The sequence below is a fragment of the Falco peregrinus genome, chromosome 2, assembly GCF_023634155.1.
Source record: "Falco peregrinus isolate bFalPer1 chromosome 2, bFalPer1.pri, whole genome shotgun sequence".
Lineage (NCBI taxonomy): Eukaryota > Metazoa > Chordata > Aves > Falconiformes > Falconidae > Falco > Falco peregrinus.
In genome coordinates this window covers 43,947,741-44,011,064 of record NC_073722.1, presented here as the reverse complement: position 1 = coordinate 44,011,064, position 63,324 = coordinate 43,947,741, and the positions used below count along the sequence as shown (strand labels likewise).

The following is a 63,324-nucleotide window of genomic DNA, read 5'->3' as shown; positions in this document are numbered from 1 at the left end:
GGAGCGGGGCGGAGCGCAGCGCAGGTGCGGGGCGGAGGAGCGCAGGAGCGGAGCGCAGCGCAGGGGGGAGGCGGGGCAGAGCGCAGGAGGGGAGCGCAGCGCAGGAGGGAGGCGGAGGAGCGCAGGAGCGTGGTAGAGAGCAGCGCAGGAGCGGAGAACAGTGCAGCAGCGGAGCTCAGGAGCGGAGCGCAGGAGCAGCTCCCCCAGCTGCCGGCTCCGGCTGCCGGTAAGTGCCACCGCCGGCCGCCCCCCTCCCCATCCCCGGCAGGTCCTGCGACCCCCTCCCCGGGCAGGGCTTCCCGAGGGCAGGACTGCTACTGCTTGCTGCTGCGGGGGACGACCCCTCTTCAGCAGGCTCCCCCCAGGCAGGTCTTGTTCCCCCAGCCCGAAGGGACACCACCCCCACCCCCCAAACACTGCCTCCCCCTCTGGCAGGGCTCCCCCCACCTCCTTCCCACCTCCAGGACAGACCCCCTTCCCGGGCGGGACCCCCCAGCCCCTCCCCGGGCCGAGTCTCTCGGCCCCAGGCTGGTGCAGGGGGAGATGTGCTTTCCAGCATCGTTGGGGTTTTGCCCTCTCGGGGGCTGGGGTTTTTACCCCTCCCCCAGGGGTGGGATTTAGCAGCCTGGGGCTGAGGGTTTGCACCCCAGGGGCTGGGAGGTTTTGCTCCCCGGGGACTGAGGTTTGGTACCCTGGCTCAGTTGCTCCCCTTACAAACGCCAGTGGGCACCCCCACATTTAACTCTGCCTTGAATTTTACTGCAGGGAGCGTGCTTCAGTCTCTACTCAAAGTGGTTACAGTAGACTTACTTTTGCTGTGGAAGAGCATGAACTTCTGATGGGGGGTGTGTGCGGAGATCTCAAAGGCAAACCACCATGCTGTCTCATAGGTGTGGGTTCGACATCCTGTGTTGGGGCAGAAATCATCAGCCCCACACGCAGCCGGGCTGGGAGCAGCTCTGTGGGGTGGGATCTGGCAGCCCCGTGAGCTGGCGTGACTCCCTTGTACCCTGCTGCTAGGAAAAGCCACACACACCGGGCTCAGCGGTGCTGCTTCCCGCCATCTGGCTGCATGCAACATCACTTTTGAAGGTAAGGATCTTGTGTTTTGTTGGCTTTCCGGACATGGAGCTGGTTAGCTGTTGGAGAGGCTGGAGGAGTTGTTCTGCGCTGGTTTGCGGGTGGAAGGAAACAATTTGTGCCCTGAGAAACACTGCCCTTCAAATGGGAAAGTTGGATAAAGGAAGAGAGACAGAAGGAAAGTCAGTGCAAAGGCTCACTTGCTGTGTGGCCTCCTTGAATGCATGTTTTACAGTGGAAGCATCCCCAGGGACGTTCCTCCTCCTTTATCACCACACACCAGCCTTGCAGAACAATGCAAATTACTGAGCTGCTGAAGTCTCAGCTTGTGGCAGAGGAGAAGAGGGAAATGTGGTTTGAGGTCTCTGAGCAGGTACAGTTGCATGCTGCCATATGCTGATTTAGCAGAGGAGCAAAGTCTGGCAGCAAATACATTTCCAGTTTTCATAATTCCTCTAAGATTTTAAAGTACAGTCAGCCTTTAGATGGCAGAGGGTTTTTTTCCTCCCCTGCCATCAAAAGATGTCATCTAGAAGTGATGAAATTAAGCTTTTACCTGGGATTTGTCTGCTGAAAAAAATTAGGTCAAACTTTATGTTAAAGGAAAACTGCTGAAAGGATGGAGTTGCTTCGCTCAAGTGGACTGACAGCAGAATCTAGCCCATCAGTTTCAAAGGGAAACAAAATGGTCGTGTCCAAATAAGAACAATGCAAACCCTAAGGCGTCTGAGATCCCCAGGAAACCTGGGATGATCCCACATCACATTACAACTGGGCATTTATCCCATTGATTTAAGAGGGCTCCTTACAGGGAAGCCTGAAAGACTGATGTTAGATACTGCTGTATCGGCAGTGGAACCACGAGCTGTGGCAGCTCATAGGAGAATTTAAAAGCTCCAATGTGTAAGTTGTGGAAGTGCATCCTTGGGAAGGATGGCACGTTTTGGTTTGTCCCAGAGATTTCTATAGAGGTGTTAAGACTGTATCACCCCAACTTTCCCGTATTAATAATTCTCCAGATGGTTGAGGAGCAGCACTTCTTAGCAAGAGTTAACCTGCTGGCTGCCCAGTCAGAGGCAGAAAGGATGAGAGACATCAAGCCTGGGTGCTTGTCTGTGACAGAGATGTGGAGGAGCTTCCAGGGAACTCTCTGCCTGGGGATCCTTGAAAAGAAGCCAGGAGTAGCAGGACCCTGATGCCTGTGTGGATTAGAGTTCAGGGTTCAAATCTAAAGTTTCAAGTATCCATCGTTCCTCCCTTTTGTTGCTCGAGAAATCATGGATGTCAAACAAAGGGTCTCATCTCCAGCCCCTCAGCCTGTCTTTGTGTTGACCGAAAAATAATACGAACAAGAGAGTGTTTCTCTAATGTTTTATGAGTGTGGGCACATCTATCGCCTGTATTTGTGCCTCACAGTGTTACACTCCTACAGGTATCCTGCATTAAGCAACCTGCTGTGAGCTTCTTGCTGGAGAAGACCTTTTAACCAGGCTGGTGGCTAAAGTGGTGCTTGAGCAGAGAGCTTGCAAAGGTGCACTCTAACAGCTGTGTCCCAGTTCTGCTTAGTTTGAGTGCAGCGTGTGTTCCCAGATCAGTACCAGAGAAATGTTGTGCCAGTAATGATCTGCTTTAATTAGAGCTGTACTAACAGTGATACATACTTAACAGTGTGAGCAGAGTCGTTGCTTGCAGGAGAAGGAACATGTGACTTCTAAACCTTCTTGTTTCACTGTGACATCGATAAAAACCTAAATAATGAATCCAACATTCTCATCTATGATTATTCAAGCCACAGACAAAATTTCGATTTTTTTTTTAAACCTTAAGATGTGATATTTTAAAACCTTAACATTTGACATTGATTTTTCATTAAACCACTGATTTTTCATTCAATCTGATTTTTGCTGTTCATGCCTTGGGAGCCTATCTTAGTGCTGCATGCTCTTGTGGGAGAACATAGGGCTGACTGGGTGGTGTCTGTGTGTTTAAACTGGTTAGGGGTCAACTTGAGGTAGAAATCAGGGGTCAGCTTGAGGTAGAAATCAGAGGACTATTTCCAGACCTTCCAGACCCGGAGGTGTGAGGACACTAACATCTCCCAGCAGGTATGGGAAGTGGTAGATGACCAGATGAGCTGGAAGATGGATGTGGACCATGTAATGGACCTGGCAGTGGCAACTTCTGCAACCTGGCTGGCTGTGCAGCCACGCATTGTCACCGCGTGGTTTTACCAGCCAGGAGTCACTGTGCCATCTGTGTGGACCATGTAGGGAGGAGAACGGGCTGAACAATTCCTCTTCCAGAAAGTGTGGCTGCACTGAAACCAACCGATTCCACAGGAGCCCATCTGGTTTGATGACACCCTTACTGGGCTTGTGAGAAGGAATGGCACAGATTATCTTCTTCCCTGTCAGTAACGTGAGAGCTGGAAACAGGATCTTTTTATTTTATTTTTATGGGTTGTTGTCAGGATGTAAAATGTCCAAAGAACATTTTCACTGACTGATGTACTTAAGACACCCTGTAGAGTTCCAGCAGTGCCTGCTCAGGGACTAGCCACGGAGCTCGGTGAACCTGCTTGTTCTCAATGCAGGAGGAGCAAGAGAGCTTCGGGTCTCAGTCAGCCGGTCCCAGCCCAGTGAGGAGGGGCAGAGGATAGGGTTGGTTTCTTAATTTTTTCTGGATAGCTTTAGTTATTTCTTGATTTTTTTAAAATTTTTATTTTTTAACTTGAAAGAAAGGAAACCACTAAATCCAGCAAGTAAATAGGAGCCAGTGGAGGGAGCTGAGAATTTTGAAGGATGAGTAGGTGGAGGTAAAACATGATTACATCCAAGGAAAAGGTCAGTACTGCTTTTACAATAGGCAGCCCAGCCTCACAATCTTATGGGAGTGCTTGGAAGAAGTCAGCAAGTACGTGGATGAGAAGCACCTAGTAGGTGTAGTCTGCTTGGATTTCTGAAAGTTTTTTGGAATGGTCCCTCATGGTGGGGGCTTTTAAGGAAGCTTAATAGTCCTGAGTTAAGGAGGAAGTTAATTGTGTGAATAAATACTTGTCTAAAAGGTGAAATACAGGGTGGGAAGTGCATGGTGAGTTACCGTGTGGAAGAGAGGTCAGCGATGCTCTTTACGGGGGTAGGGGCTGGGATACATGGGCTTTGATAAACCTCTGACTGGAAAAATTGTGGATTGTGAAGCGGTGGTATTTGCAGGTGAAACAAGGTTTAATCAGAGCATAAAGGAAAAGGCCTGGCTTAAAGCATTGCAGAAAAGCTTTTATGAGGCTCAGTGAGCATGAAAATGGAAGAAGTTCAACTGTGAAGTGATGGAGTTTGAGGGAGATGGAGAGAATCTAATTTCCTCATTTCATCCGATCTTTCTACCTGAAGCAGCAGGCTCTGAATGAGATCCTAGGGTGGGACAGGCAGTTCTGTGGGAAGGTCAGCTCAGTGCTAAGTGCCAATCAAAGCAGCAAACCACGGTGGGGGTTGTTACGAAAGGGAAGCAGGACACCACAGAGAACATCATTATGCCCTTAGGTAAATCCACAGTGCATTTACTTCTTGGAAAGTGTTTGCAGTTTTGGTCCATCTTGGAGGCTCAGAAGAAGAGGAGGGATGGCCAGCTGTCCTCAGTTGCCTCTGTATGAGGAACAAGCAAGCTGCAAAGGCTGCTCAGCCTGCCCAAGACATGATGAGGGGGCTGGGGGATGTGACAGAGGTTAAAGAGCCCACCAGTGACATTGAGAGAGTGGATGGGGATTGCTTGTGTGGTGTCTTTTCCAACACAAGGACCAGAGGGCATCAAATGAAACTAGCTGGTGACAGGCTCAAAGCTGGGAAAAAGAGGGGTTTCTTTGCACGGTGCATGGTTGAGCTGTGGAAATCATTGCTATAGGAGGTCATGGATGCTAAAAGTTTACATGGGCCAAAGGGGAAGCAGGACAACTTCATGATTTAGAAGTCCCTGAAACCATCTTCAGAGGTAATTCTGGATCATAGGCTGCTGGAAGGAAAGACAGATGTTGGGGGTATTTTGCTAATTGCTGCCTTGTTACAATCCTCCTAAGGCAAAGTTTGGTTGGTCACTGTGAGGACTACACAGACATTTATCCTGGCCTGTTCTCATGCCATGCTCGGTAACAATGCCCTTGCAGATGTGGGATTGACCTGAGGGTACTGTGGAAGCCCAGCCCAGTCACAGGAGAAGTGGTAGTATTCAAACATCACAATCTGATGTCTGGAAGTATTTCTATAATTTTCTTTTCCCCACAAGTTTTGTCTTTCTGTTCCCATTAGCCACACCAGTGAATTTTGAACTGCTGGAATTTTTACAGTGCATCATTCCCACCTTTCCCAGGTACCTGTGACACCACTCCGTCTAAGTTTGGGAACTGAGCTGTGAACACAAGCACACAAATTTCCTCAACTGAAAAGTCCCCTGGTAGGGATCTGGGAGCCTCCGCTCCCAGCTGGGCACAGAAGGAGACACGAGTCTGTGGTCACTGCTGCAGCTGAGGGATCTCAGTTACTGGCTCACTTGCATTAAGCACCCCGCATGGTTGCTGGCAGCTCTGCACGGCCAGTCAGCCTGTAGGACAGTTACCCAGAACGGAAGGAAAAAGTTCTTCAGAGCCTAAAAACAGTACCAGGAGAACCCAGGACAGAGCATGTACTGAACAGGGGGGTTACAAAAGCAGCCAGCCTGGGCAAGCAGCCTCTCCTGGTCGGTGGGTGGCAAAGGTGATAATGAGAATATGAAATCATGGAATTATAGAATGGTTTGGGATGAAGGGACCTTAAAGATCATCTGGTTCCAAGCCCCATATTTTGTGGCCATGGTATGCTATTCAGTGGGATTTAGTAGAGTTGCTTTGTTTCGGACTTGAGTTGTTTGCTTGTCCTCTCTCCATTCTCAGTACTTTTTTTTTTCTTTTGGTTTTTGTTTGTTTGTTTGTTTTATCATGCTTCACCTGGTGATGGATTTTTGTTCACAGGAGGCCTTTTAATTGCCATGAAGGTCTTCAGCCAGCGCTGTGCATTGAACTGTACCCTCAGGATTTCAGACACTTCTAATGGACTGTTAACCACGGGACAGTGATGGCACAGACTCGACAGGGTGTGTGGATTTTTCTTGAAGTAAATGAAGCATAAACATTATTTTTGTACTTCCATAGACCTAGAATTCATGTGCATTAAGGGCTTTATTTATTTATTTTTCCCCTTTTCCTGTCCTTCAGATTTTAATGGTGGAAAGATGCTGCTGGACCAAAATGAAACTTGGCTCTCTAATTTCTCCTCTGCTGCCTCCTCCTTTGTGAAAGGCAGGGGCAACTCAGCAGGGATCGGCCTCCAGGAGGTGGTCATCGGGCTGATACTGACCCTCATTGACTTGATCACGCTCCTGGGAAATACAGTAGTCTTCATCTGTCCAGTGGTGGAAAAGAGGCTGCGCACTGTCACCTATATGTTTATAATGTCCTTAGCCATGGCGGACTTCCTTGTCGCTTGTCTGGTCATGCCCTTTAGGTAAGAAGTTCTGGTAAGGTGAGAGCAGACGGCAGTGTGTGCATGCGGTGGCATTTCTCCTGGCTCAGTGGCTGCTCCTTGAGCAGGGCTGGCTGGGAGGTCACACACCGTGCGTAGGGCTGGGCTTTCCAAGGAGCTTAACAGTGGGTCAGTGGTTATACGTACTTCTGTGCCTCAGTTTCCCCGCTCTTTACAATGGGTCCCCTTTTTGATGGAGAGAGACTTCCCAAGGGTACTTTTTCCTGTGGGCTGCGTAGGGACCCTGGCCTGAGCTCCGTACCCGGCTTTTCAGGTGGCTCCAGTGCCACGAGTCCCCTCTTCCAGGACTAGCTCTGCGTTGCACATGGGCCAGCATGGTTGCTGGTTGATTTGACATGCTCTGAGTGTTTGGGGAATGTGAGATGAGGATGGCCCCTACTGTGTCAGCATTGGGTGCAATGATGGTGTTGATCCTGCTGGTGTTTCTAAGGTGGAGTGAATCATGGAGTACATTTTCCCTTCATTTTCCTTAGTCTAGAATGATGATTGAAATCGGTGGAGTTAAATTCTGTGCTTTTGATTTTACTTCTTTAACCTTAGCTTTTATTTTCTGCTAGTGGGAGGGAGAAGGAAAAAGGTTCCTTATTAGCGTATGAAAATGGATGAGTTCATCATCATACTGAACCCGAAAGGCTGTTGCAGAGATGTTATCCTTCACACGCTTGGTGAAACACAGAAATTTGATTGCTTCTTCTGGTTCAGACAACATACCAGTGGAGTTTGTGGGGACGGCTGGTGACCTTGCAAAATAAATCTTGTGCCTGCATAAGCAGACTACTGCAGTCTGCAGCGGGATAACAAATGGTATTCCCAGCACCTGGGGGGATTGCTTTGCCCCTGTTACCTGACTGCATTGCACATCCATAACTGGCAGCACTGACGCAGGGACAAAGGCCATCTCCCCTCTCTCTGTATAAATGTAAATATTTTATTTTAGCATAAGTAGGGTAATTCAGGCTCCCTCTATATTTAATGGAGGAAGAGGCACTTTAGAAGGCAGTTCTCCCTGCATGAGGTTTATATTTATGGGAGCTTCACTACCTGGCTAAAACATAGTAGAACAAACCCAGAAACCAGTTTACCTGTAGGTTCTGGCTGTCTTGCGCTGGAAAACAGCTGTAGGTTTGTGTAAAGTGGGGGGGCCTGCACTCTATTTGGTGTTCCTGAAGCAGTATGAAGCAGCTGAGCTCTTTTTACGTTCTGTGCTTCAGTTCTCAGAGGGCTGCCCACACTTTTGAATTGGGTACCGAAAGCTATTTTCCCAACAAGCAATTACAAACTGAGATACAAGTTTATAGTATCAGGTGGAAAAAAAAAAGTTAATGATAACCTTTAAAAAATATTAGTGTCAATTTAAATTCTAAACTGGGTGAATTTTTAAGTTCAGACTCTGAAATCATCCATCCCTCTTCACCTGTCCCTCCCCTGCACCTGGTGCTACAAATATCTGCCCTGGGGGCTCGGATTGCAACTTTGTTGCCTGATGGTCTAACCTGCTGCTGTCCTACTGAAGTCAGTGGGAATGTAGTGACTTGACCCCTGTCCTGCCCAGAGGGGATGCAGAAACATCCCTATGCTTCTGTCAACAGTAGCACCCGCTAATTTTTCCCAAGAGGAGAAGCTCTGGTATTTCCTACTGCATGGATGAGGTCACTGAAATAAAATGCAGCAAACCATCTCAGCCTCCTAGAAAAACAGTGCGTCAACCACCAAAGATTACCTAAAGCAACAACCTTCTTGCTGCCTGGCATTTCCTGGGTTGTTGTTGGGGGGGGGGGGGGGGGGGGGGGCGGATTTGCTTTTTTTTGTGTGTGGGTTTTTTTGTTTGGTTTGGTTTGGTTTTTTTTTGCTTTTCCACGTTCTTGTTAAGCCTAGAAAGGAGAGGGTTTTATCCCAGTCCAACCCAGGTGTCTGAAGGGCTCCTCTCTGGGAGTGCACAGCACCACCTGCTCTCCCACCCACTCCAGCCACCCCTCCAGGTGATCACCTTCTCCATCACCCCAGTCTCACCTGGGAACAGCAGCACCCCATTTACCCAAAGAAGACAAAAGCTGAACAATTCCTGCTTTGAACTGAGTTCCAGCTGATGATCTCTCTTGCTGCTTCCTCTCTGATTTTCCCTTTTGTCTACTTGATGTCTCCTCTGGTGTCTCCATGCTCTGCACGTGCTTGCCAACATCAGTCCTTGGTTCCTTTTCTTCTAAATTGATTTTGGGTGTTTCTAGTTACCCAGTGTCCTCGTTACTTCTGCCTCCCACCTACTGAGGTGGTGTTTGCCATCTGGGCAATGGGAGGGAGCAGCAGCCAAGAGCAAAGGCAGGTGGGTGTCTCAGCAGCTGTAATTTCCCCTGTAAGACTGGTCATATCCCCCATGACTGGAGTAAGACCTCTTCCTTGGCAAGGGGAAAAAGGGAGCCTGGCAATCCGTTTTGCTCAGTTAGGAACGTGAAGGGGAAGGAAATTGGACAATTCCTACTTCCAGGTTCCTAGGAGAGCATGGAAGGAATGAGAAGCAGCAGATGAAAATATGTTTTGTTGGGAAATCTTCATGTGGTTTCTCATGCCCAACAAGAAAGCAGAAGGGCACAAGAGGCATGGGGAGGGGACCCCAGCTGTGAAGAATATGAGGGGAGGGGACATATCATAGAATGGTTTGGGCTGGAAGGGACCTTTAAAGGCCATCTAGTCCAACCCCCCTGCAATGAGCAGGGACATCTTCAATTAGATCAGGTTGCTCAGAGCTCTGTCCAGCCTGCCCTTGAATGCTTCCAGGGATGGGGCATCTCCCACCTTTCTGGGCAACCTGACCCAGTGTTTCACCACCCTTATTATAAAAAAATTCTTCCTTATATCTAGTCTGAATCTACTATCTTTTAGTTTAAAACCATTCCCCCTTGTCCTATCAAGGGATGGTAGAGAGCATTACAGGAGGGGAAGCATTTCCATAAACACAAATGACTTCTCTATGCAGCCAGAGAGAAAATAGCCCACCTAGGAGAGTGATGTCTTATTTAATTTTTTAAATATTTTTTTTTAAGGGAAGCAAAGAGCAGAGCATGCTTTATGTCCCTCCTGAATGTCCTGGTGTTGTCTGGTGTGAAGCCTTGCTGGCTCTTGGTGGGCGATGTGGTGAGACACGGACCTTGCCAGCTCCGTCGAGCATTGCTTGGTCCCACTGATGGAGCAGCTGTTTCACGTCTTTCCCACCACCTTGGCTTTGTATCTATGGTGTTCTTTTGAATTGCAGTTTGCCTCTCAGCTGGCATGTTAGCACAAGCCAAAGAGAAATTATCTTAGGAGCCAGTTTGGCTCAGGAAAATGTGATAGAAAGGAAAAACCAGGTTGTCACCTGCTGCCTTAATTCTGTAAGAGCAAGACTTCTGTGTTATTACTGGTTTGGCTTGTTGGTAGGAGTGGTTCAGCTGTGCTTACCCTGTCTGGGTACTCCAGCCAGCCCAGTTGTTTTCAGGCTGAATATTTTCAGCTACTCTTCTTTTGCAAGCATGAGTGAAACACAGAGGTGACTTTGTTTCTGCTCATACTGTGCGTTTCTTTGGGCTTTTATTATTCCTTTTGAACCAGCATCGTTTCTAAGCAGCAGAGACCTTTTACATCAGGGAACAGGTATCCACTACCCTGTGCTGTAAGAACAGCTGCTAGGTCAGGCGCGTCCTACCAGATGTGTGCTGGTGAGAGCTGGGATCTGTGGTCAGGGATGTTCATGACAGCAGCGTGGTCTACTTCTGGAAGGCCATGGTCCTCACACCACAGGCTTTGCAGCGTCTCTGAGGATAAGAAGGGCTTCTGAGGAGTGGCCACAAGGCACTCAAGTCTGTTACTGGACATGGGCTTCGACTTCTATATGTCTCAGTTCCCCACCTTAAAAAGAGCCATGAAACCTTTCCACGTGTGCAGTGGGACCCTCCACGCTGCCTGTGCGGAGGCCACCGTGGTGAAAGGGACAGGTTCTGCCCTGTATTAATGGTTACTTGAATTTCTGGGTAGCATCCCACATAACAAAAAGCTGCCAAGGGCTGGGGCCCTTCAGCTGTGCTGTGCCCACCTACAGCGGCTGTCATGCTTTAGAAAAACCTTCACAAGTCATTTTAATAAATTGTTGTTAATAAGATGCAGAGAAGGCGCTGGTTTCTAACTCCTCTGGCATCAAGCTGACTCTTCCTGCCCTTGCTGCAGGGCTGAGCCCACCTGAGCGCACTGCAGCGCAGCAGCCCCCCTTTCACTCTATTTGACCAGCAAGCTGTGCAGTTACAGGATAATTAAAGCTTTGCAGGATAGGTAATTACTCAGCCTTTCACATCAAATTCACACACAATGGTTATTTCAGCAGTACCCCAGGAGTTTCAGAAAGCAGGGGAAAGAAAGGGGAAGTGAATGGCATCTAATTGAATGCTATAGAAACATGCATCAGCCTTCCTACAGCTGCCCTTTGTTCCTTCCTTTGCTGCTCACTTCTTATGGGCCACTCCTGACTTTGTTAGAAATAATTTTGGCATAATGCCTGCTTTTTGCTGGTGTGTTTACCTGGCTGAGGCACTTGTGAGCTACATAATGTACAAGCTGCACAGAATAGGACTTCCCCCCTGCCCCAAGAGTTGAAATCCTCTTGTTTTGAAGCACAAGACCAGATGAAAAGTGAGTTTCTTGGAGGACAGAGCATCCTCCATACCCCAGGAATCGAGGGTCAATCATAAAAGTCTGTGCTGAATAGGGCGCTGGAAAAAGCTGTGATCAACAAAGCTGTACAGATGTGAATTTGGGGAGCTCTGGGCGCCAAGCACCTCTCTCAAAGCACCCACTTAGAGTGCAGGCAAGAGCATAGGTTTGGTTTTCTTCAGCTGTGCCTCACCTGTGAGTTATTCTGCACTTTGAGGATGAATCCCTGCTGCTTAAGCTGCACGCCCATCTCTAGTACCTCCGTGTTAAAATATGCCATCATCCCAGCAGAGTCTGAACATGAAATCAGCCCTTCTAGCTTTGACTGCTCCCCCCCGTTTTCTCTTACAGTATCATTTACGAGGTGACGGGGATGTGGTTGTTCGGGAAGCTGTTCTGCAAAGTCTGGATCTCCTTTGATGTCATGTTCTGTACTGCATCCATTGTCACCTTGTGCTTTATCAGCCTGGACAGGTACTGCTCCGTGGTGACCCCATACCACTATTCCAGAAGGATGTCCCGTGGCAGGTGAGTGGAGCTGCTCCTCATCACTTTGGGGCTCTCCAAATTTTCACTTGGCCATGGCTTATGTTGACGCAGGACCAAATGAGCTATAGACAGTGGCTACGCGAAAGCAGAGCGATGTGGCAAAAGGGTCTTTGCACCATTTAAAACTTTGCAGCAAATTTTGAATGAGGTGCAGGAGGAGAATGCAGCTGAGCTGGTGTGACGGGGCTCCTGGGAAAGCACTTTTTTGAGCTAAGGATGGGTTGCAAAATGAGGTAGAAACCAGTAATGTGGGCTGACTTGTGCTTACAACTGCTGTGCTTTGCAGGCATTTCATGAGAATTTCCCCAAGGACTAGGGGAAATGACACCTAGAAGACTGCATGTAGCAGTAGCCTTCCCCCTCTTAAACTGACAGTGTTTTCTGTAGCGATATTTATGGAGGAAATCCAGAGAAAACAGGCTGAGTTTCCAAGCCCTGTCAAGGTTTCGTGTGAAATGTTGCAGTGAGGGCTGCAGGGTGGGCAAAGTTGTCCGAGGGTGGGCAGAGAGGACGCTGCAGCTGCGGGGTGCCTTATGAGGTGAGTTCAGGCTCTTTTGGGGATGTGTTCCCCACTGTAACTCTTGCTGCGTATGATCTGCGGAGCACAGGCAGTCGCCAAAAGGAGGCTGTGCAGCACGCCGTGCCATGGGGCAAGTGCTGCAGTGGTGCTGAGGGTCTCATGTCCATCAGCTCCACCCCTATTGCTCCTCAGAGGATAAGGCCACGACCAGATATTAAAGCTGAAACCAAACAGAAAAATCTACATGCTGTTGTCTTAAATATTCACAAAAATCCTCTGGAAAATCTTTCCTCTTTTTTTCAGCCAGTTCTGAGCATCCCTTATGCTGACCCCAATTCTGACCCCACAGACCCAATTACCCCATCATTACAGACACTCATGCATGGACTTGTTGTACCCCAGCTTTTTCCTTCTCCAGGCCCTGCAGGACTGCTGAGCAGCGATATCCCACACAGGTTACCATGGGGATTGAATCGTATTGGATGTTCTCAACTTAAAATTACTCAGACTCTCTCTCCCCTCCCTGTCTCTTTCCTTTTGCAGATGCATCGTGATGACCTGCACGGTCTGGGTGTACTCTTCCCTCATTTCCTTTCTTCCTGTCATGCAAGGCTGGAATGAGATCCCCGGGGTGGACTTCGATGCAGGCAGAGAATGCATCTTTGTCACCAACTGGATTTTTGCCATCGTGGCTTCTGCTCTGGCATTTTTTGTTCCCTTCATGGTCATGTGCAGCATGTATTTCTTCATCTACCGAGCTTCACGGCTCAAGGCCACTCGTATCATGTCTCAGACGCTGGAGATCCACTACCACCCTAACAGCAAGCGGCAGAACCATCTGCAGCTGGAGAACAAGGCCACGCGAACCATTAGCATCATCATTTCAGTTTTTGTGCTGTGCTGGCTGCCGTACTTTGTCCTAAACGTTTGGCTGGCTGCCAGAGGCACTGACTCCACCAGCACTGTCTTAGTTGACACCTTCAAGATCATCACTTGGTTAGGTTATTGCAACTCCACCATCAACCCAATGCTCTATGCTTTCCTGAACCGGGACTTCCAACGGGCCCTGAAAAAGCTGCTCATTTGCAGGCACAGGTCTCAGGTGGATATTGGAGAAGACATGGTTTCCATAGCCACGTTCTCCAAGACTGCTCCAGACCTAGAATACAGCATTACAGTGCCAGTGCCCAACGGTGCCCTGAAGGGCAAACCCAAGTAATAGGGATTCAGAATCACTTGCTGGAGGTGGCGGTACAGAAAGTGCCAGAGAACATCCTCATGGAAAAATAACAGGTAGGAAAATATGGGAAGGAGGGGCTGGAATATTACAGCTGGGGGCATACAACAAAGATGCATTTCCTCATCTTCCACCGTTCTACGAACAAGGAACTTTAATATTTTAGGGGCAATTCATTATAACTAATGGAGCTAATTCCTTCCTGGGTAATTATTTTTTTAATGAGCATTTCCTAAGAAAAATTCAACCTTGACGCTGGGGGAAAAAAAAAAAAGTCAGTGTGATAATATGAACTTTGTGTACATCCTGGTGATCTGCAGCATAATGTGGAACAGTATTTCTTTCTCATCAAGCCACTGTAGCTGTCATCTTGCAGCCATGTTATGAATTTGACCGGTTTTAATAACTCCCTGTGTGTCGGCATAGGGGAGTTAGGAGGGATGCGGTCAAAGAGCAGAGGTCACTTCTTTGCAAAGGCACCACCCTGCAGTCTGGGCTGTTGCTCAGGGTTCAGCTCACTTGCTTCTGAAATATTGAGAGGTTCAGATCTTTCAGTGGCTTTCTGTGAAATATCTGTGAGTTTCCTCATTAACTCTGGAAGGGAATATCCTATGTGGCAGACCCCAGGAGATAAGAACGACTTGCTGTAACACCGAGAGCACTGAGTGCCCAGGGGGTTCAAAAGGGGCTACAGGTGACCGACACCAGCCAAAGAGGGGATCTGAAGAGGGTTATCACTTACCTGTGTGTTGTGCACCGTGATGTCTACACCTTGATGCTGTAAGCGTAGCTACAGAGTACTGCTGGGCCACACAGCCATTAAAAAAAAAAAAAAAAAAAAAAACAACCGAAAAAACCAAAAGGGAACGATCACTTTTACCACTCCTAAATGCTTGCCTGGACTTCAGGCACCAGTGGCTCCCTGCAGGAGGGCCATGGAGTACCGCACTGAGGGATGAATGAAAAGGCATTACTGCTCCCAAACGTCTCTGCAGCATTATAACAGTGAGTAAAAGCAGGAGCGGAGCCCCCAGGACCACAGCTTTTCTGTAGCAGAGTCATCCAAGGGCCGGTGACCGCTGAGACAACAGCCATCGCTTCCCCCAGCACTCTTCTGGCAGGGTCTCACGCTAGTTTGCATGGGAGAATCACTGCGATCGGAGCCTGCTCTTAGGCTGATCTTCTATGGACTTGAAACACGACAAGGATGGTTCCTAGAACAGCTTTTTCCGAGTGCTCAATCACATACTTGGGACTGGGCAAGGCTTCTCCAGCCTGGGAAGCAGAGCAAATGCAGCAGAAAGATATCCAGGCTAACATTTGATGCTAAAACTACTGGACTGAAACACTTGAGGGGTGAAGAATGTCACTTTCTTAATAAATAAAAAAAGGAGGGGCGTTAGTGAAAGTCCTGAGTCCTTCTGCTCTTCTGCTTCCAAGACAGCAGAGGACTGTCCTTAGAGGCATAGCAAAAAGCAAGTAGCTACTGCCTGGAGCAGCTCAGCTACAGCAGGCACTGGTACAAGGGTCAGAAGTTCTCTCTCAAGAGCCTGGTAGAAGAAACAGCCCTGACAGGGGGTTGCACAGTGTTACTCCTGTCAAGTTCATGGAGTGGGTTAGGTCACCCAGCTTCTAAGACACCACCACCAACGTGGAAGTGGTAAGGAGAATAACTACACAATCCTGCCCTCACCTGGGGGGAAGCACCTAGGTCCAGTGGGCACAAAGGTGGATGGGGCAGGATTCTTGCTTCTGCCACCCAGTTAATTTTGATAAAAGAGGAGAAGGAACTGTGTGTCAGCCCCGAGAGCTATGGGGGAAAGGGAGCTGAGGGACAGGCAACAGTTAACAGGGAAATCCAAGGGAAGAGGACTCACTTAACTGTCCTCTGTTTAAACTCACCAAGTTCCTTTTCTGACCAACTACTCACTGCAGCATTCTGCCTTCAACCAGACAAGCCAGTATCTAGCAGAGTTATCCAAGAGCACAAGGAAGACAAGCTTTGTAATCCACTTTTGCCTTACCATAAACCAGCTGAGCCTCTGCAGCTTTAAGTGCTAGTCGTAGTGTCACACCACGGTACAGTGATCCCCAGAAGGATTTGAATCAAACAACTTTTTAAGAGACGGATTTAAGAGATTGCAACTTTTAACAATTTTAAGCCTGTAAAACAGGAAAATGCATTTATACAAAACCAGTTCTAACAGGATAAGAATTATCCCGTCTTCCCTCTTGGTTAACAGCTGAGGGATTGCCTCCATAACTTGTGCGGTTTAGAGAGCTCACCTCCCTTCTTTCTTCAGATAGTACCTCAGTTCCAAGCAGCATACTCATCTTCACCTCATCACCTGCACTGGGGCAAGTATGAGAGAGGAAAGCAAAGCAAGCCACAGAAATTCAGTGCCCATCTTCCTGTTCCAGCTGCACAAGGCTGTCATCTGCAGCATGCACGGATGCAGGCTTTGAACACAAGCAACTACTAATTTTTTTTTATAAATAAAAAAGTTTATTAAATCATTTAGACTTGAAAGAAGTCACAATAATTAATGCACTCCACAATTATAGCAAGTGCATTCTGTACACCACCAACCCAAATGGATTGATTCTGTATTTTATAAATAAAAATTAACATATTTACAATGAGAAATAAAAGCATGGCATTAGGCAGTTAAATTAGCAGATTACACAAATGCCTACCAGTTGATTTTTTTTAAAAAGTACAAATCTACAAGATTACATATGACAAGTATGACTTCATTAGGTTTAAATTTTCAGAATCACAACATTTTCGTACATAATTTTAACTATGGCTCTTCCAACCACTGCCTATAAAAAACCCCTTTTTAATGGCAAAAAGCTCCTTTTCCTTCTCTACAGTTTACCTGTATAAAATGCATTCCCTAAGATCTACGATAGTGCAGAAATATGAAACTGTTTCATCTAATGACTGGCTATGGAGAGTGACAGTATGTACAACTGTGGTACTTTTTTGCTTTAAAAATAGTGCAGATTCCCAGTTTACCCACTAGGGTCAAAAATGGACTCAGAGTTCATTTCAAAATCATCTCCATTTCACCAAAGAGCAAGTGATCCAGATAGACACTCGCCAGGCTTGGCTTAGAGACTGTAATTTGCTCTATAAAAATACAGTATTTTAATTCTATTTACATGTTACAGATCTCTCACTTACCCAGCAAGCTGACATTTACAAGCTTCAACAAAACCCAACAAACCCAAAAAAACGATAATGGAGCACAACATTGGTAAGCACAGTAGCTGGACCCATCCGCCTAGGGGAGTTAAGGTAAGAAAAGTGGAATGTGGAAAGTGTGGTTACTGGTTTTCGTTGGCTGTAACAGTAAACGAAAATCCATCCAACACATCTTATACATTAAACATGGCAAAAAAAGTCTAAGTAAACTATTTCCAAGATAAACATTCTGCATCATAGGATCCTTCTGCTGAACAATCCCTGTAAAACCTGCTGAGTGGAAGAAGTGATCCTGAGGATAGTTATTTGCTTGGTTGTCTGGAATGCTTGTTTCCTGATAAACTCATTGTCCGTGACCTTTGCCTAAGCACTGGTTTTGGTGGGAGTTCCAAGTCTTCAAATACAGGATTTTCTATGATTGCTGCAGCCTCTGGTCTTTCAGTGGGACTTGGAGAAAGCATGTCCTTCACCATGGTGTACTAAAAGAAAACATGACGTGTTAAATGAACCAATTCATAAATTCTTTCTTATTTAATGTTCTGACTTCAATTGTGGCTCTATGAACAAGTCAAAAATGTCCCCAGTTGCTTTCTGAGTAATTTGGGTATTAGTGCTTTGGCACAGTAGCTAGAAGTGCATTAAATATTTGAAAAACTATCACTGTGCATCTGTTAGACTGTCTTTACTGTCAAGGACTACAGTCAATTTGTCAAATCAAATCTGACCCAGGATTCAATAGTTACAAAATCTTTACATTGTTTGCAATCAAAAAAAAATTTAAAACATAAGGAAAATAATTTATGATTAATTTTTAGCTTCATGTTTATGCCACGCAGCAATTTTTCACAGTGAATCAGAGAATTTCCTTTAAATATACAGGTAGGTTGAATATTTGTCTCAGATTTAATCAGTTAGTGTCCTGCTCCAGCTGAGCACAGCACACCACATCTCCCCCCAGCCCACAGTTGTAAAGCAAGAAAGGCCGTTCTCATTTAGCTGCTGGTCTGAAGCTACCATGAACATCTGACAGCATCTCAGGTTCTTATCGGAGAGGTCTTGTGCATCACCTCCTCTTGATCTGCAACTGTATCCCTTTAAAGGTCTGACTAATAAGAACACAGGACTATCTGATACTGGTTTCTCACTTGAGAGATCCAGTTCCTGGCATAAGATCCCACACAGCCAGGGTACTACCTACAGTCTCCCCTTTACCTCTCTAGAACTCTGCACTTTCTCCCTGTGAATATGGATTTGTTGCAAGAAACCATGTCAGGATGTATGTAAAATGGATGACTCCAAGTGACAAAGAGAAGCCAGGTAATAATGTATACTTATTGGCGGTAAAATGTGTGACAAAGCTATCATGATTCACATTATTGTAATGTTATAGCTTTCAAATGTAGGAAGGTACAGGGATAGATAAATGCATCTTAATAACACTGAAGTTGTTTTTTTTCCTCCATTTTTACTTGAAAAAGCAATTGGAAACCAAAGAAAAAAGCTACAATTATTAAAGAAAAATTGGTACTTAATAACTTCAGATAGACTTACCTCTTGTGCATATTTCTGAGTGAACAATGGTGGAAAATTCAAATTTCTAACATCACTTAAGGTCTGCAAAAATATTAAGAAAAACATGTAACTTTTCCAAAATACCATTTTTCAGTAGTATTACTCTATTATTCTTCAAAAAAATATGCAAGCTATGCAAACAGATCAGCCTGATGGAAAAAAAACCTTTGTCTTGCTTTAGTGGTTAAAAAAAAATCACAAAATACCTAAATAGGTAAACTGCTGCTTCCCTGGGTACACAGCCTGCACTAGGAATCATGTTACCAGAATTCTGATCTCTGCAGTTTTAAATCAATCACATACACAAACTTGTACCTTCTCACTTGGGCTCAGCAAAGTCAACAAATCTGTGCACCACTCATAATTCCCAAGATTGTCTACACCAGTATTAAGACAAATTAAATGACTAGCTCTGTCTTAACGTAAGCACTAGTTTTTATTTAATCTTATTGGACTAACAAGCAGATTTATCGGCAGTTTTGAAAGCAGTTCATGTTGAGTATTTCTGTATCCTTACAAGGCAGCTGGTCTCATTCAGCGTTTCTTCCCTGACAAGCATGCTGGCTCCATCTAGTGACACTGTTTTCCCCACGTTCAGCCGCACACTTGGAATCATGGAATCAACCATTTAGGTTGGAAAAGACCGTTAAGATCATTTAGTCTAACATTGGCAAGCAGACTACCTTACACAGTCAATTTCTGTAACTGCCAGCAATCCATGACCCATCTTAGCATGTTTTTAGCACAGAAGGGTAAGATTTAGCACTTCATTTCTTTTAGGAAGGAATTTCTTTTACAAAAGTTTAGAATTCTTACATTTTGTGCTCCAAGTTAAAACAAAATTCAATTCGCTATTACTCCACTAAAAGTCTGAACTGACCAGTTAAGAGTGATGGGCAATAGTCAAACTCCTGTTTGAGAGAACTGAGTCTATAACAATAAAAGTGTTTCAGAAAATTGTTCTCCTTCTCTGCCAATTCAGTCTGCATTTAGTGATCTGTCTTCAAACATCTGATTTGAAAATAAATCGCACTGCCACAGGCTAACTTGTAACAGCCTGAAACGGAGGCAGGTCTAATGCTCCACCTCTGGGGATTTTTCCAGCCCTTTGCCACAGATTCCTAGAATTTTCTGGGCTACCTGGTCAAGCACAGTATGTTTTGCTTCATGAAGCAGTGCTAATGCTTGGCTGATGCCAACAAAAACTTCAGCGTGACAACTTGGAAACAGCTACTAAAAAGTAGCTGAACTCCAGAACTTGACAATAAAGGGCTGGTGTTTCTTTTGTATTTTATCAAAAAGAGTGGAATGACAGTGAAAATCATGGGAAGCTAGGGCACCTTTTTTACCCGCATGAAGTAAAACATCAGTCTCAGACACAATGGAGGATTCACTCTGATTACTTGCTTTGCTTCTATACTCGGGACAGAAACTGGAAGGGCAAAGTTTATAGTCACCGTGCAGGGTATCTTGAGAATCCAGGATAGCTCTTTTTTGGGTATTTGTCTCAGTAAAACTGATTTCATTTAGGGAAACTGAAATTACTTTCAGTGCAAGGGGTTCAAATTATGCACTGTCATTCCTCCTCTAGACTACGCTCTTTTGTACCATAAAAAGACAGAGTGTTTTAAGCAAGAGAATGCAACACCAGCACAGGTGAAGCATTCGGTCAGGCTGCATTCATGGTGTGATTCAAGTCGCTTCTTACATCTCTGCTAAAAATACACCATCTTCAAATGAGAATTTAACCCCACCAAGCACATATAAATGATAAATATAAGTTATAATGACTCTTTCTTTCCTACATAGGTCACTGGTCACCATATACAAGAGGAAAAACCTTTCTGGCTGTAACCCTTGTTCTCTATGAATTTGTTCTTGAGCAAGATCGATCTCGCGTGCATTTTAACAACAGCAAGAGTTGTAACATACCACCAAACCTCCCAAATGCACATTTGATGCAATGAAGGCCATCAGTTCTGGGAGGATTGTGCTTGAAGCTGAGTGAGACTTACAGCTAAGACTTACTACAGTGAAAAATGCTGTTCCTTTTCCTAAGTGCTTTGGGTTAAAAAGCACTGCAGATGCAAACAAAAGAAGAAATGATAAAAATGCACAGCATGGTTCCAATTCTTGAATGAAAAACAAGCTGGTAGGCTTAAAGTCACAAGCTATATTTGTTGCTTGAGTTCTTGGATATCCTAGTTCAATAGTTTCTCTTACTTGGCTTGACAACAGAGGAGCTTTGTAAAGAAATTAAGGCCTTAATTCAACTGCACACATTAGGAAGACTGCAATTTATTTCCAGTGATTCAGGGGGTCTGTAGAAGGCTGATAAAGAACTTGTGCTCCTAATTGCAAGGATTTTTCAAAACTGAAAAGAACCTCTTGCAAGTGTTTCACCAAGCAAACAGCTATTTTAAACAAATGATCAAACCGAGGATAATTCAGTACCATACATACCCTGACCCTCTCCATCTGTGTGCTGAAAGGGTAAAGCAGCTCAAAGAGAATCAGCCCCAAAGAAAATATATCCACTTTGTGCGAATAGGTGTTCCCACAGATCTGAAAATTCAAAATTAGGGTTAGATCAGTGAAGCTACTCACTCTATATAATTATGTGCAACGTAAACAACACCCTTTCAAGTCAACATATGGAAGTGATTAGCCCTGTGCAGAGCTGAAAACTACAGGACAGGCACACTGGCAAACTTCACCAAATAAGCATGCACAAGCAATGTCCTGATCATCAGCTCCTCTCTGCAGACCCAACTGCAAAGCAAAATGTTTCAATTCACTTAAACCTCATGCACAACAGTGTGTCCTTGCTCAATTAACTTTAACACAGTTATCCTTCTACTATATTAAAAGCAAGATAAATGAATGCATCCAAGTATGAATAATTAGACACTTTTTTTGCTATAATAAATATTAAAATGCTAATTTTGGAATTCAGTTTAGCTCAAAACTCTACTTTGATGAGAAAACATTTAAGTAACTTGATTGCAACAATTTACTAGAAAAAGTGCCTGATCTTTGAACTCCCAGGAATTCAGGTGTCTTCCCAGCACTGCCAGATACAGCTTTAGAGCAGAGAGCACAAACCTGTTCTGGGCTCATGTAGAGTTTGGTCCCTACTTGTCCTGTGTGCCTGGCATAAGCTGGCATTGGGGTAAGTACCGATTCCTCCTCCTCATCTTGGTCCATAGCAGTTACCAGTCCAAAATCCCCAACCTTTACTATGTCATCCATTGTGAAAAATATATTGGAAGGCTACGAAATCAAACAGGTAAAAAGAAAAAAAATATTTAAGTAATAAACAAGTATGTGTTCAGTAGATATAACACTTTCTTGTAATTCAGTTAAGCCATGCTGTCAAGGCTAAAAAACACTCATTAAACATCAGGTTAGCAAACCAGTTAAGAACCTTTGCTATTCAGGAAAAAGGAATTACTCCTGCATTAAACAGTCTCCCTTCCAGAAACTCAAGACTACTCATTTCTTGTCATCCAGTAGAGGTTTACTAGCACTACACAGGTCTGCTGAGTAACACACACAAAAGTCAACAGCTGTTGGGAATAGCACAGTAAATTATCCAACTCTCTGTCACATGGCAAATTCACACCAGACGCTGGAGTTCTGAACTCCTAGATTTTTTATTCTGTTCTCTGAGCGCTAAACTCATTTGCCATATTAACTGGCATGTAGTGTGTCATCTTTATGGTAAATTACAGATACATTGGACGTCTGGGAACAAGGTCTACTTTTCAGTTGGTATTGTGCAGTTTAACTGCAGGAACGGTTGTTTGCATAACAGAATTAAAAGTTGGTTTTTGAGAGAAGCTTAAGAACTTTGCAATTCACAAGAGCAGCAACAGTGATGATCTGGCTTAACTCTCCTTCAGCTTGTTTGCCACGTACCACCATCCTTGGCTTAACCTACTGATAAAAGAGACTGGAACTGAGATGCCCCCTTGCTAATGTTACCTATTGCACATGGTTTTTCCAGAGATTTGCATTCTGGCTGATAGAATAGCACACACCAAATGAATGATTATTTCTTTGAAACATGACTGCTCTACCTCAGTTAAATACGGACAGACACACAGTTTTGGGGGATGAACAAAGTGATCCTGCAAGGGGGAAGAAGCAGCAGGATTATGTACAGGGAAAGGGCCAAGGCATGGTAAACAGGCAGGTGGTGCTGGGCAAGCTCCTCTCATGGCTCCTGGACCTTCCAAGGCTGGGAGACCATGGGCCATGCTTTGTTGATATAAGCCCTGGAACAGGAGGCAGACAGATAGAAGGGCAATATTTTTCCACAAGATTAAAGGACTACAAAGCTGACCTATTTCAAAGTCCATCTGACTTCCTCAGTTAAAAACAAACCCACTCTGTGCAAGAGAGAAACAGGACAGAAAAAAAGCACTACAGAAATAGTTACATATAACTTGTTAGTTCCACAATGCCCACATCCTGCCTCTCAAACTGCCTTCTGAGCCAGTTCTTATCTCCCACTATATTTTCCTGTAATGAATGTCATGCTCTTTGGAGTCACAGCTCATTTAGTGCACAAAAGCTACTACCCTGTAAACCCAGTGTCTCCAGGCTCTCTCTCAAGCATTTACATGGCACCCACCCTCTGACTGCACAACCACCTTGTCAAAAATCTTTTTTAACAGAATTTTGATGCTCAAGGCACAGACGTCTCCATTAGGGTTTGTATCCCATTGCCTTGTTCTCCATTCCCCTCCTACACCAACAAACACAAAAGAAGTCAACAAGATCTGTCTTGCTTCATGCAGCAAATCTCTTCTTAACAGAAAGTTTTATTTCTCATACTTCTCTGGCTGAAAACAGACGGTCTCTGAATAGGCTGGCATATAGTTTCTACAAATTAAGAACAGGCTCTCTGCTGTTGTAAAGTACCAGCAAAAATAAGCCATCAAGACTGCATTTGGAAAGAGGAAGTCTAAGGCAGATGCACACAATTTTGATTTAAATTAGAAGAATATAAACACCCTCTAGTTTAGTTATCTTGCCACCTGCACAAAGAAATTTCCCTCCAGATTCTTCAATCAGAACAAAGATTCCCATTTTTTTCATAGCTACAAATAAGCTACTCATACATCTGGAAGGCTACTGTTTAATTCAATTAATGCTGCAAAATGTATCTAAGACTGTTCTTGCAGTTCTATGAAACTCGTAATTTCTTTTGAACTGTCAAGCATGACCACAGCTTATCCTGGGAATAACAGTAAATTCACTTGACAGACACACTTCTGTTTCTGTACTTCATTTTCTTCAAAACAATTTGAACTGTGACCTATTCACTTGCATACCTAAATTCCTGCCATCTTGTCATTATGGTATCTCTGATTAGCAGGAGCCTAATTAGTGCAACTCAGTGTGCACTGTTAATTTAAAAGATATTCTTGAGTTTTTTAACATACATGCATACAAATTTATTTTCACATAGATCAACCAGTTTTTGTTGGTGCCAATAGGTGCAAGAACTGGCCTCTGCTACCAGCTAGCTCTGCCTCTAGCAAAGACGAAACAGCTTTGTGGGTTATTCGCTTATTAGCACTGGCACAAACCTAGGGCCACATGACCAATCTCTTGGCACGAATCATAAAATTAGGTGAGATCTGTTCCAAGGAGCTTCTGAAAATTATACCAAAAAATTAAATATACTGGCTGTTGTTTTGACCAAATTAACATGACAGAGGAATAAACTTCCAGGATCCAAAAATAACATCTATACGTGCATGGGAACTTTTCTGAAGGAGGCAATTGTTCAGGGAGAGTGTTTCCAAGTTGTTTATACCAAGTAAGCAAAATAAAATCTCTTGTTCAAACTGCTGCCAGCATTGAACTTTTACTATGTTCCAGCAAAATGCTACACACCTGCTGATTAAGACTAACAGAGTTTTAAGTGAAGCTGTACATAAGCTTTACTGAACAGCAATCTCAGTGAAGCCTGCAGTGTTACAACTGACAGTATTATTAAGAAAGGTTATTAATTAACATGTCCAGCAACATACTAGCATAGGGATTTAATTACTTTTCTGGTCAGTTTCTCAAGCACTAAAGATTTTTCAGATAGCTGGTTCAAGGTAATTGCTCAATGCTGATGGAGAAAGAAAATATTTGGATGGGTGTGAGAGTTTTTCTAACTTTGACATACCCTTTCAGTGTTACTGAATTTGAATGCCCTTTTACTGCAACATTCGAGATGGTATTTTTATCCTTTGTTTCTACTGATATCAAATTATTTCCATTTGAGAAGCTATAACAACAGTCATAATCATTACAGTACTTACCCCACTGAGGTAGCTACGAATGCCTCCTCAAATAAGCAAAGAGAAACAGTAACTACCTCTCCACCACATGGCAATATCAATCGATTTCTCAGAGCTTATAATAATAATAAGACTAACTTCAGCTGGGGTCTTCAATTACATTCTGGTATTTGGTAACACATACTGACTCTTCCAGTGCTAAAATTTCCAGCAAAATTAGGCACCACCATAGGATCAGAAGCGAAATGAAAGAATAGGTACAAAAAGTTACTCCTGACTTCTGTTACATTAAACACCAGAGGTAAAAAACACCTTTCCCACTCTTAACCACCTGTATGTTACCAGATGTTAAAAAGATTATGAATCCTTCAGAAAGTTGCATTGTGATAACCGGCATTGACTCAGAATTCAACTCCAGGTCAGTTCACATTTCAGTCCTAGAGCAGTTAATACTTAATTTTTACTTTCTCTAACCAGGAGTAACAGTAACACTGCTGCTCTTAGGCAGTATTGCTATAGAAAGAAGAAGGAAAATACCAGAATTAGAATCATAGAATCATTTAGGTTGGAAAACCAACAGTAAGCTTAACACTGCCACATTATCTGCTTCACTTGAAACTGTAGAAGAACCACCAAATTAACTTGCTTTGCTACACAGCTCATGCCACACAGCTCAGCAATGAACAACCCTGTATAAAGAACCTGAACTAAAAATGCCATAAAACAAATGCAAATTATCTGTGCCAGGTACAAGAAGTCTTGCTGTAAGAAAATTTTTAATTGCAACAACGAATGATTATTGTTTATTTCCAGGAGCACTGCACCTCCAGATTATTGTAAAGACACTAACCCAGCTTTTGTAACACCCATGCTGAGGTCACTGATAAGAGTCAACTATTTTAGCAGGACTTGTCTCCAGTGCCATATTACTCCCACATACAAAAAAATTTTACCTGTATCCACACACACAGCATCTGCCAGTTTAAAGCAGAACCTGATGCTAAGCTAAACAGCCTGGCTCTCTGTATTAGGAGCAGTCAAATTTGGAACTGCTGATGTTCAAGTTTGTAATGCAGTGGAGGGATAGCTGCCCTGTGATGCTGTGTGAGTCAGTCCGTGTTTTTCAGGAATTTTACAGCACCAGAGACTTTTGTACGATACTTTAGGCACAGATAATTCAAGTTGTGATAGCCCCAAAGATAACCTCACAGCATTAAACCAGAAAACATTTGCCTGTAGGACACAGCCAGTGACAGAACCAGTTACAAACAGAATCTGCAAAGTTCAGGCATTCAGTGATGATCATGACCACAAATAAATAAGAAAAAACCCCAACACATTTCCAACAGTAGCCTCGGAATACAAACCTTGAGATCCCTGTGCATTAATCCTTTGCTATGCAGAAAGTCAACTGCTTCAGCTATCTGCAGAAATATCTGCAGACACTCTGTCCTTTCCCTCTCCTCTATCATGCATCTTCTGCTCATCCAGTCTTTAAGGTTCTCTTTCCTGCAAAGCTGCATCTGGATGTAAAGATACACCTTTGGAGAGGTGGGTTTGACTTTTTCTGCAATATTTTTAGAAAGGTCCAGGCTTAAGCTTGTTGGCCTTGGTGGAGAAACGGAGAGGGGACTTCCTGAAGCAGATTTCTTGTTATCAGATTCCTTTGTACTTTTTGCCTTATCCTCAGAAAGACTCTCATCATGTGAAACATCAACTTTATCTTCCTTACTAGAAGCATTTCCACAACCAGAATCCTCAAACACAATAGAAGAGGAGGTCCCTTCCCGTAGGTGCACAACAGGAACAGCTGAAGAACAAATTTCCAAGGAATGACTCAGCTCGTTATTGTTGATAGTACTGTCTTCTACATCACAGCCTGTAAGGACACTGTCCTGAAGGTTTAACAGCAGATCTTCTGACTGGTGTAGGTCCCTGTTTTCCGTGTTAGAAAATTCCAGAGGAGAAAACTGGCTTCCAGATGAATCAGACTGGCCACAGGGTATTCCCACAGACCTTACCCTCTCTGACAAAGTGGCAATAACTTCAATGTGCTCCTTTGTAGAAAATGGCTCTGTTCTGATCTTGAATGAGGGGACATCCATTGGACTGGGAGAACTGAGTGGCCAATCAGTGCTAGAAGAATAAAATCAAGAGATCAGTACTACAGAACATCATTCCACTAGAAATGCATTTTCAGAAGGCCAGGTTTTAACAGCTGCTATCTCTGAGAACCATGTCATACTGTAACAGTAAATGACTACCCAAGTGTGGGAATCACTAAATAACCAGGATTTAGTGTCCATTTTTCTTAGCGAGGATAATGTTTTCTTATTGAGACAAGACTGTTAATAAAGGAAAATTTAGCAAGCTCTACTGCCTGGATTCCCAATGTGCAATGAGGCTCATCTTCTACTTGGAAAAATTCAGTCCTTTAGAACATGCATTGCAATGACTATTTAAAGTACCTTGGAAGAATTACAGCTGTGAAATGTTAATTTGATGCCTGAAATATAAAGGTCACCATACGCTAAAAATTGTTAGGCATGTTACGATGTTACTATTAAGACCACTAAGTAGTCTTGTATTAGGCCTCATTCTTTAAATGCTAACATACATACACTTTTTCCTTTCTCTAACATCCTCTAACTCCTTTATCCAATTTTCCATTTTTAACCTACTTCTACCAAGCTTTATAAATCGTCACTCTGATTATTCCTCATATATTTCTACTGAAATAAATTCATTGAAGCATTGGAGTACTGAACCAGATCACTCTAAACCAAGACAACAAAGAGGAGGAAAGCGGTGGAAAGAAACAAAGAGGACAGAGATGCCGAAGTTTAAAACTGAATCAAAGTAGCAGTGCTCCAACCTTCCAGCCACCCGAAGATTCAATTACAGAAGTTAATTAAGAACTACAAGATGTTTCCTAAGCTGAAAGAAGGACCTTAACACAACAGAGGACCCCAAAATTGAGAGATGCTATGCACAAACATGACAAATTTGTACCTTGTTCAATTGAAAAGTTGACAGGTTAAGTTAATAACCACCTCTTTCCTACACAGTCTTCCCTTCTTCCTAGATCATCTGCCAGTTCTCCAGTTCTGTTGATGTACAATCTCAAATTCAACGGTTAAAAACCCCATGAGTTACCTTTCATCTTTTAACCACTGTTCATCCATCTTTTCCTGCCATCTCTCAGGTGGAGCCTCCAGCCACGCGTTGAAATACCGAACAATACCTGGATGTTCAAGTTTAGCTAATGCCTTGACTTCCCGCATCACCTTTTCACGAGCCAGTTCTCTATGATTTGGGATGAGGAGAAGAACAGAGACATGGTCACATAAAGCGACAGCATAGTACAGAAATTTCTGCAAAGGAATTTAATCAAAGCTAGCCCAGTATAAATCAGGCCAGTAGTATTGCTCTTCACACCAAAAGACAGATATGTCTTAAAAGTCCCCAGAGTAACTCCTTTAGGTTAGAGGTGTAGAGGAGCAGTATGTGCTCATAACAGCTAAATGTTTAGTCATCCCTTTTCCAATAATTACAGGCAGCAAAACTGAGAAAAAAAAGGTTCATCTTGCTCTCAACTGTTCAGAAGGATAGAAAAAAGACCACTAAACAGCAATATTCTACAGGGATATAGAAGACACTGATACAAAAGATGACAGACAGTAATAGCTTAGTATTTCTTTTTTAATTGGCATAACATAAGGAGACTGCATAAAGACTATTTCCGTTCCTTGGACAGGAAAGCAGGTAGCCTGCTATCTTTTATCTTATTGAAGTAAATAATCTCTCTTCATAAGACTGTAATTGGATCAAATTAAGTCAGATGGTTTTATTTAATGGGTTTGAATATGCTTGGAAAAGAAGAATTTAGGCTACCTTAAATTTCTGAACAAAACCTTTAATCTTAAATAGTCACACTTATTTAACACATTAAAAAAAATAGTAATTCTAGATTTCATAGCTTTACCCCCTCCCTCTACTGGCCTGCCTTTTGCTGTTCTAACTTGAGATTTCCAGAAGCAGTGTCTCCCATCTCCCACTAAAAGGAACTGCTGCAAGCTCTGTGTAGGGTAATTCAGCAGCATGGCTTGACCACCTATGACTGAAAGAAAAGGTAGGGGTTGTGGGACCAGAAAATGAAACAAACGGACAAATGGAGTCAGAAAAGCTGGTGAGGGAGAGAGAAAAGAAAGAGAAGGTGGAGTAGGAAAGGTAAGGAGAGGAAGGAGAGAAGCAAATTAACAGTGCTACAAATAACCGGTCCTGTTATCAAAGGTTCTATTCATCAAGGAAATCAAAGGAGTTCCCATGTAGCCGCAGCATCCTCACAAGGGTCCTGCCACGCAAGTATTTTAGCCAAGCAGATCACCCTTCCGCTGTGATCACATATGCCCAATTCTCGATGCCAAAACTAAGACAGGCCCCCCATTAAAAACTGTATCATTCATCCTAATGAAATATCTGGGAAATCAGTTCAGGAACAGATGGTTCAGTGTAGGATGGGCTCCTACCATTCATTCATTCATGCGTTACTACTTCTGTATCTCAACAAGCTCATTCATTACCTGTTAGGTAAGCGGATCCTTTTGATAGCATAGTTGCAGTCGTCTACTTTATTTCTGGCTTCAAAAACTACTCCAAAACCTCCACGACCCAGGCACTGAATTGGTTCAAAATCTGTCAGATACCTGGGAGGAGAAGGATGTGAGGAAAAGACAGAAAAATGGAGGGAGGACAGAAGAGAAAAATGTGTTAGTATAGATAGAAAAAGTCATCTATGACTAAGAGTGAAATATTTCTGCACAAGCAAATCATGCTGAAAGACTTGAAGCATCTCTTATCTTTTATCCCTGCTTCCCCACTCAGGCAATCAGATGGTTACCTATTTACGCAATGGACAGTTGCTGATTATGCATTTATTCAGTGTGTATCACAACACAGGAAGATGCACATGACAAACTGAATTTTTCAGAATATCAGGTTGCATGCCTACTGGATCATGGACTGTGAATATGTAGCCTGAATTTCTACACTCAAACTGGGTGGTGACCGCCGAGTATTTTCTAAATCATGATTTGCCTTTAACCCCACCCCAGATAACTATTTTTGTAACTAGTCCTTCTAAGTATCCCTTCTGAAACATCACTGTTCTTAAAACTTCACTTCCTTTCTTATTCTTCCTCATTTTACATACAGTTCTTACTTTCAGTGGGTTGCAAATGTACAGGAAATGGTCACATTTTCTCCAGAGTATCGTGGCATGCCCCTATATACCCTTCTGCCTTCACCAACTTCTTTGTAACAGCAACAAAGTTTAATTCCAAATATAGTCTGCTTATTCTGCAGTGTATATAAAACATCATCTGTTTCCATCTGCAAGTGCGTTTCTCTGCTTTAATCCGTAAACACAGGAACAGAGGGAATAAAAACAGTGATTAAGACCTTCAACAATCAATCTTCCATTTTACATGTCAGTAGGAAATGTGAAAGCAACATTCCTGATCACAGGTATCCTGTAGACTCTCCGGAATTGCTCAGACTAATCCTAACTGCAATCTCCTGTTGGTAATGTGGTGACCGGGTTCTTTGTGCCAGCTGCCAATTATCCTGCAAAGTCAGAGGACTAGGGTAGGTAAAAACAACTGAACATCTGCTCTTTCTTCCAGATAGTACTAGTTATCACACTACCTAAAAACCCTGTACACGTGGTGTTGAACTGAGCTCACCTTGACACGTATCCAGAGTTCTTGACGTCACTCCAGCTGCTGTCTTTAACATCTCCACAAGCGGTCTCATATTTACTATCAGTCTGACACTGTGTTTCAGATTCCTTCCGCAGCTAACAAGGGTTGCCAAAACAAGAACAAAAACCAACCAAACAAAAAAATTCAACTCCTTAAGTATTTGAGACCAATTTGTACCCCTAGATGTGGCATTAAATAATTTCAGTGTAAATATCTCCAAAGACATCAGATACTGTTGAAGCAGTCTAATCCGCTTGCTGAAGCAGTTAAGCAAATTGCACATGACAGCTGACAGATAGATTAAACAATAAATTTAGGCTTTAGATTTTGTTATCTCATTGGTAACTTACTAATACTACTCATTGCAGACTTAAAACCAAAAGAAAACGCTAGAATAACATCTTCTCTATTTAGGATTCAGAAAAAAATACTTACTCTGCTGTAAGGATGGGGATGGAAAAGTTTGCGTACGATAAAAGTTGTGGCCACAATGCAAAATATAATGGTGCCAACAATTTCTTTCCACCAGTGAAGCAGAAGCACAGGATCTTTTTTGCGAATGTTCTTGTAATTTGTATCATCAAAAAATCTAACAGTGATCTGGGTGCTACGTTTATTTCTCTCTCTCTTGTAGTAGGGTAAGTAATAACCATTATCTGTGTATAAAAGACACAAAGAGGGCACAGATTTACTTGTAGGTAACAACAAAACAATTCTGTCTTCTCATTAATAGGCTTCCTCAACAGACACAGGGTATTTTTGTCTGCATGCCCTACGATTTTAAATGGCACATAAGCAAATTCAGTTAATCAAGGTTGTGGACTCCACAGTGACTGTGTCTCCCATCACAGTTTTCCACTTCAGAAGGCCTGACCACTGATAGCTTTAAACCAGAATATCTTCCCTATGGAAAACTTCATACCACCCTGCTGACTCTCTAGCACTGTTAGCAAATTTTGAAAAAAATAATTCACAAGCTTCTTCCACTCAGACCAACTACCAGTGGCAATGACAGTACACTCAATACTTCTGCAGTAGCAATTCTGGCACCCTGAAATGCTTTGTGTGGCACTAATTGTACATACACCATAATTTGGAAATCCTAGTTTGGGCAATAATTTGGTAGTTCACTGAATGTTACAAAGAAAAAATACACACATTTAAGATCACACAAATAGCCACTTATTGAATTTCACAGATAACAGAATGGGTAAACCTGGCTATCTGGAACACCTCAAAATTTGGAAACTCCACCTACCATATGGGTACTGCAGAACTGAAAGCGCTCCATTACTGTACTCTTCATGAGAATACTTGTCATTGCTGAGACACTTATCAAATTCATCAGACCCCACCAACACTGGAGTCCTGGAAGGAGAATCTAAGCATAGAAGGGACATAATTTTATGAGAGGAATTGTAAAAATTCTGTTCTTATATTAATTTAATGAGAACTCCAATTGCATAATCTTAGAAAATGTCTCTTGGACCAGACCACAAGAACCAAAATTCATGACAGGAAACATTAAGAAGGATGTTTTAAGGTAACAGTTACTTAACACCTCTCCCCCTTGCAAAAGTAATAGTGTTGGATGAGTCAATTCACATCACTGCAAAAACCTTTCTCCTCTTTTTGTTGAAGAATTTGATTTGGAAGACCCAACATGTCATTATTAAAAAGACCCTAACAAATCCATAGTAAAATCAAGCAGACATTAAACATTTAATTAGAAAAAAAATATATTATTAATAAAGCACAGAGACAGTTCCTGAAGTGGTTTGCAGCTGGAAACATTAGACTAGTTTGAAACGTACTGGAAATCAGAAAGATGTCCTGTCTTTTCAGAGCTAAGACTGGTAAATGAAACTGAATTGTTACTTACGGATTAAAGGTTTCCATTTGATTTTGGGAAGAGGAATAATTGCATTATCATTCCTGGATTCCAGAGCCTTTGGGTTGGTTGGGAATTTCTCAGAAATTCTGACTGACGACTGAAGATACAACTGGCCCCTGTACATACCTAAGTAATAAACCAGAGAACATACTAGTCTTAAGATTTAGTTCTCTTCACCCCAAGTATAAAATTGTCCAGTTAAAATATGTGGTTAAAAACATTTTGGAAAATATTTCTTTCTATTCTGAGAATCTGAAATACTGACTCTGATTGCTAGGCTGGATGAATTCAAGTAATAAGTTTCCTCTGTTCTAGAAAAGCAAGAGATCAGGACATCCCATTTCCATTGTTGGAGGGCTGGTGCTACAATAAAATGCCAGGAATTTTTAAGAGCTATAAAGCCACTTGGGCTTTGCATAGGTAAGACTTCTTTCAAACTTCCTACCGTTATTAATACTGGTACAGAATATTCCTCAACAACCATTACCAGGATGGCTGGAACAATCTGGCTTCTTCCTAGTGTTATTCTTTATCTGTGTAACCACTAACAGGAAAGCTGCAAGGTGTAAAGTCTTACAGAAAAAGGCTAAAGCAAACAAATTCTTAGAAAACCAAAGCACGTTTACCTCCCACAGACAGACAGACAGCTGACAGGAAGAAGGACCTGGGGCCACTCTACTTCAAATTGTCACAAACCACATCAAATTAATTCCGACAGCTGGATGAAAACTTAGTCACATAAAATCTTAACTGAAATTTCTTCATGGTAAGTTAGTGTAATCAGTGTAGAATAAAAAATGAATGTGACAAACTGGCAGGCTGGAGGGAGGCACTGCTTATTGCTTACTGAGCAATAAGACTACCTTTTACTATAAACCTATCTTTAAAGGTTTCAAGACTTTCAATTATCTCCAATGTACTGAAACTACAAAGCAGTGAACATTTCAGAATCAAGATGAAAAGGTTTATGGTTTTGAAATGTTTTGGTTTTGCAAAAGGACAGAAAAATAAAGTCAAGCTTCTAACTAGCACTGTTTAAGCTAAACAGTCATAGATATTAATTCTGCCATAGCCAAAGGTATGACAATTACCTTCTGTAATTGTCAGAATTTCTAAGAGGGGTACACAGAACTCTGACTTTGATTGACAACAGCAGAGATGACCAGAGCAGGTTAGGACAAGGTAAGAACTGATCTCTACCTTTTGAAAGTTTTTAAATCAAGTCAAGGTGCTTTTCTGGGATATATACGTTAGTGAAGCCTCGGTTGTGGGGCTTTATAAAGCAATGTAGGCTAAATTTAACAGTCTTCATTATGCAGAATATCAAGATTGGACATGTTACAGCTCCTCTTAACTGTAATCTACCAGTACAGAAAGCTCTGCTTTATTACAACCTCAACAGAGAAAAGAGCAATGTTTACTATAAAAAATGCTGCCATCAGTGTCTCACCTAAATAGACGCTGGATTCTGTGGCCCCTCTGGCGGCTTCCACAAGATCTTCTTCATCTTCCAATACTTCATTGTTCGCAGTATAACTTGTGTCATCAAACAGACTGATTGGAACTACTTTGCCATCCTTAACCAGCCATGCAGAAGCAATTGGAGTGCAAAACTGAAGAAGAGAGAGGTAACTGGAAAATTAATGTTGCATTAACTAAACATTGCATAAGAGTAATGCTAAACAATGCACTTAAACTCCTTGATTTAGTTTTTGTAACAGATGTAGCAGTTCAAAGTAAGACCTTCAGTTAAAAAATTATAAGCAGATGTGTGCTTCTTTACAAAGACAGCACTTGAAACCCAAGATGAAAGACGTCATCTATGATGCTGCAAAACTTATACTTTTGTAACATTTAATATTCTTTCTTTTGGCCTACCTGGTATTCCCATTCCAGATGTCCTCCTCGTCTGTTAAAAGCCATCACCTTCCAGTCAGCTACTGAGACCTTTATCACTGTATCTTTCATCATAGCCTCCTGCTCATCCACATCCGAAATTATTTTTGTTTCTTCTTTATTCATACTTGATTTAAAATTGCTTTCAATATAACCTGCCCTAGTTTCAATATCTGGGACATAGCGCAGCTCAAAGTGACCAACGCTGAAATTCCACCTAAAAGAAAAAGAGAAAAACTTTGTAGAAACAATTAATATATTCGAAGGAAGTCCCAAATCCTCCATCCAGAAGAATCTTAAACCTGTACTTGGCCTGTATTTTCACAGTAAACTCTCAGACTGTCAGGAGAACACAACTGTACCAGGAGGGGGAGTGCTAATCCAGAATACAAACCAAACAAGCTGAGAAATCTTGTCCAACATGATGGGAGAGTTAAGAAAACAGCTGGTAAAGTAGGGCCAATGGCATTAAAGGTTTAGTTCATGGAGAGAGCAATTAAAATCACCAAGTAGTACAGCTGGGTCTGTTTAGTAGGAAAACTTTATGTAGCTGATAAGTAACAAATATAAAGCATTTAGGAAGCAGCATTCTACACAAGACATACTGTTCTTCGTTAATAAAGCAGATATAATTTGAAACGTAAAGTTTTTCAAGCTGAGGGAGGGACAATGCCTTTTTTATTTATTTTAACCCCACACACGACCTAACACAGAATTCCCACACACAATCTAACACAGAATTTCTTTGGCAGGTACTTCATGAAACAAGGACTGCTTGTGTCCCATTGGTTAACACTGAAAAAAGACAACAGCATAAAGAACACAGAGTTGCCTTGCACAGCCAAAAGATATTTAATTTTTGTAAACCAACAAATTAGGGCAGAAATAGAAAATTATTTTCAAAAAGAGAAAGAATAATTCTTTTATTTTTTCCATGATACAGCTGGATGCTGTAGAGAAGATACAGATGTGAAAGGATGGCAAGTTTGTGTCTTGAGCAGCAAGAAGGGGGAAAAAATATTTCTTGAACAGTACGTTTGGGTACTCAAAAGTTTCTTAGGACTAGTCTAGCAACCACCAGAAGCCCAAACTGCATGGTAAAAGTTTGGCACATTTTATATATTCAGTTAATTTAGTATATGTTTTTCTTTCTCTCGATTAAAACCCCATGTCTATCCTGTAAATTCCATAGCAGCCATAATGTGTCACCAGGAAAGTACCTCTGTTTCTGACTACAAAGACAGGAAGATTACGGTGTACAAGACGTCATACTATGTTTTTGAAAGATGTGTGTGAAGGAAAAAGCATGTTGTTATGACGTACCTCTCCCTGCCAATATCAGTCTCCAAGAACCACGGAACCCGACATTTCCCTTCATAGACATCTGCTAATCTATTGGAATTCTAATTACGTTATCTGACACACTATAGATACACAACCTGTCAAATCCTGCTGCAAACAGGAGAGGGAGCAGGGGAACAGGGAATGACTAGTTCACTAAATTGTTGGGCAGTTACTGTATCTATGTATGGCAATCAGCCTTTTAAACCTGTATTTTATGAAGTGGGGTTTTGGTGGCTTTTTTTTGTAGTAGAATACGTTGTCTGTATTTTTATAGAAATCTTGATGTATTAAAAAAATCAACGTGACAGCAATAGGAAAGATAGTCACAGACTGAACTAGTTTCTACAGCTTGTAAAACAGACCACTTCCATTTGAAATGAACAAAGTAGATTTAAGAATGGGACTCTTAAAAAAAGACAGAAGACATTTTAAAATATCAACTTATAATGAAAGCTGAAGACATCAAGTATAAAAAAAAACCCCAGTGACAGTTACCACGAGTAGGTAAAGAACTTAAAAGTGAATCAGTAGGTTGTAAGAAGACTTTTAAACTGTCCTTTTGTACAAGAATCAACAGGTAGAACAAACATTACTGACATTTGCCTTGTGTAGTACAGTAGTGACAAATTCTTTCGAGGTCTGTAAGGAGAAGGAAAGTAACTTTCATTTGATTTTGAGGGAATAAATATGTGCACATATCTTTTCTGTCTAATCAGCTATAAAACTGAAGTTAAAGACATTTTTCAAAAGCACTAAAGAGCAAAGGGGTTAGATCCTAGCTAAATCTGGTGCATTCCTTTGGTCAGATTGTTAATCTAAACTCCCTTGTGCAATTCCTAGTCTAATGAGAATTGAAAGGTCAAACCCTTAAAACATTATGTATTAAGAACTTACCTCTATCGGATTGTTTCTGAACAATTCTTACACTTACTTTTCATTGCCACTGCGTGGTCCAACAGCACGGACCGTTTTCTGGGTTCGGTGTAGTAGGAGAGTCTCTTCCTGTTCTGTTTCATCATCATCCCACCGGCGACAGCCCATAGCTGAGCAGATGTACTTCACCTAAAGGACAAGGCAAAAGACTCGTACATGCTTTGAAGTTCTGAAGAACTTCAAGACAAATAAATGTAATCAACAGCAATATTCAAAGTTAACAATCCTTACAACAGATTTTTGGCTCACAGGCAATTTCAGGCTCAGTGATTTTAGACGCTTGACTTGTGGGAAATTGAAAAGTCTGCTTTAAGAGATAAAGGCATCTCAGAACTAGAATTTTCAAAAGATTCTACTAAGCCTACAGTTTGGGCTATTTTGACCACCTTTTGACATTCTGCACATACTTCTAACAGAAAGAAATCTTAAGTCTCTCTTTTCCCACTATTTCTATGGATGCTGACAGAACATTCCTACAAGACCCACAGCATAATTCTGCTTTCATGCTATATTTGTCTTAGCATAACTATTAGCTTCAAATGAAGTACTATTGATTTATATAAAATATTGCCGTCTTTCCCCTTTGCCTTACCAGCTATTAAAGGGGAAAGAAGACATCATTTAACTTTCACAGTCACACAAACTTTGCAACAGTCCCAATCTCAAACTGAATTTGGATTACATGGGCAACAGTATTTTGAAAAGCAAGTTGAACACACTTTCAGGATGTCTGAATCAACATCAGACTGCCAAAGACAACAGATTGCCCAAACTCTTAACAAGGAAGAGGAGGGCACTATTTCCTGTATGAGGTACCCTTGCTACTGTGAGCAAAGCCAAGAATCAAAGCAGAAACACAAATTTCCTCTTCCTGAACGCTGGGGGAGGAGCAGTCTGTTGGCACACCAGTGCCCTCTGCTATCAGTGAGGAAATCAAAATGATTTCATGAACTCTTGTTTTGGGTCTATCCTTTTTTTTTACTAGTGATCACTCTACACCATACCACAGAAATATTCTACATTAAATTATATGGTCAAAATGAAAAAAACCAACTAATTTTCTGGAAAGCAAACTGGAAGTATAACATTTTTAAATGGAATCTGTTTTTTAACTTGTTTCAAATGCTTCTGACTTAGCAAATGTCTGTTCTTCCATACACAAAGCATATGACTTCAACACGTAAGGAGAACTTCTAAGAAATAGTAAACTCACTGACAACTACAAGTCTTAAACTTTCGCATATGTTGAACATTTTTCTTGTTTTCAACCAGATATCCCGCATTAGTTGTGAAAAATCTGAAATTAATTGTGAAAAGACTGTGTAACCTAAAGCCTTCTTTGAGATGCAGTAAGCTGAACAGCAAAGTCTGTTTCAAGCAGAGCCATATGATAAAGCTGAACTCCTCTCCCAGCTTGGTAGAGAGAGGTCATCCCTCTTATTCCCTCCTCACTCACCTCTGGCTGCAAAACCCCTGTCCCTTCCCTAGAGCTGGCTCTGGCACTCCCCAGCCCCCAGCTGAGCTGGCTACAGCTAACCTAGCACAAAACTAATCCAATAAAAATTGAACAGTTTGCTGTTGGGTTAGCAAATTGAATCAGCTTAGCAAAGGGTGAGACAAGTGTCAATGCCAGCAGAGGGGATACAATGTGAGCTCACACGCAGAAGATTGCAGTGAGGGGCTCAGCCATACCATCTAACTGCACCAGCTGTTAGCCTTACTCCAGCCTGCCGCATTAGGTGCCAAGAAGCTCAGATTCCGCTCTGTTGTGCATGCAGTTATATATCTGAGCTGTACTGCAGTTTAAATCCGACGAGCAATCTGTTTGCAAGACAGTGCTTGAAACACACACAAGGCAATTTTTCAGGCTCTTACCTTCCCTGAGTATGAGCTCAGCCCATAGGTCGTCAAAGACTTCCCCCCAACTAAGACGACATCTTCACCAAATTTGTAGGATGACTCAAGAAGAGATTCAACTGTGAAAGGAACTGCTTCCATGCTCTCTCGATCCCGATCCCACTGGAAAAGGTCCCCATCCAAGGAAGGGATTATCATCTTATTTCCAAATACCTAAAATAATTTAATTGAAGGTTAGCTACCATTTAACCACAATTTTATCAAAACACACAGATCACAAATGGAAACAGAAACACTGTATAAACAAGTACCCAGCATTATGTTCCAGTGTCCTACTTTATAGTTTCATACCCTGGAGTCTTATTTTTCAAAGTTATACTCAAGACAGAAAACTTTCAGGTATTCAAATAAAACCTGTATTTCACTATTTTTAGTTTAAAAACAGTTCAGTGTGTGACACTTCTTCCACTTTTAAACAAAGCATTTTAAGGCTCAGTCAATTGGTAGATTAGTATTCACCCAAACTATAGAAAATATGATCCGGGAGGAAGTATTCTTGAAGAGACAGTCACTGGCTAAAGTGCAAATTTTGCAGATTATTTGGCATAGTTTTAAGACAGTGGCATTTTAGGTAAAGGCCTACTTCACTGGGTTTTTCTCCAGAGCTGGTTTATTGCTAAACACAAAATCAACCATTCCCTGTATATCAGAATACTGAATTTAATTTTAAAAGAAAATCTAAGGCTATATGTGAGTCTTTTACAGTTAATGACTACTCCAAAATATCTATCCTCTGGTATAGCAGAAAGAGCAGTTACTGAGATCAGAGTCCACATTTCACCTTTGCCTTTCCAGTTAGTTAAATCTAACTTCTTGTTCCCAGAATTTCTTATGTTTAAATATATCATTGCTTTAAAACTTGCCTGGCTTTTTCTTAAACACATAGAGTAGTTAAAAAAAATAATAAAAAAATTCTTCACCAGGGTATGGGGTTTCATCCATTACACTCAGATTTTCAAGGAGATCCTAGTTCGGAAGTATGAGTCATTGTCAATGAGTACTAAGGGACTTATTAAGAAACTCATTATCAGCATGATAGACCATAACTAACACTGTGGAGCCACAGTGGCTGTGCCCATCAAGAGCAGCGAGAAACTGTAATCCACATAATCTTAGCTTTTGAGGATATAGATTAACATGGAGATTTTAATGTTTTTTCAGAACCTCTGTCCACTTGGGCAGTACCTTACAACATAATTACACTAAATTCAGATACTTTACACATTAAGATTTAAAGAATACTTCTGGTACATGTTTATTAGTCACTTAAAATACTCGGGTTCAGACTCCAAGGCACAGATGTGTACTATGAAGCCATACAAAAGATCCAGAATGTTTCTGGTTATTATTTCTGGAACCAAAGTGAGGATATGAAACCACATCTTCTGCATGATTAAAATTCTCTCTAACATGAAACTTTTTATTCCTCTAACTGGGTCACAGATGAGCAAACAGCATTAAGCAAAGTTAGGATTCACCTAAACATGAAGGGAAAGACTGATCTTGTAAATGCATGTATGTCATGACTAATACCTCTTCTTAACACTGTTTGACACACCTCATTCAAAGAGGAAATTTAGGTGAGTTACCTGACAATGCTGGTCATGGTATTTAAGATCACTAAAAGATCCAACACTGATGCTTTCTGGCTTTGAAAAGCCTTATGATGACTGACAATTAAAATAGTAACTCTCAGGAAGATAACGTGTAATTGAAGAAATGATAAAAAATAACCCCCTGATAGAAGTGGCAAAGCCCTTTACAAAGCAAAATGAGGTATGCTCTTTCCCTCCAGGTATTTACCTTATGGCAAAAAAGGCCAAACATTCTGGAAGAGACATTGCATGAGATCTGTGATGCACAAGAAATGTTGCCTTATGGCCTACCATTGAGGAGGAAAAATATACACACACGGCTCTTGTGGTTTAACCAGACAGCTCTATCCATCCCCTTACAGAAATAAATCAACATAAAAGCAAAAATCTGTGCAGGGAAGGGTCATTGGTAGAAATCACTTATCAGTGTAAAAATCAAGCAAACAAGTAAGGTTTATATAAACATTCTTATTCAAGAGTAGCCTTGCAATCTTGAGAAACAAAGGAATGCAGATTTTGGAAAATACCTTTCTAAAAACAAAAGATGCCAGTGCCAAAGTTGCAGCTGTAACCATGTTGGAGTATCTTGTTAAAACATTCAACACAGAAGAGTAATACCATAAAATGTTTTATAATATATTCTTTCAGAAACACGTAATAATTTTGTTGACAACTTTTAGCCCGTTACTTGCATTAATAAATCCTCTATTAGGTTTCTCCCTGCACATGGTCCAAATACTTGCAAGTAGTTTGGATGCCTCATCTCTGGCAATATGAGATATTCCATGTGTAAATAAGAATGAAAAGTAAAGGTTCTTTCTATAAGCACCTTTCCAAATACACAAAAGCCAAACCATTCCCTCTACCACTGCCTCAGCACACAGAGCCCAAGCCCAGCAAACCCAGCCATCAACTAACTTCCAAGTCAAATCATGAAGAAATTCTTCTGGCCATCAGTTAGCTAAATCCATATCGCATGGTCAAACTAGATGTGTGGCAGTGGCAGCTAGACAGCCACTTGCAAGTTCAGACTTTCAGATATGCTTGCTGGAAGCCACAGCTGCAATGGCGTTGTAATGCAGCTTCAGACCATCCCACCAGTTTGTGAAGAGAGAAGGCAGTGGTCCAAACTGTCCATAAATCACTGTTGAGCAAGGCAGACTCTCAGTAGGTAACTCTGAGAGCTCTGGGGACAGTGTGACACTTGTCACCTGAAGTGTTTCCCCTGTCCTTGAAGCTCTTGCGCCAGGGCCCTAGTAGGAAATTTTCTACTAGCAAACGACAGGAAAAACATTGGCCACTTCTTCGAGCCACACACCCAAATGCTTAACATGTTTCATGAAGCTCACTCAGCAACACACATTTGTATACTTCCAAGATACAGGTCAAATCAGGTCATGGCTTGCACGCCTTCAAAAAATCTCTGACAGTGGGGCACTGCCTGCTCATCTGTTAAAACCTTGGTCCCCATAAGCTGTGAAGAAGAGACAAGACCGTTTCGGTCAGCTCTGCTGATCACCTGCCCATGCTCCCAACCTTGAGGGCACCTACGGGAGCAGCAAGTCCTGCGTGACATTGGGAAAGAAAGGCTGAGAAAAGACACAACTGCTGTCGGTGAACACACCAGGAAAGAGAGCAGAGGCAACAGGAAGAGCTACTGCACTGAAGGACAATGCCAGAATACAAGCAGATGGGGTTAAATTGGCTGTGAGTAAGTGCAAGCTAGACATTTCGGTCACTAACCATCACCACAAAGGTAGTATTTCACAACAGAAACAGAATGGGGTGGGGGAAATCCCCTTCTTTTAAGATGAATCTGTCTATAAATGGGATTACATGACATGGTGCTGAAAAGGGACTGCACCTGATTACCACAAAGGTGGTCTTTTACTATAGCAGCTTTATTTGAAGAATGGAGCAGGTATGTAAATGTGCCTACTTGCAGGTGCCCACATACACACACAACAAAAGGCATTTGTGGCCACTTGTGTTGACATCTTCTAAAAGAGCAGTTTAGCCAGAGGTTTTAGAAGGACATTAATAATAACAGCTCCCAAGTTATGCAGCTCATTCTCTGGTACATCAGAAGCAGCAAAGGGACTTTCCTTGAAAGTACTAGCAACTAGCATCGGCATGCAGCTCAGGTAAAGGAATGACATCACCCTGTATCTCAAAAGCATTACCTCATCTCCTAATCCAAGGAGTGAGTCACCCAGGCAGTCAGCTGCAAATCTCTTGGCACAGAAAATGTAGGTTACCACGATGCACTTACACATTCCTCTGATCTGTCAATGTAAATAGCTATTTGTTCAGCTTCACTGGTCAGCAATATGGCACATAATTGTTAAGTGGCTTGTCTTTCAGAAGTAACACTTAAAAAAAACCACCCCACATTAACTATCTAGCCCTAAATGAGATGCTGCTCTTTTGCTCATTAAGAGTTTGAAGCTGAAGTTCTCCATTGGCTCAGCGCTGGGTGCCACAGCCCTATCAGCGGCGCTGGCTGCTCAATCTCCAGGCCGACGGGTGAGGTAATGCAGTTTCTAAAAAGCCTTCACAAAAAAGCAAAAAGGCATAACGATCCGAAATGGCATATGCTACCAGGGAATTTGCTGTCTAGACTCTTTACTGGAAAGGAGGGCACTGCATGCGAGATTCCACAGCAGGTTGATCGGTGCAGGAAGAAAGCTGCTGATTTATAGCAGTGGAGAAAAGAAAAAAAAAAAGAAAAAATATAATTGTGTAAACAAAGATCAAAACAAGCTGAAGCACTAAAGCTTCCTTGAGCTGTTTAACCGTTCAGTGTGACATTCACTTCCCATGCCTAACACTCAGTCTCATATGAAGCAAAAATCAAGCCTGTTCACCTGCAGACATACCTGAGACAAGCCTGGTGCCAAAACAGTCAATATTATCGTTTTCAGATGGGCTGGACTTTCCAATAACTCCAAGGAAATAACTAAATGCAGGTAAAATATTTTCCTTGGATTAGGAAGTGTTACATCTTTATGTTTTTCTAACACTTCAGCCTGTGGTTTTCAAACCTTCGTCTTACAATAAACTGCGAGAGCTTCTTTCCAGTTACTAATTAACTAAGACTAGCCTAGATGATCTTAAATGAAAAGGGTACCAATTTTTCTCCTCTATGATTATCTCTACAATAGGATTACTGTAACAAACAGGATCAAAGCCAACATCAGGCACGTTCTTAAGAAAGCAACTTCTCAGTGAGAACTGTGTCTTTTAAGCCCCTTGAAAATCAATCTAGGCAACATATTAAAAGGCACATAAGTCAAGCTTCACACTAAAGGGTATAAACAAGAGTTTGCACAAAGCTAAGAAAGCAATCATTGTATGTTCCACATTTAAAAAAAAATAAAAATCATAGGCCTACAGTAATACAGATATACCCACTATAAATGTTTATAGATTTTTCAGGTGAGATAGATATATAGATAGATAGATAGATAGATATGTATGCACAAACACACTGGGCAAGGTCTAGAGATGTCCGTAGTTCAGGTTAGTCTGAAACTGATTTATTGTCTGCTGTTTTTTAGTATGCATGCAGGGAGGTATCTGCATAGATGCACTGGTTTATGACTCCCTTCCAATGAAAGAGGTTGTTTCTCCTCCTCAGTTTGCATTTCAGAACGTTAATTCATCTGTTTTCCCTTCAGCTACCTGCAGAAATCCCGAAGCACAGGGTACTACAAGGATAACAGGATACTATTACAGACAGGCAAACCCTCATTAAATAGGAGCAGACTGGGATGAAGGGGCCAACTAAAGTCTAAGGAGATATTTTTTCTTCAAACTTTCTGCAAGGCCCACATCATCACTGCTACCTTAAGAAGAGAACAAAGACCCAGGCACCAGCACAATCTTTTGAAAAACAAAGGCTATTGAGTTAAGCTATTCCACTGCCTAAAGTACTGGTAAAAACCCCAACTATTCTTCAGAGCATACAGTGTTGTTTAACCAGCCAAGGAAGAAGAAAATTGACTGCAAAGAGGAGTCCATGATTTAGATCAGTAAAACGACCTTCTGAGACATGTTCAAGGCCAATGAGGAAGCTAAAGCAGGAAACACCAGCACACAAGTGGTTGTTTTGTCTAAAAAAACTTTCCTTCTTGTGAACACCATTACTTCTGATCTCAGCACTGCACTATTTACAAAGTGTGCATCTGTTCCTGACTACCTCGTGTTTTGGTTAACCAGCATATGTACCCAAACCGTCTTCAAGACCAGATCTGTGAGAAAGGCTACACGTGGACATCTGATGAATCAGTATTTGATGGAGCAGTTTATGGAGGCAGGATTTAGCAGCCTTCCTCTACTGAAGAGCTGCCTGTGCCAGAGCAGCACATCAGTGAAGACATGGAAATAGGTTTCATCTCAGCTGGTGTGTGACACAGGAAAAGGGCACACCAGCTCTGCACAGCAACAAGTGAGTGCAGATGTTTCTCACCCGGAGGATGATTTTTACCATCAGGCCGCACAGCTCACCCAGTAACAGTTCACAGGATCTGTCAAGTGACCAGACCTGGTCCCCTGCTCCTGCCCATGTTAAGGTCCTTATGACAGAAGTTTCTATCCATCATGGTCTTTCTTCTCCTTCCACCACCACCCTTACTCCATGAGCTGGTAGTTTCCATTTAGTTTTTCACTGGTTAGAGAAGACCGGACCAAGTCATAAATGTAATTTTCATGGCCCTGTATTTTGTGTATGATGAGTGCATGAAGCGATGCTGTAATCCTGTACCTGGATGAGTATTAGAGAACTAATTTGAAAACTTTTTTTCTCTCTCCTCAAAGCAACACCTGCAACGTCCTTCCAAGAACTTTAATAAATGACTACAGCTGGTATCTCTGTCATGACTCCACACTTCAGATCTTAAAATCTGATCAGGTGTAAGCTACCAGAGTCCCAAGAAAACTGTCTTTTACACAAACAGTGCGAAAAGCAACATATGACAGCAGCTTCAGAGCTTCAGAATTATAGCGTGATGCTGAAGAGTATCTTGTTCAGCTTAAGTTTGCCATTAAAACACTTAGTCCTACTCTGTCCTCTGCCCTCCCTTGAAGAGCCAGGCAGGGAGCTGGACCAACTGCAGCGTGCTAACTAGACCACCCCAGCTTCAAAAGAGATCTGGTCCCCAGTACTATTTGCTGTGCAAACAGATCCTTCTTCTGATGACTAGCAAACTAAAATACCACCATTACTTTAATCATAGTCAAACAAGACTTGGGGTTTTGACTACAGAGATGCCAGCCTGTTCTGCTGCCATGGTAACAGACTTTTAAAAACTCTTCTCTTTGATAATAATAAAAAAACCCAACACATGCACTGTGCTTAAAGAAAGACTATTTTGACATTATTCCATCCCCCTTTAACATTGTACATTTTATTAATAAGAAAAGACCACAACAATCTTCTGGAACTTAAGTGCAGTCTTCCCTGAGAAAAAATGGTGCTGCTGCTACTGAGCCCATCACTGAGCTCCTTAAAACTAATAGCACACAAGGGAGAAGATTAGCGAAGAAAATTAGAATTACCCCAAGCCCTTGTCTCTACAGAAACAGGCTCTATGCAGAAGCTCATTAACCACCATGTCAAAATTGGTACTCATATTGGGTTTGCATGGCAAGGTTCTGGTAGTGAGGGGCCTACAGGAGTGGCTTCTTGTGAGAAGTTGCTAGCAGCTTCCCCCATGTCAGATAGAGCCAACCCCAGCCAGCTCCAAGAAGGACCTGCCGCTGGCCAAGGCTAAGCCCATCAGTGACAGTGGTAGCACCTCTGGGATAACGTTTTTAAGAAGAAGGAAAAGAAAGCTGCGCAACTGCAGTTGGAGAGAGGAGAGAGGCGGGGGGAGAGCAGCAGCCCCACAAGCCCCCAACAGGGCCACAAGAGGCCGGAGCAGTGCCAGGCGCTGAGCAGACGTGGCCCCCAGCCTGTGGGGCAGGCCCTGCCTGTGCCCCCCAGCTCATGGAGGTCCATGGTGGAGCAGATATCCACCTGCAGCCCAGCAAGGGCCTCACACTGACGCAGGGGGATGCCTGATAGAGGCTGTGACCTACTGGCAGCCCATGCTGGGCTCCTGGCAGGGCCTGTGGCCCCATTGGAGAGAAGAGGTTGGGCCGGGGCAGATTTGCTGGCTGGGCTTGTGACCCCATGGGGGACTCACGCTGGAGCCAGCTGTTCTTGAAAGACTGCACCCTGCGGAAGGGACCCTCACTGGAGCAGTGTGTGAAAAACTGCAGCCCGTGGGAAGGACTGATGTTGGAGCAGTTCATGGAGGACTGTCTCCCGTGGGAGGGACCCCATGCTGGAGCACAGCAGGACTGTGAAGAGCCCTCCCCCGAGGAAGGAGGAGCAGCTGATGCAGCATGTGATGGACTGACTGCAGCCCCATTCCCTGTCCCCTGCACTGCTGGTGGGAGTGGGGAGAGAGCCTGGGAGTGAAGCTGAGCCTGGGAAGAAGGGAAGGGGCTGGGGGGAAAGGGTCTATAAGATATGTTTTTATTTCTCGTTATCCTACTCTGATTTGATTGGTAATAAATCAAACTAATCTTTCCTCATGTCCAGTCCGTGAGGGTAACTAGTGAGTTACTAGAGACACCCTCTGTGTCCTTATCTTGACCCACAAGCCTTGCATTATATTTTCTCTCCCTAGCCTGGCTGAGGAGAGTGATAGAGTGGCTTTGGTGAGCACCTGGCACCCAGCCAGGGTCAACCCAGCACAGAGCTGTTCCAGTATTGGGATGTTTTAAGACAATGTTTTAACTGCATCACCACCTCCGTCTCCCCCACAGCTCTCTTGCAGGCTACTTGGGCTCCTATGGCACCACCTGGGAGCTAAGCAAGATGCTTCTCTTCAGAGATAGGGAAAATGGACGATAGCAGAAGCCCAGGTCACTCTGAGGGTCCAGGATTCAAGCTGATCTCTGCCAGACTTGGCATGTTTCTTCCCCTGGCCCTGCCTGGATAGTGTGCTTTTTTTTGTAAGGACACAGAGTCAATGTGTTTTCAAAGTTTAAGTCACAGAGCAACTCCCATAGGAAAAAGGGAGCCCCAGCACCAGAGAACAGAACACGGCAAATGCACAGTCTCGTTTTTCAAGGATGCAAAGAAAGTAGAGTGCACAAAGCATGCAGTGACTCTGACAGAAAGATTAATAGTTACCTGCATATGGAAGAAAAAGTCCAGAAGAAATTCAGAAATGAGATGTCAGCAGCTGTATTGCTAGAGGAATGGTTTTCTAAATTAAAATGCTTAGAACTGGAAACAGGCACTTTCTTTTACATACAAAAATACAGGTGGAAAGTTCAAAAAGGCTTTAGGGCAGAGTAAGTCACTTTGTTGTGTATCAGGCAGCTGAGGTCCAAATACCTAAGTTATCCATTCCCTGTGCTGAAACATGTATTTGTCTAGACATTACTAGAGTCAATCCATTTTAATATCTGTAAACACTAGAACTGCTTAACAGCTGATACAAAATGTGCAGTGTACCATATGTAATTGTATGTAAAACTCTAAATATGTATGTAGGAATGTAAATATATAAAAAACCAAGCTCTCTCTCTCTGTCTTTATCTTAACCCATGAGACTTATCTCGACCCATTAGGTGAAGGGTCTAGAACACAACCCTGAGAGGAGCAGCCAAATGAACTGGGGTTGTTTAGCCTGGAGAAAAGGAGGCTGAGGGGAGACCTTACCACTCTCTATGATCTTAAAGGTCTTTTCCAACCTAAATGATTCTATGACTCTACTATAAAATATAACAAAACAACAGAGGCAGTGAGCTGATGGTAAACGTCCTTTCCAAGATTTGCAGCATTTTAACCATGTCTGTGAGCATGACAGTTGACAGCTGGTCACAAACTTTAGCCCAGAGTGACTCTGAGAAACTTTCCTGGCTTTGTTCAAGGCAGAGCATCACTTGTGAGGACTAGGGTTGAGAACTCTGACACCATACAAGCCACAAGATCTTGTTCTGTAGCTTCCCACGTGTCTCCTAACGGAAACTGTCGTCCCCCCAAACATCCTCACAGTACAAGTGAGAGGACACACATCAGCACTTTATCAGAGCTTTATCAGTACTAACTACATCAAGTGTCAGCCAGAATGACACCAAGCTAGAAGTCTTGTTTAGTTTTTTAATTGAAAAAAAATTGAACTAAGATGATAGTCTTTAAAAGATATGTAGTTTTGATAAACAGACAAGACCACTTGTCTAAGCAACAGCTCTACTTGTCACCTTGGCAAAAATCAATGATGTGGCATCATACTAACCACTAACTCTGCTCAGGCATCCATCAGCAATTCCCTTTCTCCACAGGTCTACCACTTCACATTAGTAAGTTTGGTTGGTTGCATTTCCTAGAAAAATACAACTTCTCACTACCTGAATATTTCAAAACAATTAAGTCTTTTGCTGATGAGTTTTTGTCCACTAAACATCATTAGAAGTTTATTTTCAGGAGAACTATAAACTATGGTTTTTTGTTTCACCAAGAAAGCAGCAAAGGTCTGTACTCAGAAATCCACATGTGTCTCTAGTAATTCCCAAGCCCATTACTTCTTTATGGCTATGCAGACTGTGCACGTTTCCTGCAACGCAAATGAAAATAAGACTTTTGGCATCAAGAATCATAATTTATCTATGTAATTAAAAAGCAGTCACATCTATTCTCTTCTTGTAAAAGACAGGCTCCACTCCCCCTTATAGCCCTAATAAGTCTTTTCTGCCTCAATTGCAATTAGAATTTATCTTCTTTTGAAGTACAGTACTGGACACTCACTTCTTATTCATTATGAGCTTTTCCAGGACCATTTAGTATCTCTCTACCCACAGGCAGCACAGGATTGCATTTCCTTCCCCTCCAGAGGAATCAAGATAGCAGCTGATAACCTGTCACAGGATCTCTTAGTACACAGTATTCTCAGTTTTAAACTGGTCACCTTCAACCTTCAACAAAATTGTTGTTATCAAGTCCCATATCTTGTATTTCAATTTGTACAGTTTAATTCCATTTCTATTATAGAAAACCTGTATGACTGAGAACTGGATAATGCCCCTGTCTTCCTCTACAGGAATAACACCTCCAGCTATCAAAGCATCTGGTGGTCCTACATCCATCTCAGTAGTACATAAAAAAAAAAAGATATCAGTTACAGGACACAAGGAATTCTACTATAATACTCTTCCAGACAACTAAAATTATAGCACCTTACCTGCAAGGAAATAGATTAGTCACTGTCAATAACAAGTCCATTGATTTACACTCTGCCTGCTTGAACAGAGTGGCAATTTGGGTCTTTACATCTGTTCACAACATATTACAGCTGTAAAGTAATTTTAAAGCATTAACAGGAATTTTAAAAAGTTTATTCTTTGCTTTGTTGAGTAAAACTTTGCTGTAGAAAGTTTTGCAGATACTCAAACACTTAAGAGAGCCACCTTGTTATTCTCTGTATATGGAAGCCTGACCCCACCGCACAGTATTTGCTCCTGCAAGCAGCCTGTACATTTGCACAAAGGCTCTTCCAAGCACTGAGCAGGAAAGATTGCTTCTGTTGCTGATGTGCCCCATGTCAGATGTTTTAAGATGCACAAACACACTAAAAGTTGATTAACACTAGTGAGCTGGACAAAGCCATTGTTTTTAAGCAGAATCCAGAGAGAAAGCCATTTTCTCAGAATGTTTGTGTAGTTTGAAACTAATACTTTTGTTCATCCAGTGACTGTTAGCAGAGTCAGAACAGATTTATACAGGTTTAATAGAAATTCATAATATTCAGCACTGTATTCAACAGCTGCTATCAAACAAGTCTGACTGACATTCACCACCCATGTCCAAAATAAACGTATCTCAACTTTTTGTTTGATGATATTTACAGGCAGTGACTTAACTGAAAAAAAAACTGAAGTAGAAAGCCATGGATCAAACAAAAACTTTTCATTCAAGTTAATAAAATGCTGCCGCAGGGATGCCCTAAGTGGTGGGTGACTTTCCTAAATTGATGTCACAAGATTTCTCTTTCAAAGAGACTGTTATTTACCCTCCCCTAACCTCTGGGAGGGCCCATAAAAGAATTCAGAAACCACAACTCAAGCCCCTCATAGGGTGTTTTGACCTCTTGTCTTGCCCTGACCTGCTTCAGTGTGGGTTTTCCAATTTCTTCTACACCAAAGTGTAAGAGGCCAAAGGACGACAGCTGCTGAATTTCTTCCCACATTCCCAAAGTGACTCAGGACAACTTTTGGCTTTTCTCTGGCTTGACTAGGTACAGAGGTTGCCTTATCCAATGTGCAGGAAAGTGCAGGCAGTCAGTACCTTAAAGTGATTCCCAGGTGCCTCAACACTTCACAGCAGAACTTATTATTTCTTTTGGGTAGCCAAAGCACTGAAAAATTGAAAATGTTTATGATGGTGACAAGGGGGGGGGGGGGGGGGGGGGGGGGGAAAGATACATTCCTACTGTACGTTAAATCCTGTCACTAGTGCAGCTTTGGAGATTTCAAAACCCTTTCCCAACTCACTGCTTTAAGCATCAGGGTGTCCTCTCCAAAGGGCAAAAAAGGAACAATCTGCTAAAGGTATCTATGGGTTCACTTTGTTTACAACCCAATTAATTTTCAGTTGAGTTCAGTATGAAACTTCTTTGTGCCTCCACATTTATCTGGAGGAAACAATATAATACTGGGCTATTCAACAAAAACATTCCACTTTTATGTCCAAAAAAGATCACACAGATATCTAAGTTTGTAGAAAAATTTATTTTACGTAATTATCATGATAAGAAAATAGCAAGAATTCAATATATATACCATGAAATTCAAATACACTGAAAGCCTTTAGAGGGATAAGGATGTTGACAAATTTTGTGACACAAGATAACCCAATTATTTCATTTTTCCCAGCATACCATTGTATGTTTACTATGACTGCTATAAGTGTCAACCTTGTGGGCTAAAACTCATTTTGTCCCATGATCAGCAGTCTCTCAAATAAGGAAATAAGATGCTTGCTTAGGGAATAGTCTGTAACAGCCATCATGAGCCAGTGCAGTTACTTTTATTGAGTACATCCCAGCGTACCCTCTACCCAGAGCACTGAAACTACTACGACTGGAGCTGCGCCGTCAGGCTGAACTCCCTGCAGTGTTCCTGACAGCACATATTAAAACTCCTTCTCATCAAACATCAGCTACCAGCTTTTTCACAGGAGTATCTCTGCCATTTATCCAGCCCACAGTAGGCTTTTTTCCTGTCTCCATCTTTTTTCCAGCCTCCCAGTGTCCCATCAGTCAGTAGCCACAATGGCTAGTCATTCTAATATACAGGCAAGTTCACACTTTCATTTCTCTCATATAATAGATGCTCATAAAAGAAAAAGCAGCCCATTAAGTAATATGAAGCTATGCAGGTAAAAGAACACATCACCCTCATTAGTAAACAACAACAGTCTCATAATGATGTGCTATGAACCATTTCCACTGCTTGAATGGCAGTTTGCTATTTTCACTATGATTAAGCATCGTTATTTTAACAGGCTGTTTCTCCCAAAAGTATTCTCTTCTGCCTAAGTACAGACAATGTATTCATTACAAAGTTAAATTTTAAAGAGTAAATTTAAGTGTTTTCATTAAAAGTAACCTCTCTTTTAGAAAAGCTGAGATTCAATGATTTCACCCTGAACTTCAACAGGCAATCTTTATGTGCAGGTAACAAGAAATCTTGCAATTGTAAACATACAGCTTTTATAGAGAAGGGATTTTCATTTTAACACAGCAGATAAGGAAACAAAGTTTTTAAATTCTTAAGCACAACACTGAAATGCAAAGTCGTAACTTTTCAGCAATGGCACCCTGGCCATGATTGTTTATGTTGAAGCTTGGAGTCAAGGAATGAATTTTATCACTTTAGTTACCCAGACACACAATTAGTAGTTCAGCAGCCTTGCCTTTCTAATTGATCTGTTCACATGACAAATTATGAACATCTCACTTGTCAGTGTTTTAAGCAGTAGTTTCAAGATCTGAAGTGTTTGACAGAGCTGCTGGAACATTTGAAATTTTACTACCTCCCTTTCCTAATTAACACATGAGCTCCAGACAGCCAAGTCGACATTTTAGTTAGGCAAAGGAAGTAACTACAGTTCTATTAAACGTTGAAAGTTTGGAGATCTAATGTCTTTTCTTAAAAGGCACTTTGAAATTAAATTTATACTTTTGCATCAGGACCTGGAACTACAGTTCATTGCACTCTCACCCAAGATAGTTAGAAAAAAACCTCATCAAAACAATTAAGACAAAAACACACCTTCACTCTGAAAGAACACAAATCCTTAGCACTGCAAGTGTAATGCAAAAAGTGTTACTCATCTGCCATTTCTTGCAAGATGATTTAGGTTTACAGCTTACATAAAGATACTGTTCTATGATGAAGATAATATTGTGGTTGCAAGCGCAGAGACCTTGTTACCTCAAAAAGGTTGGAAGAAGAAAAATCCTCAGTATAAGGGAGAGTAAAACTTAACATGCTACATGCCCAAATCAGAGAGGAAATACTGTAGAGTAGGGAGACAACAGACTCTTAAGACTTTAATGAATTTAATGTTTTGACCCAAACCAGAATTGTCCCAACAATTCTAATGAGGCCCATTACTCACTCTAGTGTCTAGACTCACTGCATGAAGTCTTCCAGCTGATACTGACAGCAGATTAAACATTTAAATATTTAAATGTTTAAAATAAATATTTAAATGTTTGTGTAGCTTATTTTGAGTATTCATCACTTTTGTTTCTTGTTAAATTCTGTCTCATCTTAACAGCATTTGTTTACATGACAGTAATTCTAAGAAGGCCTATATTCACAACGCTTAACAGCTTCTAAAGGGCCAGAATGAAGTTTTACTTCCAAAATTAGTTCTCTCATAGGCTCTGCATCTTAACTGCCAAAATCCATCAGTGTCTTTGGCCACAGTTGTAGAAATGAAACTATTTGAAAGCCTATCTGAAAACTTCCCATATGCATAACAAAAGCTCTTCAAAAGTGTTTTTTTATGCCTACCGCAACCTACTACCTTGAAGCCACAAACCAGAATTGGACAAACTACAGTTTTTGTTGCCTAAGCACCAATCTTTCATTTCTACAGTCACACCACATTGGAAAACAATCAAAACTCTGGACAGACCAGTTAAGTGATAAAATCTATATTTGTAAAAACACTTCTTTAGTATTAAATGCTTGCATTCTCAAAATCTTTAAAAACTTGGGCTGTCTTAATTTGTAGTGAAAAAATGAAGTTTATATTTGCACAGATTTCAAATGTGTGTTTTATAACCGGTGGTTCTATTTTCACTATGGTCATCAGAAACTATTTGTAGCAACAGATAACAGACCAATATTTTAAGTACACAGTATTGAAAACATTTGTGAAGGACCACAGTTTATAACTGACACCTGCCTCTTTACAGTTTTTGTATTCTTTTCAGTTCTGCTCCAGAATGTATTTTTTTGGGGAAAATTATTTCCAAAGTGTTTTTTCTTAAACACAAAACCACATCTGAGCAAGTCTCAAAAAGTTGCATCCATAAATAAAATTCTCTCTCAGAAACAAAGGAACACAATTTAACATTCACATTATTTTTGCAATAAGAGATACCTATTACTAGTTCTCATACTTACACTACTACCACAGCAGCAGACCAAATCTTTCCTTGGCCTTCTTCATACCAGGACAGGGGTCATGTAAACAGACAGCAACAAAGAACCGCAAGCAAGAAGCTCATATAGTCAGAATACCCCTAAATTCAACTTTCACTCTCAAACGTGCATCACTCAAAAGCATGATACAGGACTGGTCATCAAATTCAACCATCCACGACAGTGAAGGACTGTGCATTTGTCATCACCACAAACTACCTCTTAGTTGGTATATTTATTCCTCCTAATTCTAGGAGAGAATGACTCACGGATCTCACTTCTTCAGTGCAGGAAAAAACACACCACCAAAAACTTCCTTCTAATATCTAGCCTAAGTTTATTCAAACTGATGGTGGAAATAGCACCAAACAAGACCTTTAACTCTTTAGATTTCCTTAAAGCAAGAAGCGATGGAACCTTTTACCACTCGGTACTGTAGGGTGACCTTCAGCACTCTATTTTATTGCTAACACAGTCTATTTCATAGGCAGCCTGCTTATCTGGCATATTAAAAAAAAACACCAATCCTTTGTTCATTTATTAAGTCACAAGGACTTTTGCTTTTCTTGACAAAAAAAAAAAGCGCCAGTACTTGCCAAAACACACTCTAGTAATACAAAGCAGATGATCCTTTCATTTGCTTCCACTTACAAGTAACTTGTTTTCAATCAGCAATTACATACAATTCCCAAACTCAGTTACATCATCTAGTTTGATAGTTATCACATACGTCAATTGCAAGACTAAAATGCTGACACACTCTAGTTTGAAATGGCAACATGATATATGCAAGCCAAAAAAAGTTGGAAATAGCTACCAAACTTTATCCATGCTAAGTTTGCTGCATTATTTAACATCTATCAAATATGGAGGAAGTTGCATGCATTTTATTACAGAAAATTCTGGGTTTAAGGATTTAGTCAGGAAAGAGATTAAGCCTTACCTCTGGTTTACTAAGACTGGATGACACAAGAGAACCTGATCCCACATCCAGATCCCACTGTTTTCTCCCACTGTTTTCTGGATCCAGTGCAGCAATTCGTCCATCCAAAGTGCTAATAATTACTAGAGATCTGCAAGTCGGAAACATTCACAGTCAAAACTACAGCCGTATGAAGTTTATCTGTTAGCTGCTTTCTACATTTAATAGAGCGCGACTCCAACTTCAAAGTCATATCTATATTCTGCAAAACAGCAATTTAACTTTATCTAAAAATACGAGCTCTACCTAGATCACCAACAGAAAGTAGAAAAGTTGAAGCCTCCAGCTAGATGTCATAAAGTATTTCAATGCTGTAAGACACTTTCAGTTTCAGGGGAAGATAGTTGACTTTTTGCTCCCACATGCACATGTTAATCACTACAACACTGAAAGAGACCATCTTTTGAGATATTTATACAAATAAATATCCTATTTTTTCCAGTCCCTTCCACGCTGATCTTGAATATGCCCTTTCCAAACAACCTAAACCTGAAACTATTAATCCAGCAAATCAGTAAGTTTTCAATACCCCTGGATGAAACATCGAAATCATGAAGATTTGACAAGTCTTAGAATAAAACAAGTCTTGCCTAAGGCATACACAGGACACTAGAAACAACCTCCAATATCTGCAGACAACAAAGCAAGCAAACTGCCTTATGCAGCTTAGACTTTTAAGTAGACTATCTGGGGATATATAGTAACGGCAGGCTAGCTGTTGATTGATACAGGGCCTGAAGCTCATCAGTTTTAGCAAATCTTGTTTCTTACACAGCCTTACAATATAGAATAAGCATTTCTAGTTGAGCTAGAATTCAAGCATTAAAATAAAACAAACAACACCCCCCCGAAAATAAGCAAAAAAACCCTAACCACCACAGAGCCAAAACACTGACAAGTCATTTTTTAAAGGCTTTTTTTTTTCGTTGAAGATTGTCTCTGGCCTGAAAAAGCTGGGATATGTTGGCAGTTTTGGCTTGTAGCAGGCTCACCAATCTTCAAAGGCTGGAGGAGTAGCATGATCACTTTACAGACTGCTTACTCTGGAGGGGGTGGGGCCGAATCTAGTGACCCAGAAGGACCTTTGTAGACATCGGATTCAATAAGAATAAGGAACTGTATAAATAAACCTGATGGGTAGATTATTTCACTATTTTTGGGTGAGGGTAAAAGGGCAGGGGGATGTAATGATTCATATACGTGTCTGTGTGTGCATTAATTTAAACAATAAGGGACAATAAATTATTGTGTAGAACTGAAACCAAATACATTCACTTGTCCAAAGTTACCAGTGTAGTATTTGGAAGTTTAGAGAGGAAATTATAGGGGAGTATTGTTTTTTCTTTAAGGAGGGAAAAACTAAAATCATGATCTTAAAAACTTGTTCAAGGATAGCAGCTTATTACATTACCTCTAACAAAGGTCACTTAAAACACGGCAGTTTTACATGTAAAAGTAACTCACACATTTTATAGGTCCTTATACCATAGCACCATATTCTTAATAAATAGAAAACTAAATGCATCTTTAACCTGTACCAAAAAATAACATAGCAGCTCCCACTTCTGAGGGTGGCCAAGCATCACATTCCTCCAAAACCTTAGTTTAAGAGACTGTTAGAAAAATACCAATTGTGCAAATATTTGAACAGTAGAATACATGAGTTTTTATAAGCTGAGTACATACAATTATTCCAACGCTACAGAACCAAGACCGAGTTAATAATAAACCAGATTGCATTAGACTGTAAACAGGTGCTTGCTCACTAAAGGCCTTGGACACACATTTAACAGAATCCATTTGCTTTATGTTAAAACAATTTATCTTAAGCCCTCTAGCACTGCATAAAAATATTATTCCAAGCAGATCAATTTAAATTTTATGTTGATACAGCTGACAAGTAGGTTATAAAAGAAGTAGAAATGTAGCTAGAATGGAAAGAATTTTGGCAGTAAGACTGTAGAGAAAAATCCTACCATCATACTATGCAACATTTCCTTCCCATCCACTCCCATTGTTTTCCTTTAATTCTTCCTGCTTGACTTCTTCACATAACAAATGTTTTATGCCTCCGCATCTTACCTTTCCATATTATCTTTCCCCACCAGATGCAAACCTTCCCCAAGAATTCTCTCATTATTAAAGACTCACCACTGCCACCCAAGACAGCAGTTTTGGAATCTGTACCCGCATCATGACCTTTGGTCACCCAAATCATGGTATAACTGCACCTAGGTTTTAAATTTAGCCGATTAGGAAAGGCGGGGGGGCTGGGGGTGGAGATAATCATGCCTTCAGAGGGAACCCTTGTACCAGTAGCACACACTGAGAAACTGATTTAAGCAACTGCTTCTTCATACCCTAAAATTGTTACTTTTCTTGGGTGCAGTGGTATTCTTTATTTGTCCCTTTGGACACCAGCTCTATAATGGACTTTATTTCACAAACTCCACCTACTAAGCAAACACTTCAATGAGACGCAGGAACAGAACTGGCTTGGCTGTACCTAAATCTTGCATGTGGCTACTTTTAGAACCGGAACTACATGCAAGAAAAGTATTCATTTATCTCTGCTTTATTAATGAGTGCCTCATTTTGAACTAAATAATCAAGTTTCTGCTCCCATCTTCATCTTGGTCTTCAACAATAATCCTGCATGTCAGAAAAAAACTACTAAAAATCCTTAGTCTCATAATGAAATCCTTCATTACTTACTCTATTTTACTACAAATTAAAATCTTAATATCTGTTCTCCCCACCTCTGACCAACTCCACTGAGTCAAAATCCTGTCACCTGAACTCTGACTGGTGTAAGATCTGCAATTTGTCTACATGCACCCTAGACCCATGCTGGTGTTATATTTTCTCACAATCAGATTTTTCCTCTTTTCAAGTTTTCCCCCTTCCTCCGTGCGATCCCACTGCTTGAAGCTTTGCATACTGAGTGTATAAAGTGGTGACAAGAGATCTTCCCATCTTTCAGGTAGTCTAATCAAGCACTAGATTAACACATTCTGATAAAAACAATTCAGGCAACTACTTCAATAAACTATTTCAGAGCTTAAAAACAGGCAGACAACTTGCTTTTTATCACCCCACAGTGCTATCATAAGTTTACTGTAGCATATTATGCCCAATTCTTACAGCATATTCTTACAAATACCAGTAGAATACGGCCATGATTCAAGAATAAAGAGCTGTCCTTTTAGCAATCTCTTTGCAAGACTTTGCTGGCTGAAGAGGTTAGGCCTGTACCTGCAATTCCATTACATTAACTGAAATAGTGACATTCTGGGTGCCTCTTTGAGACACCTAACCAACAAGCTGCAAGGAAAAGCAATTCCTGCATTACCGTCTATTTTGGTTAAGCCTGATAAATGGTTATTCTCTGCAAAAGGGTACCTTATTACTGGCTTTATCAACACCACCTCCTGAGTGGAGTAAAGCTTCCAGATTACCTTGACCACAGAAGCCAGCTTCCATCAGGTTTTCTAAGACCACCAAATTAGACCTCAATTCTGCATACCACCACACAAAATACAAAATATTACACAACATAGGGTCAAAGGTCAAAAGTCACAACCATAATGCCAAGGAAGTGAGAAGCATAGAGACAAACAGCATCAAGGCTGCACATTGCTGAAACGGCAAGAGATCTGTTGAAAGTAAATCATGGACCATACTGGGGAATGAATCACATCACATCGACACTAGAGAAGGAAAAAACCCCAGAACACCAACACAAAACCAGAATTGCAATAATCTCCACAAAAAAAGAAAGAAAAAGGACTCGCTCCAAACTAGGCAGTTACTTAAATCCCAGGATCCATCAACCAGGCACTCGAAAAATGAACATAAGTAAAATAAAGACAACACTTAGGCACTTCACCTTGCCTCTAGCTGCTGCTCCAGAACATATCAGGAACCAGGTGATGGAGAAGAAGAAAATCCATTCTTACGAAAACCCTTACAGATGACTACCACGAGGACTAAAGCAAGGGTCCAGTACACACAGCACATACAAAGAGGTCTGTAATCACAGCACCTGGCAGAGACGAAGCTAATACTATAGTCAGATTTTATCTGCACTTGTGAGTATGAAAACACATCTGTACATAATTCCCCCACCCAGACCATCTAAAAACACCCTCCTACAGTTAAGTGAAAAAGTTTTCTATCTTATCCTCTCGCCCACAGGCATGAGCTTGTTACCAAAGTGCAGTTATGATGTTCCCCCTTGAAACCATGCAAAATACCTACTACAAACTTCCATATACATTAACAAAAAGCCAGTCTTGGGCCATAAAACCATTGTTTATACCCTATCATAAGCACAGCTCACTTTTTGAGATCAGGTGGCCTGAGCACAGCTCTGTTCTGCTTTACGGAACTGATGTGGTTTACCTATGAACATAAGGAAAGAGCTGAGATTGCAAGGGGAGACGTAAACAGGATAGAGGAGGAACTGTGATTTAGCTCATCTACACCATTTCACTGTGCAAAAACTTTGTATTTATTCGAGTTGTTTGTGCTAGAAAAACAAAGCAGAAGATCATTTTGGTGCAACATTTACCACTGTTCCTGTTTCAGTTTCAAAAAATGAAAACACAACCCTAATACCCTCAAAAGCCATTTGGGACATTGCAAATACAGCTGTTCATCAAACCTGAATTCTAAACAGCTATTCCAATTTCAAAAGCTGCATATTTGTATGTAAAGAGCACGGTAATCCACTAACCCTTGTATTTTCTTCTAGGAAATTAAAAAATCCTCAAACCCAAGATGATTACACTTACTTGCCTACAGCAAAATGTTTGGGGTTTTGGTTTTGTCAGATTTTTTTGCAGATTATACTGACCTGTTGTATTACACAGATATTTTATGGCTGGGGAACAATTAGCTGAGGCAAGTAGAAATCTCACAAATACACATTAAAAAAAAGAAAAAAAAAAAGAAAAAAAAAAAAGAAATGCAGGCAACTACTGTGGCCAGGCAGCCATTCTATTTTTATTTGATGACAGTGAATCTATTCCTATGCACTAATCAATTAAGAGAACAGCTACATTTAATCCAGGCTTAAATAAATAAATTGAACATTTTTAGTGTGTTTCACTTAGCTGTACTAGTCAAACAGAAAATTAATTTTAAAATATTTTCAGGACTAAATAAATGAAGGTCTTATTAAAAACTGAATACAGTAGCATTGTAATAAACTAAGTAGGACTTTGATGACCTGATACATGAAAGAATGATCCTGTTACTAACAGATAAATAGATTTTCCTCAAAGAAAACAGGATGCCAAGTTATCAGCCAGTTTCTTGCTTTAATTGAATGCTTGTGTACGCTAAAAAATAAAGCTTTGGACTCTTCATTTTTAGAACAGGTTCTCAAGTATAGTAGGCATTTAGATATGCACATCTTCCTTTAAGCTCTGGCTGTGGCTTATCACCTCATCTTTCTCAGCCAATTCAGAAACAAACCGGAAACAGCTCAGTAACCTTTCTGCAATTGAGTCATTCATTAAAATCTTCCTTTTGCCAGAGCTTCTTGCCACATGCAGTTATTAAGTATTTTATTTCCCCTTGCTACATTCTGAAACTTGTTCAGCAATTTGTCTTGCATGTTTGGCTTCCCTTCAAGCATACACCAGCATCTGCGTTTAACAGACAATTAAGTAAACAGGAAAACTGCAGTTTTTTAAAAACAAAAAGCAAGGATGACAGAAAGGGATACGATGCTCTGATCAACTGTGAGTTGTGGGTGCGGGAAAGAGTTTACACTACAGAGGCAGTGCTTTTGGGTCTCCCTCCCGCAGGCACAGAGCACTGCCACCCAGTAATAAGTCAAGGAAGGGATCGAGACTTGCTATTATTACCACGGTAAGCAGACTGGTCAGATGTCACATAGCATGATATCCGGCAGCTTATTTGTCTAGGAATTAACTACCAATCGTAGAAAAGAACAAGTACCTTAGCGATAGCGAGGTCCTGACATACCCTTGGCGACGGTGAGGTCCTGAAGCACCCTTCCCTTGCTGCCACTGCCCCCCCCTCGCCCCTCGGTCCGCCTGCCCATCACTGCAGCGCTACCCCGGCCCCACCACGGCACTCACCCCTTCCGCCCCCTCGCCCTGCTCCTCTCCTCCCGCCTTAGATACTTCCCGGCGCGTCCCTACAGCTCAGCCCCACGCACCAGCCTGCGGTACCCTGGTTCCCTCCCGCTCCCCCGACGAGCGACCTCCAGCCCAGCTCTCCCGCCTCTCCCCTCGGCCCTTCCCGCTCCAACCCCTCGGGCCCTGCCGAGCGCCGTTCCCCCGCCGCGCTCCCCGCCGAGCCCGCTCCCGCTCCCGCACCATCCCTTCCCTACGCACGACCCGCGGGACCGCGCGGCTCCCTTCCCACGCACCGCCCCCCGCCTCCAGCATCCCAGCTGCTGATCCCCAGCCTAGACACAGCCCCCCCGCCCCCGAACACCAACACCTTCTTCCCTCAGGCACCAACCCCCAGCCCGGCTACCGGCCCCACCAAGCGCTCACACACACACACCCCGCAACACCGCCACGCACCGAGCCCCCCGCCCAGACGGCTGGGCCCCCCTCAGCAGCCCCAGGCACTGACCCCCAGCCCGACAGCCGAGCCCCCTCAGAAGCCCCAGGCACTGACCCTCATCCCAGTCACCGACACCTCCACCCACCTGGCGCCGGTCCGGGCCTCTCCGCTCTCCTCAGGCTCCTGATCGCCGGTCGCCGCGGTAGTCACACCGGCCTCATCGTCCTCTACCGTCACGTCAGCGGAACCGGCCGGCAGAGCAGCGGGAGCGGCGGCCGCCCCCAGCCCGAAAGCGGCCTCCACAGCCACGGCATCGCCCGGCGGCGGCTCTGGGCCGCCCGCCGCTACCCCCAAGAGTACCAGTAACGTGAAGGCGGCCACAGCGCTGCGGTACCGCGGCCCCCGCATGGAGGGGCCCCGCCTCGCCCGCCGCCGCCAGCCGTTAGGACATGAACGCTGCCAACGCTGCCACCACTGCCGCCGCCACAGAATACGCTCGCGCCGCAGCCCTCCCCACAGCGCCCCGCCCGCCCGCCACGTACCGGCACTCCGCGCGCAACCGCCCCGACGCCACCGCCCGCCCCTCGCGGCGGAAAGTGAGCCCATTGGGCCAATGCCACGCCGCTCCGCCCGCCGCTTCGTCTTGATTGGTGAGGAAGAGAGGGATCGATGTTTGTCAACAGAGCCGCCGAGCCAATCGGAGTCAGGTCGCTCTCTCCCCTCCTTCTACCCCTGCCCCGACCAATCGAAAGCGCATGATTCACCGACCTGCTCTGGGATTGGCGGAACCGGCGCGCCACATGTGCTGCTGACTGGAGCGCCGAGCGGAGCGGCCCCGCCCCTTCCCTGCCGGCCCTCTGCCGGGCTGGAGACGTGGCTCTTCCTCCGTGTCGGCAGGGCGGGGCCAGCGGCGCGCACTACCCGGCGCGCGGGGCGGGGGGGAGCGGGTGAAGGTCCCCTACGGAGCGCAGTGGACCCGTCGGGCGGGAACGGCGGAGGCCGCCCGGCCCCGGCCCCGCAGCGTCCCCTGAGGGAGCGGCCGGCCCCGGCGGGGACGGGCACACGCACGCCGGTACCCACAGCTCCGCATACGAGCTCCGCTGAGGGGCCCGTAGCGGTCACCCCTTCCCGAGGCCGGTGGTTTATATTGCCTCACGCGCCCTCTCTAGCCGAGCGCCTTGTCTCCTTCAGGAAAGGGCATGGCGGGGCCAAGCACTCCCCTCAGGAGCTCGATACCGAGCTAAAGGCAGCCCTGGCTGGCCCGGCGGACAAGCTTGGCTGGGTAGGTGTGTGTGTGACACAACATGGTGACCAGTAGACCCAAGAACAGCTGCCCCAGCTCCGAAGCCATCTGTAGTACATTCAGCTCACATTTCCTCCTTGTTCTCACACATCTGGATTTGCTTTATCAAGCAGGTAGCACCTCTGCAGCCTTCAAGGGCCATTTCCCCCCTTCCAGCAGTTAATCTTTGGGGAGCAGGAGGGGCTGCCCCTTCAGTTCCCATCGCCGAGGCTGGCTGTTGCCCACACCAGCTGCATGCCTGTGGCCTCCATTGGGTGATGCCATAACTTGGCTCTGCTGTCAGGAATCTCATTGTGTCAGTATTCATCCCTGTAGGGGTATGTATGTAGTTTATTCAGCCACACCCCCATCTTCTTTGTAACAAATTGGTTACAAACTCTTTTATTCACATTGTAAGGCATCTCCTTCAGCCCTTAAATTACTTTTATAGTTTTTTCGTCATTACATTTCAGAATATGGAGGTGAGGGTGCTGTGTTCATTTGTACCGGGGGTAGAGAAGGCTCTGGTATATCCCTAGTTGTGCCTCCCCTTTGCATGGGGGTAAACGCTGACTTTTAGGCCTCTAGAGAACACACAGCATGATGCGATGCTTCCTCTGTGGACATCTGGGTACCTGAGATGTGTGGTTTAGCATTTGACTATCTTCTGAGGCAGTCCCTTCATCCAGATCTAGTTGATCATGTTCTGAACAATGGCCCTTGTCATCCTGACTGTACC

General features: G+C 42.5%; 2 protein-coding genes across 2 annotated transcripts; one reads left to right on the top strand and one right to left on the bottom strand.

Moving 5' to 3' along the window:
- The first annotated feature begins 4,231 nt into the window (after positions 1-4,231).
- Positions 4,232-15,748, top strand: LOC101923328 (histamine H2 receptor-like). Its single transcript, XM_055794129.1, has 4 exons — positions 4,232-4,292; positions 6,320-6,608; positions 11,673-11,849; positions 12,934-15,748. The coding sequence occupies exons 1-4, from the start codon at positions 4,232-4,234 to the stop codon at positions 13,607-13,609; spliced, it is 1,203 nt and encodes a 400-aa protein (XP_055650104.1). The 3' UTR covers positions 13,610-15,748.
- Positions 15,749-16,200: 452 nt separating this feature from the next.
- Positions 16,201-61,824, bottom strand: EIF2AK3 (eukaryotic translation initiation factor 2 alpha kinase 3). Its single transcript, XM_055795900.1, has 17 exons — positions 61,449-61,824; positions 54,716-54,845; positions 38,420-38,614; positions 36,543-36,673; positions 34,250-34,484; positions 33,822-33,984; positions 32,360-32,497; positions 31,736-31,858; positions 30,913-31,133; positions 30,460-30,572; positions 29,299-29,421; positions 27,872-28,021; positions 26,083-26,851; positions 21,516-21,683; positions 20,874-20,975; positions 18,390-18,452; positions 16,201-17,317 (listed from the first exon to the last, which is right to left on the bottom strand). The coding sequence occupies exons 1-17, from the start codon at positions 61,709-61,711 to the stop codon at positions 17,141-17,143; spliced, it is 3,264 nt and encodes a 1,087-aa protein (XP_055651875.1). The 5' UTR covers positions 61,712-61,824; the 3' UTR covers positions 16,201-17,140.
- Between the last annotated feature and the right edge of the window lie 1,500 nt (positions 61,825-63,324).

Coding starts and splice junctions, on each gene's coding strand:
- LOC101923328 (XM_055794129.1), top strand. CDS start 4,232: ATGGGCTTTGATAAACCTCTGACTGGAAAAATTGTGGATTGTGAAGCG. Junction 6,609..11,672: donor TGTCTGGTCATGCCCTTTAG/GTAAGAAGTTCT, acceptor TTTCTCTTACAG/TATCATTTACGAGGTGACGG. Junction 11,850..12,933: donor AGAAGGATGTCCCGTGGCAG/GTGAGTGGAGCT, acceptor TTCCTTTTGCAG/ATGCATCGTGATGACCTGCA.
- EIF2AK3 (XM_055795900.1), bottom strand. CDS start 61,711: ATGCGGGGGCCGCGGTACCGCAGCGCTGTGGCCGCCTTCACGTTACTG. Junction 18,453..20,873: donor CACAGATGGAGAGGGTCAGG/GTATGTATGGTA, acceptor ATATTTTTGCAG/ACCTTAAGTGATGTTAGAAA. Junction 17,318..18,389: donor CTCAGAAATATGCACAAGAG/GTAAGTCTATCT, acceptor GTTTTCTTTTAG/TACACCATGGTGAAGGACAT.